The sequence below is a fragment of the Taudactylus pleione genome, unplaced genomic scaffold (genome assembly GCF_031769625.1).
Source record: "Taudactylus pleione unplaced genomic scaffold, aTauple2 ptg000086l, whole genome shotgun sequence".
Lineage (NCBI taxonomy): Eukaryota > Metazoa > Chordata > Amphibia > Anura > Myobatrachidae > Taudactylus > Taudactylus pleione.
Genome location: NW_028284488.1, coordinates 25,591,619 through 25,663,707, shown reverse-complemented (window position 1 = coordinate 25,663,707; position 72,089 = coordinate 25,591,619).

Below are 72,089 nucleotides of genomic sequence, written 5' to 3'. Positions count from 1 at the left end.
GCTAGTGTGCTGAGTTTCATGCTTTTTCCAAACCAAACATCTAATAAAGCACATACATGTAGTATGTCAATTCATGTTAAGTGATCCATAATACATACAGTATAGTGATATATATGTGGTGATGCAAGGGTTGTTTGGGTAGGCTAAATGTAAAAAATGTGGGCAGAAATGTGGTAAATTATTTTGGATTCTTTCTTTCACTAATGACAAGATGAATTTGAAATGGAAAAATAGTTAAAAAAAATGACAAGTTGGTCAATATCCAGGGATCTAACTTATTTGAAAGCAAGATGTGTTTTATGATTATTTTAAAAATATTGGCTTCAAATTTAATTTTGGAGACATGACAGAGTTTCAAATCAAGTTTTTGACTTATTAACAAATAATAAATTTAAAATTATAAAAAATTATAAATTATAAATTCATTAGAGTTTCAAATTAAATTTTTGACTAATACCCCTTTCAGACATATCAAGAATCCTGGCTTTTTGCCAGGGCTCGGCCAAACTACCCAGGACTCACTTATGTTTGAAAGGCACCAACCCGGGATCATAGTCCTGTGTCGGCGCTCCTGCTATTTACCAGGGTTTTTCACAGGTCTTTTGTCCTGGGTAGATAACCTGGGTTAAGTATGAATGGTGCGACCTGGGATTTTACTCCCTGGTCACACCTAAAAAGCCTCTGAATGGCAGTTTGTTGAAACCTGGAGGGAGCAGGGCTGTCAGGAGTGGGCAGGGCTTCCTCCTGCAATAGCAAACAAACTGACAGTGCTGGATCTGTGGAGAGAAGTCAGTGGTTTGTTAACCCTTACAACAAGGGTTGAAGCCCTTACAACAAGGGGTGAAGACCCAGTAACTGATGGATTGTCTGATCCATGCTGCCGTGTGTAGTAGCAGCCGGCGCACACTAGCTACAAAGATGCAGCCTATTGTTGTGAGGTCTGGGAGCTAGAGTAGGGTGTATGTGATTGCATGAGTGTGTATGAGTGTGACAAATGTGTGTGTGTATGACATGTGTGTGTGTATGAGAGTGACATGAGAGGAGCTGGTCAGCCCCGGCTGTTAGAATACCAGGGCACACCCAGCTTATGTCTTAAAGGTTTCAACATGGGAATTACCTGGGTCATAGGTGTGGTGTAAATGGGGGTCTCAACCAAAAACACTGGTTTTTGCTGAGGTAAAAAACTCGGGTCTGATCAGGGAATTTCCTGGGTTGTATGCCTGAAAGTACTATTACTAACAAATTATAAATTGGATATGTCTATGATTTACACTATGCACAATGACTTTACATGGTATTTATAAACATTGATTGGCTTTAAAATGCATAAGTGTCCCAAATATTTACATACAGGTTAGTTTAAAGAACAACATTTAATTTTTTTATAATAATTCATAAAATAATGAGGAAAATGTGTAGATACAAGTTTGACCATATACAATCGAACAAACTATTCCTTGATTTTCATTGCTTCAATTGCTTGTGAACCTCTTATAACCTGTAGCTCTAAATCATGTGCCCTCGCCTTCTAATGATTTTGCCCAGATAAAGTTTCCATTTAGGTTACTGAACTAGGCACAAAAGGAGAACATATGATAAAAATAAAATTCTGCCATTAATGTGAGTTTGTAGCTTAAGGTATAATGTAATGGCATTTTACGTACAGCTGCTTCTAGTTGTTCATAGATCCTGAAATCCCTTTTTGAATCTGATTCAAATTATGAAAATACTGGCATATTTCTCCTGCCTACTGTTTTGCATATGGGAAAAAAGGTTTCTCTGAATTATAATGATATATTTAAGGAACATATTGAAAACATCACAACTGGATACTCTTAATGAGGAAATGCACATGAACAATAGGCTCTTATTCAAGGAAATTCATGCCATTTGTTGAAACTTTTACTCAAATAAGCTTGATTTTACTTCAAATAGCAGATTACAGATGTGTCCTCATACACCTAGTATCTATACGCCATATGGAGGAAATTTCAGAGCATGACTGAGACTGTCCAAGAGGAGTAGCGTATCATAGTTTTCTTTAAATTTTGCATCTTATTTGCGTCACAGATAAAGCAAACCACCAATAGATGGTGTACCAGAAATGCTGGACTGCAAATTTAACCAGACAGAAAGTTTTAAACACATACAAGGTTGCAGATGAAGCAAAACAGCGCTTCGCGTGAGGACACATCTGTATTTTCTGTATTTTTGATGTAATAGACCATGTGACTAATATATTGTGGTGCTCTTTTACTGTAAAACAAAACAAAAACCGGCATCCTTCAACATATGTAGAGATGATAAAATTGCTGTAGAAATTTGAGCATATTGAATTTTATGGTGGAACAATCATGTCTTGCAGTGGAGCAACGTTCAGCGGAAACACTTTATAGTTTTGCTCCAATATCCCAACTTTATAGTCATTCCACACTGTCTTGTACAGTATCTTCAGCTAACTTTATATCCTTTGGGTAGAGCTGTGACGATGATTGTGTCAATTCATTATGCTTTGTGGCATTGTTGGAGAAGGCAAATTCCACCAGAGAAACATGCAAAATTCTATGCCCAAATATGTTATGAAGCAAATGTTGTAGTATCAGTTTTTTCTCTAATCTACTCTCTGATGTGATCTTTTGTATTGGCTTGAAGACTTTTATTTCAGTGATGTACTGCACAGTTTTGCCCGTATATATTGGGTTGATGTTACATTGATTTAAAAAAAGAAAACAACAACAATTAAAATAATGGATAGCTGTTCAAAAGTATTGAAATTAGTATTTTTTTGTTTCCTGTAGGAGTAAAAACAAAAAAAGCACAAAACAAAGAGTACAAACTTGTAATCAATGTGTCTAATGCTGGGCATCCAGTACCTGTTTACATAGAGCGATTGCACGATTACGACATTGCAATCGTGCAATTATTCCGTAATTGGGAACACATCAAGGATGTAAATGTCAGGAACGACCAGCGATGCGTGCTCCCGCTGGTCATTTCCAACATCAATCATCGCCCGAACATGCTGGACAACCTGACGATAACGACAGATTGTGCATGTTAGGGGATGATTGTTGTGTCTACACTGAACTACTGATCATTCAGTATAGACACAGCACCAGACTGCGTAACGACTGCATGATTACAATTTTATAATCGTGCAGTCGTTTCTATGTCTGCTAGTGGATGTGCCCCAGAAGGCAATTTCAAAGAAATTATTGTCCATTTACCTTTTTCAAAATTCATAGAGATAGATACACTTGTTGACAAATTGCAAAGATTGCAGCAAAAGCTTTAATGTGACAATTTGAGTAGAAATTTTAACGTTTAAAATAATCAAGTACTGCAAACCATAATATGTACTCTCACAAAAGCATTATGGTAATATCTGTACAAGAAGATTATAGATGTTATATATCTACAGCTGTTTTGTGGCTTGTATTACTTTGTCACATATTAATATACAGTATATTAAATAAAGTAGAAACTGAAATATGTAATACCAAAGACCACAAGACCAATGAAACACTAACAGTAAAATGGAGGTTTACAACAATTGAACTTTTGATAGGTGATGCCTGAATTGCTCCTTCTTCTCTCAGTTTATACAAGGAAAAGTATTGACAGAAATAAAGATTATTATTCAAACATTACATACAACATAGTTATTCGTGGCATAAACTATAGCAAAATATTTATTTTAATATTCCACCTGGTAAGGTAAGTATCCATTAATAGATGTTAATCTATACTAATATAATAAGAACGTTGTGTCTGTCTGTTCTAAGTTGGAGCAAAAACTACTGAACCGATTTTCATGGAAACTGCATTATTTTGTAGTACAAACTAACCAGAAATAACCTGCACTTTGTTTAATCTCGATCCGTTAATTTAAAGCTGAGCAATAACAAAATGTATTGACATCATTATTGCGAGAGATAGGTGAGGCACCATGCGCACAGCCTTTAATGGGGTGGGGGGTAGGTGATTTGGGCTCACGTTCACTAGAATAGGATAGGCTACATATGCAACTCAGCACAGGGCACACAGTGACATTGGTGAGAGTGGTGGATGAAGGCACTGCCGCCTCCAGTCTGTATAGCACTGCTGGTCACATGGGCCACTCTTGTGACAGGGTCTCTTTGCAAAGCAATACAACTAGAACATTTCAAATAAAATATGGTTTTATGTTAGGATTTCCTTGTAAAATAAATGTCCAAGTTTTATATAAAGACATTAGACGAAAGGTGGACCTTGGTTTTACAAGAAGTGTGATCTGCTTAGCTGTTGGAATAACGCTTTTTATAAATGACTTCAAAAACTTCAGTTTTATGTACACATTACAATCTATTGGTCTAGGGTCATTATGAATAAAAAGTGGATTAAGGATATTGGAATTGGAGCAAGTCCAGAGATTCAAGGTTAGAAGTATTAAGGGCAATGAAAATACTGATTGTAAGTCTATGAATATGTGATGTTACAAATACTCTACAATACTGTCAAGTTTAGATTTGCTTATGCTACAAATTAGAAAGTTAAGGGGAGAAAGAAACAATTTCTATAGATATAATCATTGGATAATTCAGTGAATTCAGACACTGTTTACACATAGTTCTTCATTAGAGATGAATGATGCAAACATTTTTTGAGCCAGTGTTGCATTTCAGTATCAGGAACAAAAGCAATTTTGTTGCAATATGATGCTGATCCACTGTATTTTAGCTTTGTTACAGGACATCTAGGTCACGTAACTTTTAACTATCAACTTCAGAGGTGAATCCAGTATCAGCCAATCAGAAATAGCAGATAACCAATCAGCATGTATTTGCACCAGATCTCAGGCATCTATAATTGAATTGGTATGGCTACTGTCAGGCATAAGTACATTACCATGTGGTCTGCCTCTGTTTGCATCTACGCAAACATTTCTTTACTGTGATTGGCTTATGTTAAATGGTACTTTCTCTCCCCTATTCTGCCTTTGTATGTGTAAGGAGGCACGACTGTCATAAATCCATATGAATTTAGACTTATGCCTTTAATTGTAGGTGTGAGCAGTATAAATTTGCATAAGCAAATTTTTATGTTTCTAATTTAGCTTTGGGGATGAATTTTACTGTAATTAGCATTTCTCAGGATTTATATTCTGAATAAAGATGGTCAACACATTTTGCTGTGTGGTATGGTTGTGGTAGCATTAAAGTAAATATAAAGTATTTTTGGTGAGGGGGTTGTAGTTTTTTTACTAGTATATTGATGAAAACTTTCAGTTTATTCACTGGATATATTTGCATAAATAAGGAAAATTTAGATTTTTCTTCTGAAATGTTTTTGTGGGTGCAATATTAGACTGTTTAACCACTTAACTGACAATTGTTTTTCTTTTTCCATGGGTCCCCATTGTAAAATTACTTCTCAATGACAGTGCATATACGGTAGCACTACGGTGACAAAAGATTCCCAGCAGTGTCACCCCCACTAATGGTAATGATCCCAGTGGCAGAGCTCCATCCCTACCCTCAGTGTTAATGGGCCTTTTTTTATATATATTTCCCTCTCTGGCCAAATATACTTTTTTAGGGCATAACCCACTCCCTATACCAAGTGCCAAAAGATGCCCCCGTTACTCCATTCCCCCTATGCCATAGCCCCACTCCCTCACCTTATAGCAGAACATGGGAAGGGGGAATTTAGCATCAGTTCAACTGCTGCAGCTGATCTCTGCACATGCAGAGCTCAGCAAATTTGTGCTCAGAGGGACTATTTTCCCCTCCTCACACTTTTGGTTTATGGCGAATGTGTTCCAGAGTGTCATTCACATGGCATTCTGTGGCGTGATTGCATGAGTGAAATAGGCAGTCACAGACTGCGTCATCACTCCCGGCTGGCCAGGGCAGGAAGAGGAGATCCATTCTGGACATGAGCAGAACACATTTCTTCCATAATAGACAGGGATGCAGCAGGAAGGCATGGTCACATAGGATTCAACCATGTCAATAAAAACTCAGATGGCTGCAGTCGAATCCTGTGCGACCATTCCAGGTAAGTGGTTATTGAAATGATTGATTAATTTAATCATAAATTGCCTTGTTTTTCCCTCATTTTATATTTTCACACATTTTACACTAATTTTCTGTTTCCATTGGAAAAATAAATAAAATGGGTTGTGTAAACAAAAATGTATTACAGTACATCCCCTGGTTAAATTACAAATTGATGTACATTAAAAAAGGGTTCCATTCTAAGGTTTTAAATACTGTATTCAGCTACAACAGCTATCTGCTTTTTTAATATCACTTTTTTGAACAACAATATAAAATTGCTGTATACTGTATAGCTTACATAAATAAACCAAATTATTGTGTCATCCAGTGGCGCTGGATAAAAGAATAGAATATTACAAAACAAGGAGTATAGATGTAGTACTTAATCCTTATCATAGATGGAAAATTCTGGTATTCATCGTTTTGTATATGAAGTTCTCAATATCTTCAAAGTTTGTCCATATGGTACATGTAACAAAAATAAATAATGGAAAAAACTGTCTTAATGATCTGATATGGTATTCCCAATAATGTCTATAAGCAGAATGACGTAGTTCTTGTCAAATGGTCACATGTAATCAATGCGTACCCCACTCACATTAGGAAGTGTGGTTAAATTCCCAAAACGGTTTCTTTATTCTTCCTGCCCAATTATTGTTCCAAAATAGATCCTTTATATATCATAACACATTAATAATATGAATGGTGAAGTGATGCGTACCCTACTCACATGGTATAGATACTGCGAACTGCATATAATGATTAAGCTATTATGCAAAACGCACGTCAGATGACACGCGGCAGGCGGCACATGCTGCTGCAATATACATGTTAATGTTTGTCTTTACTGTTATATGTTTGTCTGTGTATGTACATTGACCCAATCGGGGTTTGAGCGCCGGACAGAGGCATGCGGCATGCGATACGCTGCCACTATGCATAGGTCTCACTCCCTGTGAATAAGATATTAATGCTGGGCTGAGCTATATATCTTAACCTCCCATAATAAATCCTGTGACCGCCAATAACACTGAGTAGGATTACCATTACAATATGATACATAATCGCTACAATTGGTAACAGTGTATAAGGGTGATCAAGGGATTATAGAGCTGAGACACTAGATGATTTCTTTGGATACACTTGGATACTGAGTTAAACTATCCCTATTAGAAACATGTGATCTGGGATTAATTATATATGTAAGCTAAGCATTGATGCTAAAATGTATTAAGTACCAAAATCATATATGGAGTAAAATTGTTATGGCCACATAAATTTACACTTTGATCATAGAAATATAATTATAGGAATACTTATATATTAATCTTAGTGTGCCTAGAAATAGTGAATCACACTTCATGAATTTATAGTGTCGCAATTGCTATCCCTATAAATAGTGTAGGGGATTTATTTATCTATAGGGAGGAATCAGAGCCCATTTAAGATGGGATTGAAGGTTTGAGTGGAGTAGTTACCATATCCTTGATAACAATAATATAGTGTTACTAAGTATATCTACATTAGGATCAATATTATAAACCGATCTGGTGGAATAATTATAAATAATATCACCATATACTGTATCAACCCAATCCCAGGTTATTTTTATTGGGTTTAATTTACACAGTCACTTCTACCAACAGATGATATTAATATCATATGTTTACTATATTTGGTCTGAATAGAGGACCCTTTATGAGGTCAATATATGTACTAAACGTACATCATCTTTGGAATGATATAACACCATTGTGGTGAGAACAGAGACAGCATTGAAAATTGGAGATTAATAGGACATTTTATTTTATATTTTGTGTGGTCTTTGTAAAGATATTTCGCTAGCTATATTTTAAATTTTAGATTAAAGGTTATATTTTAAATTTATTATCAATTCAAATTTAGTGATATAATTTCTATCTGAATAATCATATTTAATATCCGTGAGTGCCCCGTTTAGGAATATTCTTTCTTCTTTATACTGCTTCAATCATAAATAGATGCCTGTCAGCCAAATGGCACACAAATAGTTCTATTTTGTGATCTACTGTAGCATGAGACACGCATAAATCCAAAACTAAACCTCTTGTCTTGCACAATTGCATATGTCGATAAATAATTCAATTTTACTTCATGATTACAGACACAAAGTTGCCATATGTCCTTAATTTTCAGGATCATTGCTGAAGTTTAAACTTTTATGCCTAGGAGAATTGATTACTTTTCTGTTTTCTGGGGCAGCTGCAGAGTCAGTCCTACACCAGCTTCCATAATGTAACTTATGTATAATATGCTCTGCTCATGCCCAGAAAAGCATCCATACACCTATTCAGATTTTCAGAATTCTGGCATAAGGACCATCTTGATACAGTTGAGGTGGGATGGGGTACTGTGCACATAGGCCTAGTACAGTTCAGGTATGTTCATATAATTGCAAACAGATACTGCCCAGTCCAGAGACGCATAACTGTGTGAAAGCCATATCATTTGTGGGTGCTTGAGGACAGGTACAAATAAACAATGATGAAGATGATGATGATGGTCATCAGCACTAGTGAACCACATCTAATTGGTTAATTGCAAATCCACCACTGATGCTGAAAGGTAGTTTAGTCATTGCTCATGCATATATCATGATTGTTTTTTTAAGTACATACGTTGGAGAGAGTTGTTATTGTCTTATTAGACTTGATTTTTTAAGTTTTTTTGGAACCTAAAAACAAATGTGTATTTTGCAAGTTAAAATATGGTTAAAAACATGGTTGAACACAGAATTTGTCCTCTAACCTGATCTTTTTAGGAGAGTGCATATTCACTCATTATATGTGATTATCAGCACCTTCCTACTCACCTACAGTATGGGGAAAGATAGGGAAAATAAACCTAAGATGGATTTCTGAGAATAGCAAAGACTGCTTTCTTCATTTGGATATGAGACAATTTCTAAAAATATTAAATTCCAACGGAACGGAACCGAAGCTGATCCTCTTCACTACAGTATATAAAATGTCTTGGTGGAGGGTTCAGCTACCCAGTTATCTCCTTATTTTCGACAAGAGATTATTAAGATTCTCTCCCACATTAAAATGTTTCCAACAAAACATGATTTCCAGTCTTTAGAGAGTAAAGTTCAGGCTATGATATGTCAATAAGTGAAATATAATAAAAAATAAAAATATTCAGTTCCAACGGAACGGAACCAAAGCTGATCCTCTACACTATAGTATATAGAATGTCTTGGTGGAGGGTTCAGCTTCCCAGTTATCTCCTACTTTTCGACAAGAGATTATTAAGATTCTCTATCACATTAAAATGTTTCCAACAAAACATGATTTCCAGTCTTTAGAGAGTAAAGTTCAGGCTATGATATGTCAAGAAGTGAAATATAATAAAAAATAAATTATGCAGCTCATAGAGCAAATAATCACTCTTGAAGACCATAAAGAAACCTCTGAAGACATCTTCACTCAAATTACAGATGTTGTTGCCTGACAGTCATATTGATTGGATAATTTGGACAATTGAAGGAACCAAAACAGTGGATCTGATTCAGAGTTGTATGTAAGTTTTCACAATTGAGTGATAATTGTTAATCTGCACATGCATCTGAGTCGCATGGAATATGCCTCATTGTACATTACCATAGTCACTCACAGTGACTATTCATTCGTAGTTTGATTGATAGGAGCTTTTGTGGAAGGTTACAAAGAGTAATCACAAAGAATGCAGCAGTGTCGCGACTGTTTCGGAGGCATCTCACATCATGCATCTGCGATCCCAAACTCTAGAATTATGGCTCCTACATCCGAGTTCCCGCAGCCTTTTGTGGCACCATAGGTTCATTCAGGACTGCGATAATCAAATAATCTGTGACCGAAGTTATGCTTGTGTACACATATGTTTGGATTTGCAAAGCCACCAGTGGACGGCTCAATACATCTACTGGCGTCTGAAACATTTTAATAATTTCATAGAGCTGCTGTGTACACAGAAGCAGCAGTGGCAGCATTAGCGTACAACTCTGAATCAGGCCCACTTGTTATTCAAGGCATGTCTGAAGACATTCCCCAATCCAGTTCATTGATGTCCACACAAATATTTTTGGTGAATTTATGGTCTTAGATCCTAGTTGAAAAATACCTTTTGACAGGACCCAAAGAGCACTCCAACCCAGAGGGTTACTGTCAGATAGACCTCACAAGTTCATCTTCCGCCTTCATTACTATAATCAAAAGGAGGCCATTCAGCTTAATGGCATTCATATTAACAGTGACAAAATACAAATATTTCAAGACTTGTAGTGGTACTGTACACTTTGCAACAACAGCAGGATTTAAAACCTCTCACAAATGATCCTTCTAAACATAACCTAAAATATAGTTGGGACTGCCCATAAAGCTTGCAAGTCAATCACAATGGTAAGGTTGCCGCATTGCACACATCATCTGACCTAGATACATTCTTTGCTATCTTGGGCATTCAACCTGTAGCCCTCACAGGAGGGGGAACAATGGCACAATGTACAGAAACCCAAGTAGAAATTGGAACAAATGTCTGGTTCGAGTGCAACTGATTATACCTGAACATTACTTAGTGTGACCTCCATATTATTCCAGTTACTACAATTATTTTCCTGTATTGATATTCAATATCTGCACACATCATTTTCAGTTTTACCACCTCACTATGGTCTACTGTGAGTTCTTTGCTCAATAGTTTACTTATTCTTATAATGCTTATGGGTTGTAACTGTCACTGTCCCCCAGTTATCTCCAATCTTTCATTGTTTCCTGTTGTGTTTTCCCTCCCTTGTCCCTTCTTCCCTATCTCCTTTATGTTTGCTTCTCCTTCCCTGCCAAACCCTCCCATTCACTTTGTAGCATATCCTCTTCATTTTACTATGGAATCCCTGTTATACTTCTACTTAAGTTAATGATATGGCTGCTCTGAGAGATGAGATACTTTATGTATTGTTAATATAAATGCTAAGGGGCTGAACATTCTGTGGGGAAATGTTAAGTGTGGCTATGTTATTTGCTAGGCATCTACCCATCACTTACATGTCTTCATTGATTGGGGAAAGAAAGAGGTCTTTTGGAAAGTACAAATTGTTTAATCAACGTTACACTTAATCTGTATGCCCCTAACCAGGGTCAGTCTACATTTATTTCAACTAATGCAGAAAAGACAGAACTGCTGCTGGACAGCATTGCTTTGGGGTGTGTTCATGTAGTATGGGTAGGGTCTACTAGTCCACCTGAAAAAGTCATTGACCTGTAACCACTATGTTGTATTGCTAGATTACCATTTGCAGCACTTCATGAACTTCATGTACCCCCACATCTCCTGCAACAGACTCATTCTGCCACTAGTAGAAATCATATATCATGCACAGTCTAACAATATACATATAACCAAGGGCACCAAGAGGGGGGAAGCAGGTACTATTTTCTCGAGCTTGCTGGAGGGGCCTGGTGGGGGCCTGAGTCTGGTGCCGCCCCTCTCTCTTACCTCACAGTAGCCCAGCACATGCTGCTGTGTGCTGGGCTGCAGTGGAAGACTGCTCAAGGCTGCTGAGCAGCAGCTGCAGCAGTCTCCTCTGCCTTTGTGGGAAGCAATCACACTGATCATGCCCCCCTGGCTTTGCATCGGGCTGAGGGGCTCATAGTGCCCCCCTCCCCAGGGCACAGTGCTGATATGCAAAATTGATTAATGTAAATTTTTTATCCTAGTAGTGCATGTCTACACCTCCCACAATTAGGCCATGCCCTCTTCCCCCTGGCCCTGACATGGCTCTATACGCCCCTGCATAGAACATATAATTCTCCTGGGTGCTAGTGTTTTAGCATTACCACCATTTTATTTTCACATGTACAGACAGGGGACATGAGATGGGAACCAATTTATTGACAAAATTTAAGCCATTTGATTACCCCTCTAATAATTACAGAAAAATGGCTTTCCACTGGCATTATGACTTTATTTCTGCAAGACTGCTGCTAGAGTGCCCTCAGTGAACTTGGCATTTATATAATTTATACACTTTGTTCCTTAATGTTGTATATTTGTAACTTTACAGTGTATTGAGTTTTTATAATTACATAAATTATCCTTCCTCCCAATCTTAAATCCAATCGAGTTCTGGTCAAAGAGGATTTATGCAGGATGACTGAGAAGGGGCACATAATGGAGACTTTCAAGCAGAGCCCCTTCCACTGTGGAGAAGAGAGGCAGCAACTGGAAACAACTGGTGTGTGCATCTAGGGGAGCGGAGGGGGGAGGGAGAGAGTTCTAATTGCCTAGGCCTTGTATTGTTGGAGGGGCCCAGTGGGGGTCTAGATCCACCACCCTCCCTTCTTACCTGTCAGTTGCAGCAGACTATCTACCCAGTCAAACACAAGGAGGCTGCTGTCTCTGAGCAGATGCAGTCTCCTTTGCCTGCTTCTGCCTTGCTGAGGGACACACTGGCCCTATGCTTACTGTTTTTTCATAATTTTTTGTGGGGAAGATGGCCATACCTCCACGATTATGCCATACCCCTACAGTACCTGGTCCTGGTCTTGCTTTCCATGGCCCTGCATAGTTGTCTTTCATTGTGCTCCTGGAGAAGTACAAGTTTTCAAGCTTCACACTGGAATTGAGGTTACAGTTGGAAATGTTATCAAATTGCAGAATAAAAATTAAAATGATTCCAAATTATGAATATTGTACATTACATTATACCAATATGGGAGCAGCATTCAATTAAATCAGCTTATGCTCTTTACACTATTCTTTTTCCCATCATCAATCTTATCTGTAAATCACCAAAAGATACCAGTCTATCGTATAACACCAATATTCAGAGTCAAATAAATTCCGTTATATTAAAAACATATAATCTGTCGGGAGTGGTCAAAGAAGTTAATCACGAAATCCTCTTCTATCAAAAGGGACACTTTTGCACAGATTTTATTCACCTCAGTAGTACCTCAAAGACGTAAGATAGACCACCTCTCATTGTGCAAATCAATTGGTTAAAAATTTCATACAAATGAGAATAATATATACTGCGTACCCTTAGAAAGGAATTTATTTTACTCTTAATATTGAAATAAGACATTATATCAACAAGCAAGGTTGAACACTTTTGTTATTATCCCAATAATGGGAGCGATTGTTCCATTTTTCTTTTTAATACATGTGATTTTAGTAGTTTAGTGATCACTACTGAGAATTAAGCTGCTCCCTATTTGTTTGTGCAGGGAATCATACTCTTTTTTTCTGTCAATATGATCACACCAGCCTATGCTCTCATCACATTGCATCAACCTAAGTCCAGGGTGTAATATTATACAATACCTATCTGTCTCATTTCCACTGCACCAACCTATTCTCATGCATCATCAACATGTAAATATTTGTGCACTCAATCATCTTCATGTATCAACTTCAAATAAGACAATGCCCCATCCGCAGAACATGTATGGCAGTCCATATGCCATTTTATTTCATGCATGAGACAGTGTTTTCCATTAACCAAACCTCAGTTAAGTGATGATCTTGTGGAAGACTAATGTGGCCTCGACAGTTCCAAATATTGGTGGACTCAATACCACAAAGCATAAGGGTCATATTGGCACCATGTTATCATTCCCAAGTTGTCCAGAGCGGTTTGGATTTTGTTAAAAATTGAACACACCCGAATCTAAGGATTCCAAGTACCCCCAGCCAAGTCCATGTCTCAAATCGAGGTAAAAGTTCATAATTCTGTAAATGTAAGATTGAGGATGTTTTGGATGTATATAAATTGCTCCCTGGCTATTTCCCAGTCTACTTCCCAGTTCTCCATGAAACAGCTCAATCTTTGCGGGCGGGCTGAAGACATTGCACAAGTCAGTATGATATGTGCAGGCGTATTTATGTATAAAACATTTTTTTCAATAAATAGTTAATGAAAAAAAACAATGTGTAACCCCCCCCCCTCAAATCAATAACCAGCCATGGACCTCTGAGCCTGATCTGAAATTTGCAAAGAGGGGGAAAAATGACATGAGGTTCCCCCTATCCTATTATGACCAGCACCAAGCAGAACCAGTCAGGGAGGAGGGGGGGTTTCTGCTATAGCATGGATACACACAGGGTCCTCCTGGCATACAATCAACCAGCCCAAAACAGGTCAGCCCGGGGCTGAAATTCTTTGGAAAGTGGGATCCCCAAAAATAAAATGAAGATCCCCATCCCAAAGAACTACCTGCACTAGAATGAAAATAAAGGGCTCTTCCATGCACCCCCTGGGCATGGGTATTAGTAAAATAATGGTTAATAATATTGTTCTTTACATGCGGACTGCAGATCCCAGCAGACCAGTCCCAGCAGACTAGTCCCTGCATGTTGGCACTTGTGGAACAACAAGTGCCAGTATGTCTGGACATCAAGGGCCCACTGGCACCTGTAATCTATCTGTAAAGAAAATATCAAAATAAGTACAGTATATGGACACCAAAGCTTGTAACCTTTTTTTTACAAAAAAAAACACCAATTACATACTTACCAAACCCTTGGGTGGCCTCCTCTTTGGTACGTTTGCCTCCATAGGTCTTGGTAAAATAAAACAAATGTAAACCAAATCCACACAGACACACACTGCACTCTGTACAGTGCCTAAACCCACAATGACTGGTCACGACCATTGAAATTAATGGATGAAGTGCTGATTGGCTGAGAGCATAGGAGCTCTTCCCTCAGCCATTCACTGCTTCCCTTTTACATAGCATAAAGCTAATCCCAATTAGTTGCCACACATTACATGGGGGTATCCAATTAGCCCCAATAACTCATTATGCTCCGAGAATTTTTCAACGGTGAAAACTTTTCTCCAAAAATGGTTATCGGGCTATCCTATTAGCTGCATTTTTCTGACATATGCAAAGACTGGTTTAGGAACTATCATAAATTTCTGTTCACCACCTCTGTGAGCAGGTAATAAGTTGTGCAAAACCCCTATTTTTGGCTAAAATGTCAGGACTTGGTGTAGATCCACTGGGACACCCTCATTAATAACTATTTAGGCAAAAAAAAAATTATTACCTTAATTTGGCCACTAATGACATGTCGTCATTTTTAAGGTGAAAAAGTAAAAAGTGTTGGAAAATGGGTTTAAAGTAGATGGACAGAAAGAGTATTTGGGGGTGCACTATGGATGGGACTGGTGTTTTAAACATTGCAGGTGCAAGTGACAGGTGTATTTCTTAAAAAAATGTAAATGCCCTATAATGACAGAGAAATATACTTACACCAATTTTAATGTGACCCTAATTCAACTACAGCATTTATTTTGGACAAAAAATATTGCTCTCTATAATTTTTTCACTGTTAGAGAAAAATACATATACAGTAACAGCCATTTTACACAATTTAAGAACCTCAAACCCAATACCATTACCCTACCTTAGTTTACCTTTATTTGGGGTACAGGCTTATTTCCCCTTTTTCACATGTACCTATCACTTGTCATCCATGAAAGAATTATCGTGCAAATTAGTTATCTCCAGTTTTGCAATAGGATAGCACGACAAACGGCAGTGTGCAAGCATGTGTTAAGTGGCAAATGGTCCGAAAAGTTTTCTCCGGAGAAAACGTATTGTTATTGCGGCAAATTGGTTACCCCCCTACCTGTTTCTACTACAAAGCTTTATGTTTTAAGAAAGAATTGAGCAGTGGTTTATAAATTTTAAGAAAATATCACAAGATATGCCAGAATTTGTTTTCTGAACCATGCTTTTATTAAAATTATGATATTTAGTAGGTAAAGGAGTTTTAGAAAGTATGCTGTAATTTATTCACCAAAATTACAACTTACAAATTGGCTAAATTTAATGTAGTTTGGAGTTTTACAAAAATGAAAAAAAAAAAATTCTGAAAAACAATCTGATTGAGAGCTGATGATATGTTTAAGTTAAAAAACATAACAGACCATCCTTATTTATAACATATAAAATATATTTTGAAGTTGAAATTTGATGTACAGTTAAACTGGGATTTTCTGCAAAATTACCAATTGTTGTGCTGAATGGTGATTTCATATGCATCAGTAAAGCCTACTAAACAATCCTTGAGAATGGGGCTCAGTACATAATGTACATAAATGCACCTGCACACACACAAGCTTTCATACAAATATTTGCTACAGTATCTGTTATACGAATGTCGACGTTGCCTGCATTGTTCATTTTATTGATCATCAATAATAATAAAAAAAAATTCTATGGGAACACCTGTCATATCACAATGTTGCAGCACAACTTTGAGACACATGAATGGACACATATCAAAGCTCCCCTAAAGCAGTCAAATACTTTCATTTCAATGAGCATTGTTTTACAATGCCCTTGAGTATCTAACCTCAATGTCTCATACCATTAGAGATAATGGGCTGAGAATGTACATCATTTTTAGATTTATTTCACTCAAATTAAAATTTGTAGCAGAATAGAAAGTTTTGTACAGGTGCAAAAGTTCAGGCAACACAATATTGGAGTTCTGATTTTGTGTCTCCATTCTGTGCAACATATTTCTGTAAAGTATTTTTTTAAACTCTTTGATTCTGCAACAATTACACACACTGTTAATGTATATAACAACTTTAGATGAAAATAATTATTTACAAGAGGTTATCATAAATAAAGACATATGAAAAACACACTTCCGGTGGGCATGCCAATGACATGGTCACTTTTATCAGAGGTCTTCTAAGGCTCCATATCATCAAATACCATCGAGCTGACAGCTGCAGTCGCAGAGTGGCCCCCATGACATCGGGCCACAGAAGATAATTGCAGGCAAGAGATCAACTCCTCTCCGACTCCCTGCATTGTGTACTCACATCGGAAGTCTGAATCTCAGGTCTGCACCACAAGTGAGATTCGCTGTCTTCATGCCTTCACACAGCTCCACTTCAGGGTCGGCTGCTGCGGATGCACCACTGACCAGATGTTTCCCCTGGCACCAAGCCCTCAGGTCCCAATGCTGAGTTAAGTTTCCCAGGTGCGTGGTTGATCTCTGTGGTGTGGCTCACCACCTTACCCATCAGCCCAGTGACTTCCATGCTCCTGGACCATCCATCTTATCTGGAAGTCGGCACCTTCTGCCTTCTCTGAGTGCTGGGACTCTCCTACTTGTGGGTAAAGGGATGTTTGGACAGACAACTACATCTGGCCAAATAAGCAGCTAAACAGCCTTCCGGCCATCCCCAATGCCTGCAGCTGAACAGCCTTTCTAGTGGAATCAAAACCTCTAATCTCCATTCCCAAGGGACCTTCTTTCTCTTCTGGGTGATAGTGGCATTGGTAGTGGTATCCTGTCGCCAGCCGTGCAACACAGATTCACTCTCTGCTACACTGTCCCAATATAACAGTGTGGCTGCATCCCATAACAGAGTCAGAGAAGCCTTAGAACACTTTTACTGTGTGTTACCACTCTGATTCTAATGTCCCCACACTCAAAAGCCACAGTTTTGTTTCTCTGGGCCTTTCCATGGAGTGAGCAATTCCTATATTTATTTTTCTCTCTCAGTCAAATATTGTAATAAACAATCACAGTGGGACTTCTCTTGGCTCTATTTATCACTTATCAGCTTTAACTGTCTGTATTCTATTTCTTATGTTATCACTAAGTGTATGCAGGTCTTACTCTATACTTTGTGTAAGTCATCATATGCATTCCCTTCTCATACATTATGAAGAAATTTGTTGAGATCCAATAGGGGGCCATACAGTCAAGATCAAGGAGAAAGTTCATCCTCCTGATCCACCTCACTCTCCAACCTTTCTACCCAGAGATGAGATCACAGACATGGAGAGGGATTCATCTTGCTATACTGTAGTTCACACTCTCTCCAAAAAGCTCAAGAGATATCAGATATCATCTCCCCACTTCTTGTCAAAAAATTGTCCAGACTAAAGAACTCTATACTCCACACTTGCTCAACTACTGCAACATTTTCAACAGCTTACAGAGGTGGAACAGTGGATTTCCTCCTTGAAAAATGAGCTATTGGAGACAACCAATACAGTCCACAAACACAAATCAACTATTGCTTTGTTCCAAGAGAAGAATGAAGATTTGGAAAATAGAAACAGATGCAACAAACTACATCTTATTGGACTCCCTGAGTAAGTGAAACCAAGTCACATAATGTACCTAGTCCACGTGGCTCCCTTCTGAACTAGGCATGGATGCTGATTCTCATCTTCTCCTCATTGACCAGGTTCATAGAGTGGGACCAGATAAACAAACTGATCAACTTTAGACCGAGACCAGTCATCATGCAAGTCCTCAAGTATGCTGAAAAAGTCAAACACTAGCTGCATATCGCAAAATCCCAGGACTTACCTGTTTCTGTTTATGCCCGATATTTAAAAGAACAGTGCTTTCACTAGCCATGTCTTGCTAGTAAAAGCAATGCCCTTTTAAATGTTGGGCACAAACATGAACAGAAGTGTCGGGTTTTACAAACTGACACTTCATAAATAAACCCCCAGGAGTGCTTTTATTGTTTAGTACATCTATTCACTATACAATTTTAGTTACTCTATGTGATCCCAAGGTTCGTTCAGTGGCATATCTATAATGGGTGCAAGATGTGTGTGGCACACAGGTCCATGGGTCCAAGGGGAGCCCGTACTGCACACCCTACACTCATATTATCTAATACTTACCTCTCCAAGGTCCCATGTCAGGTGTCTCAGCCATGTACAATATGCCAAAAAAATGTCCGCTGTGGCCATTTTTCCAGTGTTTTGCACATGCACAATGAGGAAATTGCTGGGAATATGGTGGCCACAGCATTTCCCTGGTGACCTGTATAGTAGACTCTGGGCACACTCTAGTGCTCAGAGCAGGGGCTGAACTATGGTAGACAATGGAGGCACCTGCTGTCGGGCTCCAGCTCTGAAGGGCCACTTCATCCTTTGTCCACAACATATTCACCACACTTAGGGCTGTTACTATGTACCCGGAGTGTACCGTCACAGCTGCCCAATACATGGCACCCCTTCCTGGCACCTGAGAAGCCACCATACACTAGTGGAGAGTTCCATGTCAGACCATCATATGCCACCTTTGTCTATCTATAGCCTGCCTGCATGCAAATTACTACATTACAGTGTCAGGGGATGTGACGGGGGAGGGGGCACCAAATTCTAACTTGCCTTCGGGCATCTGGGTTGAATTTATGCCACTGTCTCAGAGTCGACTGATACTATAGTCAGACATGTCAGTCTGCTGCTGGCCACCAGGGAGAGAGGAGGTGGATGCAGATGGGGAATGAACACGGGCCCCCTCCTATCTTAACACATCCCTGGGTTCATTCCTTGTTTTTAAAAAACTACTCATTCATGGAGAAAAATTCAGCATAGCCAATATGTATGTTCCAATGAACGCTAATGCCTCCTTTTTTTCCAATATATATGCCAAGCTCCACAGTTGGATGGATTGCAAACTCATATTGGGAGGTGACTTTAATGCCACAATCTCCCTATCACTGGACAGGTCTGAAGTTTCAGGTAGAATACGGGGCTGTGCACCATCTTCTCTTTCCTTTTTGGTAGTCATTACAGTTTTTGATTTAAATTGTACTCTCCTACGCACAGCTCCTTCATTTGGAGGTTTCCTTCTTATATTAGCTCCCTAGAGGATATTAAAATGTACTTTGTCATCTACATAATGAAAAACATAACGCTCAATGTGCAACATTCTCAGAATATTACTCTGTTTTGGGCTACCTCCAAGCCTGTCATATTATATCCTATGTGTCTCACAAATGTAAAACCCTATTGGATAGATTTCAATCTTTAAGTACTGACCGTGAAGGGGTACTGTATACTCAAATGTTTTAGCTCAACCATCCACAGAATCTAGATAGAAGTATAAGGAGACTAAGATTCTGCATGACAATTTATGCTTGGAAAAAGCTCTTATGGATTTAACTTTCCAGAAATATAAATACTTCAAATAGGGTAATAAAACTGATTGCCACTTTACTCAAATATAACCTTCCCATATTACAAATCTTCAATGTACTGCCCTTGAACTTATCTTGGTTCCAAATAAAATTACCAAACAGTTTCTTCAATATCATGAAACCTTGTATGCCGCAATGGCCCATAATCCCAATCTTGGTATAGAATTTCTCCATAAGGCTGGTCTACAAAATTTACAAAGTCTGTTCAGGCCTATCTTACTGCTCCAACAACTTAACTCCTGGCCCAGATGGCTTGGAAACAAACTATTACAAATCATTACGCCCCATATTTCCACTCATTTAACCACTCACTATAATTCTACTTTAACAGGTCATGATGCTCCTCTTGACTTCAATATGGCCTGCATAATTATTCTCCCCAAACCCAACAGGGATCCTGCCATAGTTATTACCCTATCTCTCTCTTAAACCAGGACTTAAAGGTATTTTCCAAATTAATGGCATGCTTATAAACAATCTTGCCTACATGGATTCATCCTGTCCAAATGGGGTCCATTAAAGTGCGGCTTTCCGTTAATAATATTCAAACACTCATCACAGCTATGATTTAAATGCAACAGTTTCATGAACCTCAACATATAGTGGTTAGTTGTTAGTAGTGGTGAATTGTTTGAGAGGGTGTATTGGTCCCACTTGATCCAAATTTTCTACTTTCATGGATTTGTCCCTGACTTTCTCCATGTATTTCAATCATTTTATAATTCCCCCTCAGCCTTTTTAAATATTACTTCCATAAATAATCAAAGTTTTACATTACATAAAGGCACTAGAAAAGACTTCCCTCTTTCCATGCTGTTTTTCAATTTAGTTATATACCAGTTTTGAGAAAATGTCAGGTTGGCAGGGGATTTCAGTAGCCAACCATGGACTTATGATTTCTGCTTTTGTTGACTACTTATTGGTATATATTTATAATCCTAAAATGGCCATTCCCCTATTTTTAGCCAAACTACAGAATTTAAAAAATGTAACAGGGTATCAGATTAACAACTCCAAAACAGAAGCTTTGGCTTTGTACTCTGAGGCCTGTTGCAATTGTATCAAGAACTTCCCATTTAAATAGACACCTTTTGGCTTTGAAGTATATAGGCATCATGAACCCCTCCCATCCTTCACAGTTAATTATCGCAGGTTGATTTAATAAACAATGGAAAATGTCATGTGATAAAAATGGTCAGCTTCACCCATCTTCTCTAAACTACTCAAATGCTGTCTTTACTCATCACTAAATTATAGCTAAGAAATTTGAATGGAGGTATACAGAAATTCATATAGGCTAATAAATTCCCTAGAATATTGCAAATTACAACAACCGCCTCTTTTAGCTCACAATCACTTACTTTGCATTAAAAATTATTCCCTAACCGCTAACTACAGGTTTGCCATGGACTGGATTGGAGTTGCTAATAATTATATAACTTACTATCTGGAGTACCCAGCGTTGCCCGGGATTTTAAGAATGTTTGTTTACACATTATCCTCCAACAAACCTGTCCCTAGGCAGTCCTCACGAAAAGTGTGACAAACTTCCCCATCAACAGTCCTAAGGTCTTCAATGGAAGTAGGACCTGTAACGGTGTAAAGCAAACTTAGGAGATAGAAGCATTCAAAATGTGTTGGATGTACAGTATAAACACGGCCAAGAGCTTCTGTTGCTCTGATACTAGGATGACCATCTACAGCGACTCCCTGTTTTCTAAGCATAAAATATTTTTGAGAAGCATTCCATTTGTAATATTTTGGCAGCTCACAGTACAGCAGGGACCTTGCATATTCATCATTTTGACACAATTCGAAGAAAGAAGTCAATGTTGTTGCATAATTTGGTATAGTCAGACAGCTGAGAATGCTGGGAAAGCCTGCTAAAGCTCTCTTCAATAATAAACATTAAGATCATGACAAAACATGATAACACAAAATGCTCACTCCGAGGCCTTACCCATATGCCGTGAGGATGAGAGTACAGCAAAAATTGTGGATTTTAATTAATTAAAAATTAACAGTAATTAATTTCAATTTTAATGTTTTTTCGTTGCCTCGGGCGTGTTTTAATATGCTCATATGTAAAATTTCATGATCTTGGCTTGTACACTGTGGATTTGTATAGAAAGACAGAAGGACAGAGAGTATAAATAGTATAGATAAGAAAGTTCTTAAATATCACCACTGGAGGCAGCAGACAGCAGCACTGAGTGCAAAGCCCCACAATGAGCGTCCAGCAAAAATTGTGATTTTTAATTAATTAAAAATTAACAGTAATTAATTTTGATTTCAAATTCTTTTAGTTGCCTCGGCTGTGTTTTAATACACTCGTATGTAAAATTTCACAATCTTGGCTTGTAAACTGTGGATTTGTATAGAAAGACAGAAGGACAAATTTTCGCTTTTATATAGTAGATGATAGAGAACAAGCTTTTAACCTAGGGGTGCACATGGCAGCATTGCTCCATGCTCATCCTGCCACTTTCCCCTCTGATGTCAAAGATAATGTGCTCCTGGCCACAACTTGTAAGGCATGGAGGCAGCTCATTTAAAACTTTCCGTATCTCACTCCTTGTTTCTGCTTCTAGTTGGAAACCTTTTTTTTCCTGGTGTTTGGCTTCCTACTATAGACCTCATTCAGATGTGGACATTGTCGCATGTGCCATCCAGTGCATACAGACGCCCACTGAAAGCATCTCACACCCGCTGCTCACCCACAAAATTGGAAACGCTGAATGCAGATCAGGCAGCCATCAGCCTGCAGAGTAAGTCTAAGCTGCCGCAGACACAGCACGTCTTCAGACACGCAGATGGATTTTCGCTGCAAGCAAGAACGCAGTGGGTAATTTATGCAGCTCCAGAAAACAGTGTTTAAACAGTCCTGACATGCCTGTGTTACTCTAGGCACCCCGTTATCTCCCCCAAATGCTGACTACCTGTCTACACTTTGGTTATCGCTGAAAAGATAAATTACTACTTGCTTCATTAAATTGAACTATTTTCAACTAGTATAATATTAATGCTTGTATTTTGATATTTTTAATAGTGAGATGTAGTTAGGCGTATTATGTCAAAGAATGCTTTACATAGTATTATTAAATAAACATATTAATATGTTGGTCAGTATGTTAAAGTAAAATGAAGTTGTACTTACTGTACTAGCACTAATATGTAGCTTTGGGTTGGGTTTAGCATGTTAAGCTAAAACGAAAGTGGTACTAACAGTTAGTGAAATTAGTTTTCAGTAGTGGTCAAATGCACACAAAGGAATACGTAGTTATGGGTTGTTTCTATCTAAATGAAATATATGAATACCCAGGTATAGACCTTGACTATACCAAAGTATTATAGTTTACATAGTTTTGTTTCTTTTAGTAAAAAAAAAAATGGTCAAAACCAGTGACGTGCAGTGAGATAAATGGCTGGGTAGGCACTGGCTGGTATCAGAGCCAGATTTACAGATACATATACACAGTCCAGTCACATTTTTATGACCACCTCCTACATTTGACGTTGGCATCGCATATGCCATATGCCATCAGGGTGGACTGGGCCGGGGGGCAGGGTGCCATCTGCCCCCCAGGCCGATACAATTCAGCTGTTTCGGGGTCGCCTGCAGCTGCGATCAGCATGTGTACAAGGCACAGCCGGAGGCAGAGGAATGCGTACTCCTCATCCCCGGACAGTGGTTTGTTTCCCCCTGTGCCTGCGCTGCTGAAGTAATCAGCAGGGCAGGGCATCATGAATTTGCTGGTGGGTCGTACTCGCCGGAATATGATGTCACAGCGCAATAATTATTGTTTTGTTTTTGGCTCCGCGCATGTGACATCATGACGTCCGAGCGCTGCCACAGAAGAACAGAGGAGGAGGAGCCACCGCCTGCACGACAAAGAGCTTAGCAGAGATCAGGTTAGGTGAGGTAAATGGCTGCTGGAGAGAAGGGGAAGAAGCTGAGGGAGGCCATAGAGAGGAAGGGTTAGAGAAGCTGGGGGAAGCCGAGTGAGACAAAAGATGGGAGCTGATCATGGAGACGCATAGAGGGGAAGGGGGGTAGCTGAGACCATGGAGATACACAGGGGGGTCCTGAGACCATGGAGATGCACAGTGAGTGAGGGCAGAAGTGCAGTTCCATGCCCATAAAGGCCACCAAAAGAAGAAACTTGTTCGCTCACCACAGGTTTATATTCCCCCTCTATGTCCACGTGGATGATAGGGAATGACGTTTGGCAATAACTGATGATGTCAGGGTACATTTCTGGAAAGGAATCTATCCACAACCCTGAGACCATGGAGATACACAGGGGGGGATGATAGGAGAGCACATTGTGGGATGAGGTATGAGGGAGTATTGTTTTAGATGGAGGGAGCACAGTGGGATATGGGGCCCTTATGTGTAAGTGTGTGAGTAAAAAAATATATATATATATATATATATACACACACATGTCGTATATATGTGTATATATATATATATATATATTATTCATATGCAAAGGAGCTAATTGCTGCCTCCATGCTGATTAAGCCAAGTCTGTCGAGAATCAAGTAGTCGCTGCTGAGAGGCAAGTGAGGATCCGTCACATGGTGAGCAGAGGAGTGGGAAGGGAAGACCCGGCACAGAGGATAACCATCTAAGTCTGCCAAGGTAAACAGAGCAGGTATTGTCCCAGCAACAAACACACACACATATTGGTTTTACATCACTTGCCCCCCTCCATAGACAAGCCAGGGCCACGTGCTTGCACCCAGCGTAAAAGTTGCCAGCCAGCCCCTGCATGCCGTGCACTGGCTTGGTGGGTATATAAGGTGTTCAATAGGCTGTCTGCACACATATCACTCATTGCAGTCATGGGTAAAATGGGAGATTTATAAAAACAAAATATCACCAAAATTGATCTCCAGGCACTCTATGGTAAAACTTTTTCAGAAACCAAGGGTTCTCCACATCAAAAGATCTTCCTCTTACAATGGAGTGTTTAACCCAAAAAGAGAATACGAAAGTACATAGGGTAGTAAAGTCAAAATAGTTTATCCCTTTTAATCATGTGTAATTCCAGATTCCTACCAGATTGTGGGTCTACACATTGGGTAAACATCAAATGCCTTTTTTTGATTATAATTGCTTTTCCGAATTCCCGGATATCAGGAAACAATATTTTCTATCTCCAATCCCACTTCCATGTATATAAATGGAAAAGATTTATCCAGGTTGCAAAAAGGGATGATTATTGGCTTTCGTAGAACAAACACCCTGCAACCATTGTTGTGTTCACTCTTTGGATACTCCACCACGCACCCTCCAGCAGCTGTGGGATGCACTGCAGTCAGCATGGATCCAGATACCTGTGCCCACCTATACAAGAACAAAAAAAAAAAAACTCCACACAGGATATAAAGATTATTAGATTGATCATATATTAACCAACATATGTCTTAAATAATTAGGACAAATCCTTTCTAGTTGAATGGTTGGTGCTGCTCCCCCGGAGTTAAACAGAATTCAAGAACAAAAGAAAAACCATATTCTCGTGTGCAGCAGGAAAATAAAGAAGAACTCCTTTTTGGGTGGGTCACACTTATTAAAATTATAACAGATGAAATTCTGAAATTAGTCTAATACATAACTTTTACTGAATATACACTTAAAAGATAGAGCTTCTAAACACTCAAAAACTCTCTATTCCAAAAATAAAAAATGTACTCGTTGTTCAGAGAGACATGGTAATAAAAACAAAGCAATAAACATATAAAGATCTATATTAGAATAACTAGATACATATCATTGTGTTTCACAAACCCCCTTGAGTGCTTCTTAGAGAGAGAAACGGGATAGTCAGTAGTGCACGACTGATCTCCCCACCGGCATCTGACGAAACTTCAAAAGACGTTACCCACACACACACTCTTCCAATACAGGTACCTTATCTTATCCCTGGCTCTCTCATGGCTCTGCTGTAGTGCAAAGGCTGTGCTGCAATATTTTGCACATCAGTGGGTCAGGCACAGCATGTTAGCTGCAGCAGAAGCCCCTTTTCCTTACTTATACAGTTCACACACCTCGTCAACGTGCTCTCATTTATCAATCAATGTTTTTTCATATTGTTAAACAGCAGAAGCGGCATGGGGAACGTGTGAGTGTGATTTACATTCCTTCTAGTGCACTACATCCATCTATAAAAAATAATGATGAATTCATTGGAGTTACATAAATACTAAGGTGTAATTATAAGCGATAAGAATCAAGCCTATCTAAAATTGCTGAGCAGAATTGCCCTTAATGGTGTTACAATTGATAACAAATTATTCTCTAAATTACAAAATAAGAGGAGGTGATAGGATAAGGAGATAAACCATTGATACCATTACTCAATGTAACTGACTATAAAAGAGTCCATTTTCACTGTTTACAATACCATAGGAATGTTGATGACCATACTGTACGTATGGACTATGGGAAATGTGCTGCTGTTTTAAAGATGTTTCATTGAGAGTGTGATGCAATTAAGCTCATTATCAAAGACTCATATTACCAGATGCCAGTTTATGTGTACAAGGATTTATATAGATGTATACAGATATGGATTTAGCTTGTCAGATCAGATTATGACTTCAATGATGAATATGAGATACGATTATTCTTTCTTATAACAGTAACAAGCATATCAACAAAATTCACCTGTACCCACCTACCAGCACCTTATTGAGCCACTCCCAGTCCATTAAGCTGCTGTCCGTGTTGCACACGGCAGTTACTCTGGCTATTAGCTGGTGGTCATAATAATATGACTCCACTGTGTATGAACCCGAGGGCATTATACAAAGGTGCAGCAGTATATAGTGCTGTAAATTTGGTGTGTTTTGATCAGGGATGTATGGAAAGGTAGACATGGGAAGCAGTGCCTCACCTGTAATACACTTTTTACTCCAGAGTTTTGACTATAAAAATGATTAGAATAATACAAAAAAAATATTTATAATACTTTCTTTAAGTTTTTCTTATAACTTTTATAGTCAAAACTTTGGAGTACAGGATAACCAAAATAGTCAACCTAGATTATGGAGTAACCCACTATAGCCAGAGTGTAATGATACTTGCAGCACAGTCCAGATGATGCTCACACAACGCAGAGTGGAATCCACGCAGGTGATAAGATGTGTGGCTACAACAGATGGTATGCACCGCAGGTACACTGGCAGAACTGGAGCTGGAGTAGGAAGCAGACTGTGTGCAGTGTGAGAGCTACAGCACTGATAGATGGTCACAGTGGTAGATGGAATCCAGACAACGATGATCAGTTTGTGTGCGGCGTGGAAGCTGTGGCACTGAGAGTTGAAACAGTGGTAGATGGAATGCAGACAAAAGTAAGCGGTCTGTGAGCGGCGTGGATGCTGCAGCGCTGATATGGTATACAGCGGCGATGGTAAACAGTCCCGGTGGTTATCTGTATGCAGCATAGAAGCCGCAGTGCTGAAAGGCAAACAGCGATGGTACAAGTGAGTAATGGTTGAGTTTCAGCAAGGAAAGTATCCACAGGAGAAATCTCTGGAAACACAGGAGACACTGAGCCTGGAACGATCCTCAGGAAGGAACACAGTTGTTTAGGCAATGAGTCTTTCCTAGGCCTGGAAATATATAGGTAGTAGTAACAGGTAATTGGTCAGGCTGACCAGATGACCAGCCAGTTGAGCAGTAATCACTGGGATAGTCTGTTTAAGGTTTTAGACACAGCAATGAATGATGTTTAACCCTGTATGGGCAGCTAAGACCACGATTTGTGACACAGTGGAAGTCTCAGAACACGCACCCCGGGTCAAAGTTCTGCCCAACGTACACCAAGGAGAGGTCCAACCAGGACCCTAACCCCCCTAAAATCTGGCCAGGATCCAAATGGACCACCTAGCCTTAGTTTCATCCCAATCAGTGCAGGGGTGTCTGAATGCATAACCGGACAGACAAACAGACAGACCAATGCATTTTATATATAAGATTGTGAAAACATGGTTAGTATTGCTGCCTCACAGTGCTGTGGTAGTACATGATGCAAAACATGCAACTGCTGCTAAGAGCCTACATCTGTGGAGTTTGTATGTTCTCCTTACATGGGTTTCCTCCAGGTGCTCTGGTTTCCCCCTACATTCTAAATAATATTAATAATACATTATAATAATAGTAATTATTATAGTATTAATATGTTTGATTCTTTTGGAATGTTGTTGTAGCAGTTCTCTGGGTTCACACTTGAAATGCATAATGATTTATATTAAAGATTATTTGTTTCTTACTATATGTTTATGAATAGTATACTATGTTTAGTTTTTAGTTATAAAATATAGAATACAGTGTAAAAGAAAATAACTTACTAATCGGACTTGAGCATTAAATTAAAGACTAGTAAGAGTTTAACGTTACTTTTTTCAGACTTCCTGCAAATTTCAAGGGAATACAGCTTTGTTTTATTAGGTAGTCTAGCCAGACAGCAAATTATTGGCTTTTTTAACAGACTAATTATACTCTGAATAAAAAGCTGAAGTTGCACTAAAATACATTAAGACATTATAAGTGCTTAATATAAGTAGGTAAAATTAACAGAAATAATCAATGCTTCTGTTTTCACAAAGGCTTTGGTAACAAGGGAACATTTAATTATTATTCCATAGTAATTTATTGCTATAGTTACAGCTGATTAGATAGTTGCACCTTTTTATCTTAAAGGTGATTATTTTTAATGTGTATGTGATTTCACACTGTAGCTTAGCTAGCAGACGAAATGATGTTGTAAAGTTTCAAAGAAAATACATTATAGTCCCAAAGAGGGAGGATAAAAGATTAATGAGAGCAAAAGAGCTATTTATAACAAATGAATATGAGACACATGAGACCACAATACCTAATACATCAACAGGAACCTGGTGCACTCATTATTGGGACAAATTATGGTTTAACGTGATGCCGGTGGCACACTTGTTAACATCGCTTTTTCATAGAGATATAGGTTCTATTCTGACCTGGGCACTATCTGTATTGTGTTTTTCATTTTGGGGTGCTCCAGTATCCACCCACAGTCTGAAAACACACTTTTACTATTAGCATTTGTGTAGTATAAGATTTAGACTGCAAGCTCCACTGGAGCATGAACTAATGTGAATGATTAAACACTCTGCAAAGCTCTGCATATTATATATGTGCTATATACTGTAATTAAAGTGCAACAAATAAGTAAATGCTTGAATGTTTAACTCTTTTAAGCATTTAAAAGAGTGTTAAAGGTGCTTACATCCTTTTTGGAGACAAGTGAAACATTCATAAACTGTAACAGTAAAATATATGCAAATTACATTGTGCTGAGTAGAGCTGCCATTCTGAGTACATAAAATATTTCTGTACAAATGTTTTCCATAAAGGTAAGATCAGCATATCAATTTTCCAGGTGGTGCTAGTTTTCCAAATACTAAAGTAGCTTAAATCTTTCACGAGGATTCATTAGATAGCATACTGAATGTTTCTTTCATATATTTGAGTTTAACATTGATGGTAACTTTTGATACTTGAGTGTGACAAATCTGCAAACTGATTTTTAGGGAAATAGCTGTTTTGAAATTTTTAAAAGCTGTTTCCAGTCTATCAGAGTAGTTATTGTTGAATTCCGAAACAAAGATGTCTGGACCTTTGTCTCAAACTTTGTGCAGTATCAAAAGCCAATTTGTTCTGATTTTACAACCTTCTTTCTTTAGTACTGCTATCGGGACATAATCATATTTTGCTGTTTAAACCTAAAAGAGAACTTCTAAGTCACTTTTACGGTTCATGAAACACTTTAAGCAAGCATTGTATAAACGATAAATCTCTGTAGATTTAGAATGAAATATGATGAGAACAGCATTAGAGCTAATAAATTAACTGGAAAAGAACAAAAGCAAGGTATAATAAAGTGCATAATGCCATACAGATTTAGAGGGCTTAAAAGTTGGAAATCCAGCTTTTTCAAAAAAAAGAAAACTATAAAGAAGAATATAATGAATATAAGGTAAAGCATAGATATAAGAAACACACACGCACACACTAGTTTTATTATTGTGCCTCCCATTGTATAGCGCAATGGAATATGCTGATGATATAGTACTGATGGTAATAAATAATATAAATAAAATACAGTATATACATTTATGTATACACACAGATATGTGTATTTATTTATATAATGACTTTTTAATCTGTTACTTATACTCCTATAGCAAATTAAACATTTGTTTACAAATTTAAACAATTTCATAAATATTATGGCTGTTTCCATACCAATAGCTCCAGAAACAAATATACTCTATAGCATACACAGTACAAAATGCAATTATGTCACTAACATATAGTATGACATATTAATTTGAGATGTGCACTACGTTCAACCAGCCCGGAAGCAGCAGCTTACAAAAGCCGCTGCTTCGTAAATATAGTCCATACTCTAACACTTTTGCTATTAGTATTTGTGTGGTATTAAATGTAGACGTAGATTGTAAGCTCCATTAGAGCATGGACTAATGTGAATGATTAAACACATTAAAGTGGTACAGGTGTTTACTGCTAAAAATTGGTATTATTTTGTCATTATTATTGAGGAGCAGTTTTGAATCACATACGCTGCACAAAGTAAAGGTAAGTTTGAAATACATACAGCACTGGAGGGAGCCTTATTAGACAATAAACAAAATTAAAGTAAATACATTTTTGGAATAAATTTCTCTAGTCTGGGTTTGTATTTTCTGAAATAATCTTTGAATTGACATACACCTTTGAGAATGTTAAGATAGTTCAACATTAACATTAATAGATCAATAGACAACTGAACTTATTTATGACCTTGCTATTGTTGGAAATGATATATGGGCAGGTGTTGATACTGCAGAGTTATATAGGCACACACCAGTGGATGACTCAAATTATGAACAGCTCAGTAGCTTTACCAGTGTTGTTGGTTTATTGAAAGATAACAGGTACAGCCATACTCACTGTTACATGTACACTGGTAATTCAGCAAAGCTTGTGCGTAACAGGTTCCTATATAGCTCACCAGTCGGTGAGTGTATACTGCTTCTGGGTAGTGGTGCAGGGATGCTGGAACAGCTTTATGCAGGTATACACTAAGGTCTCTCACATGGAGCTAAGCAGGACACTACTGTTTGTCACTATGTCCCTCATACATACAAAACTGAAATTAAATGTTTGTGTAACATGAAGAAGCTTTTATCAAGGGCATACATGTGCATACATGCTGGGCGCTAGGACCCAAAGTCTGCAGGGAGGGCCATTCTCTAATCTAGGGGTATATTGTATTTACTAAAGTGAGAGTTTTTAGAATTGGAGATGTTTCCCAAGCAAGAAATCAGATTCTACTTAACATTTATCTAGCAAAGCAAAACACAGCGCAATAAATCAGCACCTATCAATATGTTAAAAATAAAAAACTTTTAATTTCTCATATAAAAGGTCTGAAATAATCAATCACAGTGATAATACCAATTTTAGCAACGGTTGTATATCTGATATGATATGCACATGTATGCCCTTGCCAAAAGCTTCTTTATGTTACACAAACATTTAATTTCAGTTTTTCTGTAGTGACCTGTAAAATACAGTAAATTGGGTTAGAAACATAAAAAGGCATCAGCACATTATGTGACTTCAACTTGGCATTCTCAGAAGGCAAATTGATAGAATGGGCCTTAATAACAGTCTCTTAACTCACGAACCTGGGACTGCTGCAGCTATCATGATTATTTATACTTTTCACACTTGTGGTTTTTACATTTTTCAAGGCCTCTTTACCTACAGATGTGTCCTCTTGCATCTTTGCCAATCGTGCTGCAAATATGCGCATGCATCATGCCATGTGATTAGCTGCGGCCACGTTCACCAAGCTATGCCATGGTGCAAACGCAGCGTGTGTACCTGTTTGCGGGTGCGCGAATGATGCCATGCATGGCGTGTTTGGCCCTACAACTGGCAAAGATGCATGCGGGCATATCTGTATCTTGGATTTCACTGTCCAGACTTTGGTTTTGGCTTTTGGATATCACGATACTCACTGAAGGCAAGGTTTGCAAATTCCTCATCATATCTCCTATGTGGCTTGCCAATATTTGACCTTGCAGCAGTTCCTTTCTGAGGCTGAACTACTATGGTGATAGTCTCTGGCTCAGATATGTCTTCAGTTGCTGGCATATCCTGTGACATGTACTTGCTATTCCAATCAGCTTCCACATTTTCTTCAATTTGTGTTGTTTCTTTATCAATCTTTCTGGTATTTGGATTACACAATTTGTAACCTTTGCTTTCATGACAATAGCCAAGCATAATGCACTTTACTGACTTTGAATCCAGCTTTCATCTTTTCTCTATTTCTATATGCACATAAGCTGTACTTCTAAAGGTTCTAAAATGTCTTCCACTTGATTTTGTCTTTGACCATACTTCAGTAGGTGTTTATGTAATTTAGGCCAACTGTATGAGAATGGGTTCTAAGATAAACTGCTGTGGACATGGCTTCTGCTCAAAACTGCTTGTCTATGCCTATGTTCTATAGCATTCACCTTGTGCTCTCTACTAGTGTACTAGTTACACCATTTTGCTCAAGAGTATATGCAATGAACAATTGATGCTCTATTTCATACTTTCTTAAGAAGTGTTCCACCTCTCTGTTAAGATATTCTCCACCATCATCAGATCTCAGGGTCTTGGGTCTGTAACCTTTCTACAAGTCTCTTGTAAACTGTATACTTTTTTGCTACTTCAGATTTCTCTCTGATGAAGTACACGTGTCATCCTTGTGAAGTAATCTATAAATGTCACAAAGTATCTGTATTCTCTCACAGACTTTACGTCTATTGGACCACACACATCTAAATGTACTATTTCTCATGGTTTTGTAGCTCTGTGTGATGATTTTATAATTGACTGACGTCTTTGTTTCCCTGCAATACAGCTCTCACAAACGGGTTTCTTTGCATTAGTCACTAACATTTCTGTGAAACGCACTGTTACATGCACACTGATAATGGAGCAAAGCTTGAGTGGAACAGGGTCCTATACAGCTCACCAGCCAGTGAATGTATGCTGCTTGTCGGTAGTGTGCAGAGGTGCTGGAACAGCTTTCTGAAGGTGTAATGCCCCCTTCAGTGTGAGGTGTGGAGCAAGGTGCATTTGGAGTGATACAACTCTATATGCCTCAGGTTAGCTCTCCATGGTATGGGCAATACCTAAGAAGGGGGTCCCTGTCCATGCAGGGTTTCTAACAGTCACACATATAGATACCGTTATAGACATATGCAGCAACAGTTCTCATTGAATAATTTGGGTGCCAGACCTTCTCTTTAAAAAAATATACCACTTTATATCTCTTCTTATGCTTATGATTTAAAAGAAGATGAATATAGTCACAGCAGCTTTTTCTCTCCCTCCAGCTCAAATACTTGGCATGTCAGATGGTGTAGGACAATATTATGGGTATGGTTACATTACATCACATTCTTCTTCACCAGCACAGTCTTTAAGCACAGGTACAATAAATGCTTTGCACTTTACACATACAGGTCCACCTGATCCTACAATGGCTGGTGACTATAGTTCTCCCACCTCATACTTGCAAGTCCATCTGGCCCTTTGCTAGCTAGTGCCTGTAGGTCCACAGCTTCACACATTTCTCACATAAATTATGTTGCAATAAGCATCTCTTTGTCTCTTCTAAAACAATATAAGATGGTTGCAGTCACATGTGCAGAAGCACATCAGGTTAGAGGATGGCCCTCCCTGCAGACTCTGGGTCCTAGTGCCCACCATGTGTGCACAGTGAGTAGTCAGTGCAGGAGTGCACTGCTTTCTAACAGTTATCACGTTATCAGAAGTTAAACAACAGCTTCCCATAAAGAAATATCTGCAAAAGATATTTGAGTGTTGAAAACATTCTTAAAACTTTTTAATATTTTGCTATTTACAAGTTGCATGGTGATCTCCCTAATTGAAACTAATTCATGAGTACCTGTAAGTTCCATATAATGATTTGAAGCCAGCTCCATTTGATTAATCCATACTGTATATCCAGCATATGCAATTATATTAAAGTCAGGCAGTTTCAACCTTTTCAGATTTCACAATTATACCTCTTTTCCACCAAAAACCCAGGTCCGACCTGGGTTTTTGGACATGGTTGCAACCCTGGTCAGACCCATGTCAGACCCATTTACACTGCACCTTCAATCTGGGTTACTCCCAGGTCAGCCATGTTCACACTGAACTCAGGTCTGTCCTGCTAAACCTGTGAGGTCATAAAAAGTGGGAGGTGAATGCTCCACAACCACCAACCAGCTCATTTTAGGCATGACCCAGGTCAGATAACCCGGGTTGCACCGTTTACACTGCACCATTACCGAGGTCCATCCTGGGTCCAACCCTGGTAGCTACCTGGGTTGGATTGCAGGGTCACTTGACCTGGGTTATTTTTCAGGGAACCTTTTACACTGAGCTGTGACCTGGGTAGACCCAGCAAAAACCCAGGTTTTAGCTCTGGTGTAAAAGGGGTATAACATATCATGTAACCAGTTTGGAAAGGAGAGAAGGGCTAAGTAAATACAAAGAAGTTTTCTTTATTCAGTTTAGTGGACCTTTTGGATTAAGGGCCTAAAGTTTCCAAACTGTTCCAAAATAATTTTCATCAGTAAAGTACTCTTTAGCCAAACAATTAGTCAAATTAATGTAAAATATGTTACAGAATTCTGCACACATAATTTAGTAAAGTACTTCTGTGTTTATTAGATTTATAGGATGCACATTGACCCTCTTAGAGGACACCAGTTAATTGCTACCACTGAATTCACCAAATTCTTGTATATATTACATGTGGCAGGGTGAAATTCTGTCAAAAAGTATGAACAGAAAGGAAAAGTCTTGAAGGTGTCAGTCAGCCTTGTCCTTACAGATAACTGGGTAAGCCTATGAAAATGTATTAGGCCTTATAGCCCAGAGTGAGACATTCTGCTAGTGGTAAGAGGGACTGTGCTAAACTCTGTGAAGTAATGTAAACTACGGCTGATCATCGCGATCATTGCTTAAATTTACTGCATACTGCACTTGTTTGTAGTGCTTTCATTGTTGTGCTTTGTTCCTAACTATGTTGCACCTGTTACTGTTTGATGTTTCTACACATTTGGCAATAAATGTTGACATTGTGAAACCTTTCTGCCATCTTACTACTGACTCAACAGTACCTGCTACATGTTTGGTTTAGAACTATGAGTGAATTTAGTCCTTATGGCAAGGACACTTTTATGTAGACCATCATGAGACAGGTGAACAGCTCCAACACTCACAGGTGAAGCATATGTATTGGCAGAAACTGCACCCTTACCTGACAACTATAGTGATTTAGGCAAAACAGTCCCAATTTCAGGGCCAACCTCAAAGTGTGCCTTAGGGATGTTTGAGGCCACATATTTAGGTTATGTGACAAATAATGTTGTTGAAGAAGTTTGCGAACAAGATCTAGGTGTTGATGCCAAATGTTATATTTGTACAGTGGCTGCTGCCTTAACAGGATTATTAAAGAGTTAAGACCTGAAATGTGTCAATTATATAGGAAACATTTGAAAATAAATAAATAAATAAAAACATGCATTTTGAGGGCCCTGTGCTTTGGTCAGGTTAATTTAATCTATATGCTTGTGAAGTAGAGTGTGTGAGTCTAATTTGTAAAATGTGCCAATGAGTCTCATTGTTTTTTCTTTGGTGGTTCTTACGGAGCAGTATGTCCTAAGGTAGTTATAGTCCTTGAAGTAGGGCAATCCTGAATTGACCGGATAGTATCTGGTCTCCACCTTTCTCTTATGAGGTTTGCCATAGACTAGAGGGATAGGAATGCCCTCTCAGTTCAGCTGCTAGGCTCAGACAGTTTAACTGTCATGACTGTTGCCATCTCTATGTCTCATGTGGTAATCTCTTCATTTATGTGCCATTATAGAGGCTGCTAGACAAATGATAGCTAGAAGCTGATTAGTTTCTATAGGCTCCTATCTCTTAGGCATATCTCTGCACCATGAATAAGCACATTGAAAAATAATTCAAAAGTGGCTTCTTCTCGCTGTGCATGGTTGGTTATCCTCATTAATGAAATGCACATTTCTGGGCAACAACTAGGTGACTACCTACGAAAAAATGGAAACGATCTGTTTCATGGCAGTGTCAAGGGCATATATCAATACTTCCGTACTAGTTTGAGGCATGCATTTTGAGAAGGGATGCCTATTTCAGATAGATCTGTTTGCACCCAGCATGGGGTGGGTGTAAAGCTAGGTATACACTACAAGATTATCTGTCCAATGTAGCTGGTTGGAATGAAAATCTATATATGTATGACAGCAAGTGGCAATCGACCATTTGTTCCCAAACAACGGAAAACAGACAAAAATGGTCGTTCAGACAAATTGGTTAAATTTACAATTTTTGTCTGTTTTCCAGCATTTGATTGCAATTGGTCATTTGTGTCAATACAAGTAGTGACAACTGCAGATGGAAAACAGTTGGTGGTGCTACTGTATGCATGAAGGCCTATGGATACTCACATTTGCATAACACCGTAAATCTGGCTGCCACAGCCATCCGCACTTGTACATGCATTGTATCCAACTCAGAATCAGGTCAAATATTGTCAAGTTTCACTTTTGCTTGTCATCACACGGAATTCTATTCCATATTGTATTTGTACATCCGTATTTCACAAACTATAAAGTCTATAGATAGAGCTGGGAAACCGGTCAATTCATTAGCACAGCAAAGCAATAAGAGAAATAACTATATCAGCTGAAATTCATACAGTACAATTTAATTGATTTTTTTGGTGAGCCATACAGAATATACTGTAACTTTAACCTGTTTTTTGTTTTTCCCCACTAGGCAGTGATAAACACACTTGGGGTAAATTGACTAAAGTGAGAGCTTTCTGAAGTGGAGATGTTGCCCATAGCAACTAATCAGATTAACATTTAACTAGCACCTTCTTGAAGATAATAACTAGATTCTGATTGGCTGCTATGGGCAACATCTCCACTTCTTAAAAATCTCACTTTAGTAAATTTACCCCAAATCTGATAGATTAAAAAATCCTCTGTCTGTGGTTTGGCACTCTTGCAAATTGAGATTCATGCAATTTATTTCATCTTGACTTGGTGTACCAGTGGACTTACCATGTTGGTTATTAATTTTTGCCACTGGTTGATCACTATGAGAATTGATCTGTCCTTAAATTTTATACCTAGCAAATATCATGCCTGGTAAAAACCATGCCCAGGGAGGCAGAAAATCTCAATATAAGTATGTGCAAAATTCTAGTCATTTTTTTACACCAAAATTTATCTGCAGATGCCAGCAGTCTTCACTTCACAAAAATTCATTAGAATATTGTGTTCTGAAAAATGATATCATATTGCTGCAAAGTCAGGTATATTACAGCATCCATAAATAAATAACCAAAGGAGAACAGCCCTAGAGGGGTATCTAATAATCCCTTAGTAGTGATTGTGAAACTAGACCAGTACAAAAAACACTACAATGTAAGTGAATAAATCAATAATGATGCAAATGTGCCATTAGCAATTTATTAGACCAAACAATAAAAAATAAAAAATATTTAAGCATATTAATACATATTATAAATCCAATAAACATAGAACAGAATAAGAAAAATATTCATCGGAGACTAGGAACCCAGTGCTAAATTAATCAGGCTGTGTAGTAGTAATAAAATATCACTCAAAAGAGACAATGTATCTGGTTGCAGCCGCAATGATGTTCCAACTCGAAATTTGTATCAACATGTATCCACATTAATAAGGGATAATAAGTAAATCTTCCAGTTCTGTTAGGAGAAGAAAATAAATATATATGTGAGGTGGATATGACACTTGTTATCCACTATTCAAAATCCGGAAAATATAGCGGAGGAGAGAGTGGTTATACTGTAAAGCATAAAGTATATATCTGCAGCCGCATACGGCTTGACAGAAATTAAAGTTGATATCAATGTCTCTGCTACAATGTATTGTGTAGGAGGAGAATGTTCTTTTCTTTTTGGCAAATCAGGTGCCCTGATTAACTGGCAGCGGGTGCTTAGGATAATATTATGTGGGCACTCACCGCTGTAGATGTGGGATATAGGCAGCTCCAAAGTGCTGTGTTGCTCCCCCCTATGGATGGAGGATACTGCCTTCAGCTGAAGATGAGGCCGCTCCCGCTGTGCTTATCCCATGGTAATTGAAACACTCGCCATCGATGCCTGCAGTCTCCTGTGGGAGGCACAGTGATGACCGGGCTGGAAGAAGTGTCTGTGCTGCTGCAACTGGTCTCTAAAAGTTCAACTAATTTTGTTCTCTAACATGTTTCTTCCTTAGAAGGCTTTCATTAGAAGCTGTGTCCATACCATGGACCCGCTACTGTATCTTAATATACCTTACTTCATTAATGTTAATAGAACACCTGTAGATCATTCTTGGTAACCCAGTCATAGGTGAGTCTCGTACTGAATACTACCGAGTCTTATTCTTCCTTGTGCTTAACTTGCAGCCCTTGCAAAATATATTAAAAAGTATATCATACAATAATTGATATGTAAAGGGAAATGTATGCTATGCTAGTTGTGATATGAGAAATTCCATCAAAACATTTATGGTTGCAGAATAGTGGTTGAAAAAGACAACAAGCCAATGAAATCCTAATGGGCAGTCCACCATGCCTGCAAAGAATGATGTTGAGTTTATAAAAATTAGGGATGTGCAGGCTCGGATAGGTTCGAATTTGCACGCCAAGTTCGGATTTTTCCCTCCAAAAAACGGGACTCAGAAAGAGGCAAAAATTCATCTTGCATGGACAAACATCATCATTCCTGGCCAAAAGTCCAGGAATGATGATGTTTGTCCATGCAAGATGACGTTTTGCCTCTTTCTGAGTCCCATTTTTTGGAGGGAAAAATCCGAACTCGGCATGCAAATTGGAACCTATCCGAGCCTGCGCATCCCTAATAAAAATACGAAGAAAGAGTTGGCAATGGCAAATACATTATCCAGGGCACTCCCAAGATGGTAAAACATAAAAACACAAATACTAAGGATAATGTGCACAACAAACTGGTTACGTTCAATGAGTATGAGATGGACTGTAAAGATAAAGTGCAACCCATAATCAAGGAACCACGGAATTTGTTGTCAGAAGCAGATAGTTGGACATTGAAGCCTGCATCATCATAGCCACTTCATAATAGTGTTGACCAAGAGACATGTCAGTAATGTAATTCAGTGCTGTAGCCAGGCATACCTGAGAACATGAAGAAATTTATTGTAAATGTCCAAACACATTAAGCAAATCAATATATGGTTATTGTGTCTGTACTTTATGCTATACAGGGCCAAGGGTGCCGCCCATACCTGCTTGCATATTTCACATCTGGGGAAGGCACCAGGACAGCTGCAGCACTAGTTCTTAGATCTAGATGAGTATCGGATCACATTGCTTGAAACTATGGCATGCTATTACAGAGGGCAGTATGCCCCGCCCTGTGCTCCGCCCTGTTCTGCTCCAGCTTTATCCATCTTTGTTGCCCTCTGTATTTGCTACTGCTCTGTCCTGCTTGGCCTCCTATTTGTCCTAACACCACTCCCAAACAGTTCTTATCCTGTAACCAGCGACCCGGGTGCTCCTCCTCTCATATACAGTATATACAGAAGGAGAGATAGAAAGAGATATTACTGATTCTGATTTGTACTTTATACACTTTTTTAAAGACACTCTGATATCTACATTTTGTTTTTGATGCTAAATATTATTTTTCATGTTTTTTCTTCCAATAAGTTGTTAAATACTGTATCATAGATACATAATGGTTCATTTTAAAAAATGATGAACAACATAATCTTTATAAGAATCATTTTCTATGAATTATCAAAAATCTAAGTGTAGTAAATATTGGGCCTGATTCAGACCCACTCGCAAGCGGCTGTCCGCTTGCAAGTGGGTCGATGTTGTGCACTGCGCATGCGCACGACGGCGGGAGCTCCATCGTGCGCATGCGCCAGATGCGACGAGCGAAGGACTTTCCTTCGCTCGTTGTGTCTGATCAAAGGGGGCGTGCTGTCGATGTTGATTGACAGCACGCCCCCTTTGGTGGGCGTGCCGGGGGCGTGCCTCCCTGATGGGGGCGTTCCCAAGGGAACGCCTACCGTCAGAGGCCGGCCCACTGACATCACTAGTGATGTCAGTGGGAGTGATTTTGGCTCTGATAGAGCCAAAATCACTCCGGGCCTTGCGGTTGAAAACCTCAACCGCAGGCTCCGGCTCGCAGTGGCGATGGTCACGATGGTCAAGACCATCGCGGCCATCAAACTGCACGCTCGTATAGGCTGTGGGTAGTGACCCACAGCTATACGAGCGTCCAGGAGGACGCTCTATAATTATGGAGGGCGGCCCTCATTCAGAGCGTGCGCTCTGCTCAGAGCGTACGGCTCTGAATGAGGGCCATAGTTATATGATTAACAAAGAGAAGATAAAATAGAAAATTGAGAGATAAAACAATAAAGTAGACAGTAAGAATGAGACAAATTGCCCTTAGCAAGTAGGAGATATGGGAAACTTAATAGGCTCAAATTAACCACAAGACAAAAAGTTCATAAAGCATAATGCAGACTCAGCTATATTTAATTTCCTGGAAGTAAACAAAGCAAAGAGATTTTCAGCGATATGATGTCAGCCTTTATAGTATAATTGCACAAAAATGACTATGAAGTTGAAGCTACAATAGACATGATAAATACTCATAATGTGTTCACAAATCATCTTACTGGCTTCAGGTTCTAAACATAATTATATTGTTAAGACCTTGCTAAGGCCACCAAGAAACTTTAGTTTGCATACATTTAACTGCTGGCTCACATATGTAAGTTTTTATTGTTACACATGGTATACCACATAAAAGATCTGTACAGTAAACATAACAGAGTGTAGAGGTTGCACAGTAATACACAATATCCTACAAAGACAACAGAGGAATGTGCTGCATATGTAAACATGATGTGGTTTATTGGTTACATATTTCAAAATAAAGTTTTTTTTTCCTTTTTCATGTAAATACATATATTATAAAAGCAGAATCAATGTAACATATTAAAACGGTTACAAACATTTCATTTGGTGTCCAGTATATTTGTTTAAGGAAGAAAAAGGAAGTGTTAATAAAGTCAAGTGATAGCAGTAACATAAATGTAATGTTAATTATCGAAATCTAATTTTAGTATGTAAAAGTTATCTGCAGATAAATGATATCGTGGTAGTTAGGTTCTGCCATGACTAGTAGCCATATTACACAGTTAAAGCCCTGGAAGATTAGGTGCAGATAGTCTGTCAATGATGACAAATCCAGATTGTGTAGCATTCTGAGTCCTTTCAGGCATGGATTTGCACTCTGGTGTTTTGGTAGGGGTCAATGCATATTTTTTGAATCTCAGCTCTCCACTATGTGTGAACAATCCCTAAATCAGTGATAACATATGGTAGTATCTTTGACATAGATGGTATACTAAGAATTTGATATGTGATTGAATAGTCTAGCTAAAGATGTATACAAAGGATTTATGTAAACATGATAATACAGTCTGTATGATAAATCATAATGTAGGGTATGAAATATAAAGACATTTGTTACTTTATATGATACATGTAAAATAATTCATACTGGATAAATTAGCGGAGGGCTACTTTGGATTTTTCCTGCCTACAAGACTTAAATTAGCTACACGTTTATAAAATAGTTAGATCTTTTCTGTGCTAGGAACCAAAGTTATTTGACCCCACTGGTTAGATTATGTCTAGATCAAACAAGTACTCTGCTAGTTTTTTTCTCGTACATAGTTTTGCCATTGTTTCACTTGTTTCTTATTATAGACTTTAATGGTGGATTTGGTGATAGTGTGTCAGCGTAATCTGGTTGGCAGATGTGCACAAGTGGAGAACATCTGAAGTATGTGAGAATGTAATGAGGTATAAACCATGCAGAGAGAGGCTTAAAAAACAAATGGAGGAATTTTATGAACCTATAGCCACCCTGTAGTACATGAATAAGAGCATAGAACACACAGCCTTGATACAGACATTTAAAAAGTTGCTTTTAAAGTGTACAGTGCCTGCAGCATTTAAATTTCTCACATTAAAAATAAGGGTATGTAGCACACATAACCAATATCCTGATTCCTGTTACCAATCTCACTTTAATGGTTGGAGCTAAGGGGACTAATATGTGTCACCCGCCAACCCCTTTGCCGTATATTACATGTTTATACGTCTGGAGATGTTACCACTATTATGTTAGCCATCTCGCATCGCGGCATGGATGGCACGACTAGTGTGCCCGTGTCTATGGAATGCTCGTGCATACACATGCACCCGCCATGGACTGCAATGGGCGAACGCCAGCCGTGCTTAGTCGTGAGCACACATCATGGCAATGATGAACCCGGCTACATCTGTATGTTTTAACTGATGCATACCAAAATAACAAGTTTAGGGAAAAATACAAAAAAAGCCTACATGCAAATATGCAGTAATACATGCATATATGAAAAACAATAGCTATAAAATGTTCCCCTCTCTCCCTTATGTCATGCAGCTGTTTAATCAGATGCATTTTAGAATTTTTTTAATTTAAGTGCATGGACAACTTCCCATCCCCAGTAACCCTTCCACCCTGAACCCCCACATAAGATGTAATGGCTGCCACTGACTGCCTTTTCACTATTAACAAAATCCATCCACCTGTGTTGCTGCAATTTGGTAGGATCAGGATCAGTACTCAGTTTGCTGCACCACCAGACATGTAAATTTATAATGTTAGGTTATAGAACTAGGAGAGATCTAAATAATAGGTCTAAATAATGTACTACAGTATATGTTTGCAGGGTGAGTCCATCAAGTGATGAGGCTAGCACAGGTCCATTAGATTTAGATTTACTAAAGTTTCTAAAACAGACAATTGGTTGGTATGTGCAACATCACCAATCAGATTTGAGCTTTAATTTCTCTATTGCATTCTAGAAAATGATGCACAATAACTGATTAGTTGCTGAGGCAACATCACCACTTATCTGTTTTAGAAGCTGTAGTAAATATAGCCTTTTGTTCATTGCACTCCCTGCATTTATGTTTTATAGGCTACTTAGATTATTGTATAATTGTGTGCAGATGACAGGTCCACCTCAAATGAGAAATTACCTCTTGTGATTCAGTTCATACGATAATTTGTGAGTCTAGGAAAATAGTTTTATTTTTTTGTGAATCAATTTCCAAAATCTTTTATAACTGGTTAAAATATAAAATTATTTAAAAAGATGTTTAAGGTAATAAAACTGTTGAAATGAATATGTAAATGTATTCTATGTTGATTTCTTTGATTTTTCATAGAAGATTTTCTATTATACAGAACAACATTTTAAAAGATACTTTTTTGCACTAAATTTTAAACCTTTTTAGGTCAACTTTAAAAAATTAATTTGAAACAATGAAATTTGTGCAAACTTCAACTATGTTGTTTCATTTTACAAAATTAAATGACTATAATATATTTGAGTGTAGTTAAAATGTAATCTATTGTATGCACTAATCAGTTTCTGCAGTGTGTACACTCACTTGGAATTTGTTTGCCAGTAGTTGCCGTATTATAGATGTCTGAAAAGAAAGCACTGATGTAGTGCAAATAGAATTAAGGTTCTTCAGTGCAAAGAGATAAGCTACAGTCTGAGTGTTCAGAAGAAAATTCAAAAGTGGGTTTGTCCACACAATATCACAGGAAAGCATGGAAGCAAATGGTAAACATATTGCTCTACAAAATCTAGACACAGGAAACATTTGAGACAACTGAGCAAGATGGATAGAACTGCAGATGGTATATTCAGGACTTCAAGCAGACAAATAGACTGGACCCTATATGCATAGGGTAAATAGGGCATGTTATATACAGGTCATGGTGAGTTAGTGTAGAGCTGTCGGCAACAAACAAAGAGAAACCAGTATTATTCATAGACATATTTGAAACACATTGCAAACATTTCTTATATAGCACACATTTTTTTACAAATGACTCCAAAAGTCAGATCAGTCAGTAACTTGAGAAACATAATGCACAGTAATGCATTAGACACATACAATATGATTAGCTATTACATATTAATGAGGACTAAACAGAAGCAATTTCAGTTTTCTACTGCTAGAAAATGCTATGTATATATGTAAAGAGAAATGTATGTTATGCTAGTTGGATATGAGAAATTCCATCAAAACATTTATGGTTGCAGAATAGTGGTTAAAAAAGACAACAAGCCAAGGAAATCCTAATGGGCAGTCCACCATGCCTGCAAAGAATGATGTTGAATTTATAAAAATATAAAGAAAGATTTGGCAATGGCAAACACATTATCCAGGGCACTTCCAAGATGGTAAAACATAAAAACACAAATACTAAGGATAATGTGCACAACAAACTGGTACGGTCAATGAGTTTGGGATGGACTGTAAAGGTAAAGTGCAAACCATAATCAAGGAGCCACAGAACTTGTTGTCTGAAGCAGATAGTTGGACATTGAAGCCTGCATCATGGCCACTTCATAATAGTGTTGACCAAGAGACATGTCAGTAATGCAATTCAATGCTCTAGCCACACACACCTGAGAACATGAAGAGATTTATTGTAAATGTAAAAAACACATTAAGCAAATCAAGGGAGAAACACCAAAGAATGACACTTCAAGTACAGGTATGATCATAGAACTTGTTCTTCCTGGGTTTTCTTATGAAGGATATGGCAAGTTCTAGAATAAGTCTTGTTCCTACAGAATGAATAGACTTTCCAAATTGTAGTGGATAGTACAGCAATAATTTGAAATTGCCAAGCTACAAAAACATACAGCAGGTACAGTTATATCACATCTCAAAGCATTACTGACAATCTATGGTATATACACTGAATTGTTTATAGACAATGACCCTGATTCAAAGTTAAATGCAGTAGCACAGCCCCCCCAACCTTTATATGCAGGTGCTGCTATGCTATAATATGTAAAAGCCAAGAGGTGCATTATGTAAATAGATGACTCTTGTCAGCTTCTGTGATTCTCTGCTGAGTCTAAAGACACAGCATAGGATCACTTGCGTTGGTCCCCGACATGCCTTAAAAATCGGGCAAACACTCCCACGTTTTCAAGAACACAGCCTGTCTCTGACCCCTCCCTGCCCCCAAACAGCTGTATGATTAGGGGGCACTGCGTCATCATCACAGACACAGGTCTGCACATGCACAGTACAGATCCTCCAATTAGACAAACTTCTAGTCTAATCAGAAAATGTAAACATTGTAAATAAATGTAACCATTGTTAAGAACAGTGACGCAAGGAGCAAAGAAATGTACAAGATCCGGAGTTAAGATTTATGACTTACATAAACACACTAGTTGAATGGGGTTTGTCACATGACAATATATAAATTGGCTGGTTATAATCTTTCTTCCCAATGATACAAGAGAAATTACTGCCATACATCTTGTATTTTCTATAAGTGTTGTATCTGTATGACGGGTATCTGACAAACAAGAACTCATGTCATGAAGATAGAATAAAAGTTATGTAGTGTAGGGAGACAAAACAATGCAATATCTGCCTTGAGCCTATTAAGAGAGAAATATAATTCTTAAACACAAAAAGCGTACTTTTTTTTAAACGATTTTGCTAATGCATGAAAATTAAAGTTGTCATGGGCAGGATGTTATTACAGTTCAATTAATTTGCATATGTATGTTCAGAGAATAATTGTTACATTGCAGTGGTGCAGCAATAATATTAAGCCTCATAATCAGTTTGTTGTTTTAAGTTGCTAAACTAAGAAAAGGTTCAAGTTGTCTCCATTTTTCTGTTTAGAACAATGGGACAGCAACTGACAGAAGGTTACAAGATAATGGCATTGAAATTTGTCTCCTTCAAGTTTTACTGTCATTGCTTTATAGTTAATGTTTAAGTAGAGATGTGCGGGTTCAGCTTTACTCTGTTCTTTTCACCACATCAGTGCAAGTTTGGAATATTTCTGATTTATCTTATTGGCTATCTGGCTCTCACATGTTTTGGATAGCCAATACGATAAATCCAAACTAATCCGAACTTGCGCTAATGTGGCGAAAAGTACTAAGTAAAACCAAACCCGCACATCTCTAGGTTTAAGTAGAAGCATTTCAAGACAAAAAAGACTTTGCTTGAGATATATATATATAGATATAGATATAGATAATATATATATCATCAGCATCAGAGGGCCAGCCCAGCTTGCAAATACTCGCTGTTTCAAGGTGAGTCTAAAATAAAACAAAGAACAAAAAGTCCCCTCCTAGTGCATTAACTGAATAGAAAAATCACCAATGTGACATCGAAAGATATATGTAAATCTGTTCAGTGTACCAAAAATCAATATAATAAATGCTTATCTGAGCCAATCTTGGCAGAGTTCTCTCCTTATTTCTTTCATCTCCAAAATGTAGAAATATGTGTCAATTTACCATATAAAAAGGAATCATAAAGAGGATAATAGCATACTATAAAATACAAAATGATTTATTGAGCGTAATAACAAATGCGTGTACAATATAAAACATAAAAGAAGGTTATCTGATATTATAGATGCAAATCAACTCACACAGCTATACCCATATATATGTAATGTATAAATAGAAAGAGAGAGAGTGAGGCTAGATACAATTAGAAAAATGTTAATTATTATAGACAAAATCCAAGTTTTAGGTTAAATTATTTTCTCAGATGGTCTCAACATGGATTTCAGCAAAATGTATGCAAAAAGAAGTGCAGTGATTTATTGGCTTTGCAAAACATTGAAAATTTATTTGAAACTTTTCTGGAATAATTGCTCTTATTACACAACTCACCAACAAGGGAGTTCTTTACAAATGGTGGCCTAATGTGCTAGAAGCTTTAATTAGACTTAAAACTCTTTTTTTATCAGAATTGATATTGGTACATCCATGGTACAAGCCTCTGACTCTCTGTGGAAGCAGTTTTGTTTCAACTTACAGTATGAATGAGAAGACGATGCTGTATCCCTGTGTCTATTTGTCTTACCAAATGGCTTTGACTGAGAAGAATTACAATATTGATAGACCATAAGGTATTAGTGTCCATCAAAAGTGGTTATTAGAATGGAGACACTATCTTGAGGGTTATTTCCATCCAATTACAGTTTTTCCCATATCAGAAATATTTAATTGAGTTGTGCTGCTCAACAATTGTCCCCTTCCCAGGTCAGATGGACTTTCTTCTTCTTTCATTATAACTTCATATTTCATACTGAACTGAATCCAGAAATGGCAAAGCTGATGTCTTCTTTAGAATGTTTTCGGAACCTTATCTGGAATGAAACTCTAGAAATATGATTCTTCCACTATATAGCATTTTAGAGGCTACTATGGATTTGGTCACTCAACTGAAAGATGGATTTTAGAGTGATCATTTTCTCTAACATCCTTCTCTGGATGTCAATTTAATGTTTCCCAATGGTTGTGCCCATCTGTGCACTTGATTTGTTACTAGTTATCATCATTAATGTGCACTTGCACCTGCTCTATTCTAGGTGTAAAAAATACAACTGGGAACAGGCATATTCACTCTTACAGTATGTCTGATTTTGTATAGCCTACGGTTCCATTGACATGTCTTCAATGAACTATGTATACATGAGAATGCAATGATATAGCCCAACTACTCCTCTTCAGTTGTACTTTTAACTCTGCATCAACACCAAAGTCTTTCTGCACCAGACAACTCACTATTAAAAGGGAAGAATAATTTATTATTGAATAAACCTGGATCTAGATTCCACATAAATAGACTACAATATCTGTGGAAATTGCAGTGACATGGTCCAGCAGAAAGTTCATGGGAGTTGGCAAAAACATTCATGCTCCCAGATTGTTTTCCCTTAGTAGGGAAGTACTGTCAAGATGTGAACTCAGGACTCCTGCCAACAGAGACTGCTGCTCTACTGGCTGACTCATTCTGTTGGACAGCTCTGTGCCTATGCTCTGTGCCTAACCTCAGACTCACTGTTTCCCTGATATTCAAGATTATTCTATTGTAACTCCACATTCTGACTTCCTTTGTTGTCAGATTATCGTACTCTAGTGGCTTACATTTGCTGCTGCTGCTTTCTACATTCTGTGATCCTCAATTTATGTACAGGCACAAGTTTGTCCTTTGTGTTCTACTCTGCATTTACCCATGAAAGCATTTATGTGCTCAACTGTGTATCGAGCCAGGATATCTTCAAAATTTTAAACTCTAGCAAGCCTATATTGGTCCACCATTCCAGCTGGACTCCAGAAGAGTTAGAATGTTTGCTTTTGCTATGTACATGTTAGCTACAAAAACTCATGCTTGTTTGGCAGATTAGCTTTCGGGAGATGTATTATAGTGACATGCATCATGCCACTATAACTCTACCAGGCAAGCAGGAAGCAGTACTGACAAGATGTAAGAACATCTAGTCTGCCAGAATGGGGGAGTGAAAATTCCCTCCTCGGGCGATCCCTGCAAGAGCCCACAGCACATCAGCCTATTGTTGTATTGCTGTGTCTCACCTCCTGGCCTGCTCCACTGGGCATGCACGAGATCTCACAAGTGTCGCAAGATCTCTTGTGCACACCAGAGCCTGGCAGCCACTGCAGCCAGGGACAGTGCTGTCCCTGCTGTGGTGTTAGGACAATGACAACTGCAGCTGTCACAATTAATAGCTGCAATTGTTGGAACGGTCAGTGCCAATGACCGTTCATACTAGAGATATGTGGGTCCGGTTCCCAGAGAACCGACAATGACTGAATTTAGGAGTTCCAAGTCGAACCGAGTTTGGAATCACTTTGGGCGTTTTGAGTCAAACCGAGTACCGATTTGGTTCTGCAGTCAGTTTGGAACTCAGATTTAAAACCAAACTTGGGTTTTGGAATGCAGTAAAATGTTTTTTAGATTTTTTTTATTATTTTTAAAACCAAATATGTGAGGGTGGTTTTGCAAAAGTCCACCAGAGTCCACCAGACTAAATTTGTGATGAAGCCATTGGATTTCTATACCTTATATAACATAGATAATATTGGTCTGCTCAATTATTTGAAGATATCAAAATGTATTGATGAAATATATAAGGTTGTACATTTTGGTGTTTTCAGAAAGTAAAACAAATGTAAAATGTTTCATCTGTAAGAAGTTACATTGCTCCAGAAATTATTTAGGACATGGGGGAGAAAACATCTAATACAAAGGAAAATACTTTAAAATGAATATTCCTAGTAACAGCTGTTATTTAAATCTGTAACATCTACACACAATACAACAACTATGTAAAGGTTTCAAGCAATAAATGTATAAAAGCTTCAATGCTCAAATATTTTACTGCTATACAGCTGTATTTCTTCATATACAGACTTATGCAAGCTGTTTACAATTTTTCCAAACAAAATTTACAAGATAAAATAGCAGTACATCATTGTGATAAAAGCAAAATCATTGAAATGACTCACCAAATGTTGTAATTTCTCAACTTCTAGCTACTTTTTTAAGTCAATCATATTTGACAAATAGTTCTTGAAATGAACAAAATACAAAAGAATAAGATCATGCAGTAGAAAGCTTAAAAAAAAACATACAGTAAAGATGAAAACACAGCCAATATCTATAAATTTTTTCCAGGTGGCAAATATCCAATTCCCCCTGGTGATCTCTTGCACTAATCTAACTTAGTAAATCATGTTTATGAGATTCCCCCACTTGTCTAGCACCAATCGCACAGCCTTTTAAAGCTCCTCTTCAGCTCTAGTCAGATTGACAGTTATCAAACCGATGTATCCAACCCCCTTCCTAGAATCTGACACTTTAATCTTGCCCTAGAGAAAAGTGATCAGAATTGGTTTTATTATCAATCATGATTACAGCCACACAAATTAGTGTACTGGTGATGGTTGACAGTGGGGGTTCCAAAAACAGAGGGGGCAGATTTTGCACCAACTGAGAGAAAGGCTGTTCCCAAAAAATGATTGCAATGAAAATTAATGAATGAGAGGTGCACTAATCACTTCTTTGTTCCTGTGATGTAAGAATGGAATCGCACACCAAAGTCAAATCAATAATTTTGCTAAACATAAAAGACAATTAATAAAAATAAAGGAACAGTGAAGTTTCATGTTAAAATAGCTGAATCCTAGGGTCTAAAAATATATATAGCACAAATGCTCTGCTGTAAATAGATCAATGACTGTGATGAAAGTTTAGAAACTGATCCTCTGTCATTATACTTAATCTCAAGGCATGTATATGTATTCCATGTATTCATGTGTATAAGTATTCCAATTGTTAATGTTCATTATAGTACATACCCCCAAACTGTCACAATATCTGCGGGATAGTCCCTAATTGAAGGTTCTGTCCCGCTGTCATGATTGGGACTGATTTGTCCTAATCCATTTACTGTTGCTCTGCATAGCAGTGCAGGGTTCAAAGGGTCGCTGGTGCATACTGCAATATAAGGGTGTTAGGAAGGTCAAAGATAGGCATAATAAGGTTCAATCTAGTGATTTTCAGCCCTATGCATGCAACCCAGGGTGTGGACAAGCCCCCTCTTTTACTTGGCCATGCCCCCCAATATATAGGCATACCCCTTGTTCTGAAGAGTGTGGTATAATAGATCGACAATGTAAAGGTCAACAGTCAATGGATCAACATCAAATGGTCGATATGCAATATGTTGACAGAGACAAAAGGTTGACAAGTACAGAAGGTTGACAGAGTTAAAATGGCGACAAATTCAAATGGTAAACACAAAAATGGTCTACACATATTTTTATTTGTAATATAACCCTTACTCTCCCCCTTGTGCCTATCCCTAATCCTCCCTCTAGCACTTAAACCAAAGGTATGCAGTCGGGAAGCCGGCGGACCTAATCCCGACAGCCGGCTTCCCGACTGCTTTATCCTGGCAAGGGTTAAATGACAGGTGTCTAAATCTAGACGCCTGTCATTTTACCAATGCTGGGAGACCGGTGCCTGGCATCCCAATCGAAGGGATGCCGGGCGCTGACAGCCGCGGGGGGGAGGATTAGGTTTAGGGCACCCGGGGGGACTTAGCATTAGGCATCCCCCCGGGAGGTTAGGGTTAGGGTTAGGCATCCCAGGGGGGACTTAGTGTTAGGCACCCCCCCGGAGGACAGGTTTAGGCTGCGGGGAAGGGGGGGTTAGGTTTAGGCACTTAGAGGGGTAATTAGGGTTAGGCACTTGGGGGGAGGTTAGGGTTAGGCACCCCAAAGGTAGGGTTAGGGGTTTAGAAATAGGTTAGTGAATACTTACCTTCAACGATCGAGATTTCCTCCTCTGCCAGGATGCCACTGTCGGGATTCCAACCTCCGGGCAGGGGTCCGGTGGTAAATCATACCGATTCCAAACCAAACTCTAGCCTAGCCCTCCCCCAAGTGACTAACCCTAACTGTCCCATCCAGAAGCCTAACCTAACCCTCCCCCAAGTGACTAACCCTAACCCTAAAAATGTTGAAAACCCACAAAAAACATGTTGACCATATTTGTCTACCATTTGTGCATCAAACAATTGAATCTGTTGACCTTTTAACCCTGTCAACCTTCTGCACTGTCAACCTTTGGTCTGTCAACTTTTTGTACCTGGACACAGTTTTAAGAAAAAAAACATAAAGTTGTCCATGAGAAAAACATTCTCCACTCAGGTCAAATCCAGCCACATTAAGTGCCTGTCCCTGTGCTCTATTTATTGTCATACCAAAGCAGACTCTTACTGGGAATTGGAATGGTAAAAAAGGGAGAAACTGAAAATTTGTGTCAGTAAACAGGGCTTACATAACATTTTCTGGAGAATCCGAATAATATGTATCAATCTCTACATTATACAAAATAAAGTCTATTGTTGTGATATATCTTTAATGGTTTAGGCCGCAGAAGCCAAGTACGTGCTTGGACATCCATTTTCCCATTGACTTGCTTCACTAAAATTGTCACTGCTTGGCTCCCTTTTGTTGAAACATTAACATTAACATAAACATTAATGTTTCATACACCTAAACCTTCCTCAACAAATGCTCTATAGAATAGTGAAAAATGCATCAAAATCCATCCAGTGTATAGATTATGATAACATATTTATATTTATATATTTATTTTTTATCAGACAATACACACATCTTCTCTCAAGTCCCCTGTAATTAATTCATTTAAAACATAACTTTTTTTTTTAATTTTATTTTTTTCAATAAGAGGATATAATATCCACATTGTAGGTGAAATTAATAAAATCAATAATAGTGAAAAAGATAGAAATAAGGTTATTAACAAGAAAATGTGTTCACTACACTTTAGTTGTAATTGATTCTTCGTGTTATTAGATATCCTTTGTGACGAGTTTTAAATCAGTAAATTAATAAAGCTGGAGAAAATGGGAGGGGGGATGTAGAGATATTGGTTTTGGCTTAGTACAGTTTCAAAATATATTCTATGTCACACTGTACTTTATGGTTGTACTGACTTACTACTGTTTATTGATGCTCTTTTTATCCCCTGTGGGGGTGTGCTCTTATTATCCCTGTGGATATGTACAGCTAATTTCATTCTCAAAAAATGATTGACTCATTTCTATTGCTGGGTATCACCTTCTTTAAAGAGGATATACAGTTAATACGGAGAATACACAAGCAGTAATAATTATACAGTCCCTTTTTCTCCTCATGTATCCTCTAAATATTTTTGTAGAGGTTTTTTTTTTATTTTCAATATTACTTTTTGTACATGTCGATCATTTTGTGTCGACACATTGACTGTCGACCTTTACACTTTTGATATTCTATCCACATACTATTCCGAACCACACATCTGCAATATTGAGAGGTGTGGAAGTATACAAAATCCTTAGAGCCAGAAATACTGTAATTGCGAGACCTTATCTAATGTTACATGGTGACAGGTAAGATTACTCTGTCTTAATATCTACTGGAAGAATCCACATAGAAATATAACAATAGAAAAAACCAATTAGTGTATTTCTATCGCCAAAGGAAACTGGCAATTCTTGGTAAGTACAGATTTCAAACTTGTCAAATTTGCTAAATCATAGCCGTGGAGGTCTGAAGAGAGTAGGAGACAGGTGGGCAGGATGGGGGTGGAGTGATACAAATCAATATAACTTGGTAACACTACTGGAGACATTGTGCAGGCATTCCTGGCATTGTGTGGGCAGGACAGAAGAGAGAGATGCAAATTGATTCATCATGGGACCACCCCCTTCAACATTTTACTGGAAATTCTGGGGGTAGGGTCATGATGACGCATTTCATATTGAATTGCATCATCAAGACCCACATCATATATATATATATATACTGTATATATATATATATATATATATATATATATATATATATAATCTCCATAGGCGGCACTCCGCACAAATATAAAACAATACACAGGATTGTGATGAACTCACACACCGATGTTTCAGGGTCCTTTATTGCCCCGTTTTCAAGGTAACCCACACATATAAACTAACGACAAATTTATACTCACATAACCCCTCGTGTAGTTTCGCGCCCTCAGGGGCTCCAGGTCCGGGTCGCCATATGATGACGTCACACTGCCCGACCAACACATGAGCATCTACACCAGACGCATCAGTGCCGGAAGGATGGGAGACGCCCATATCCAGCATCCCCGTAACCATGGACACCCGTGAAGTAACGAGACTAAAAATACAAATAAAAAAACAAATACAAAAATGGCATCAAACATATGTCATATAAATATATTTATATTATTTAAATAAATATATCAAAGCACCCATAAATCTACCAGTACTATAAATCAAGAGCATATTAATACAATCAACCGGATGGGGGTAAAATATCGGCTCTTCAGACATCTTATAATGGGTGAATAAAACATTGTAAAAAATATCAACAAGCACCATATTACACTGATTGATACAGCCTACTATCCACTACATCTCCTGAAGTCAGAAAAGCATTATTTTAATTTTAATTCTATTAAATCATTTATGATATACAAAAATTGTAATGATAAGAATCATAACACGAATCACCCAGAAAAAGGACAATATAGCAGAAAAAAGAATATTAGACTAGTTTAAAGAAAACAATGAAGCCCAAGATGCTCATTTAGGCCCCTCAGTGCTAAAGCATCTAATCTGAAAATCCAGCGTGATTCGCACTGGAGCAGCATCCGAGACCTATCCCCACCACATAACGGTTTAGGTACGTGGTCAATAATCATATAGCGCAGCATCATGAGATTGTGTCCATGTCTCACAAAATGACGCGCCACCGGTTGGTCACTGTCACCCGCAATAAGTGCAGCACGAATGGCCGATCGGTGTAATGCCATCCTTTCACAAAGAGTTCTCTCCATTTTTCCCACATATATTAATGCACAAGGGCACGTAATCATGTATACGATAAAGTTGGTAGTGCATGTAACACGGTGGCAAATACAAAACTTGCGACCACTATATGGATGACTAAAGGAATTGCCCACTGTTAAAGATCGACATGTGAGACAATTCAAACATCTATAGCATCCTAATTTTGGACGTACAAAACTTTGGGATAAAGATTTCTCAATACCATTCATGTCCGTCTTCACTAGCCAATCACGGAGATTACGTCCGCGAGTGTAGCAAGGCATGATATGAGTGGACCCGTAAGGGAACGCAGAAAGGTGGGCAGACCGCCACTCCATCGGAGACGATAGTTATTAACATTTCTACATGTACTCTTACGCCTCTTGAAGAGAGGGTGCTTAATCGTGGATTATCCTATGTTCCAACTACTAAATTCGACCCCATGCAATGGGATATTGAGAATTAGCATCTCAACAGACAGCTGAAACTCCATGAAATGTTTAATGGACCTAAGGCATCACCATGTTTACCGTCTACTATTGACAACGACATTCCTGAATCATTGAGAAAAATTTTTCCCAAATCACAATATGATCCCATTTCCAACAACGCGGCGATCAAAACCTTTACTCGGATGTTGGATCATGAGGTTAAAGAGAGCTCTGGTGACATAGTTAAAAACAGAAAATATGACAGCTTATCTGTGGGTGAATGGAGGGCTCTCCGGAATCTTTCAGAATATAACGATGTCATAATTCGCCCCGCTGACAAAGGCGGGGCTATTGTTATACAGGATACCTCTGAGTATTTATTGGAAATTGATCGACAGCTAGCAGATGTGTCGGTTTATAAGTCATTACATAATGATCCTACTGAGGTATTTTCTAAAGCTTTACAGGATAGATTGCATCTTGTGGTTTTGGAAGGGGTTATCTCCAGTAAATTGAGTGAGGCACTTATCCCTAAACATCCGATCAAGGCATTGATCTACACCCTACCTAAAATACACAAGCGCCTGGATAACCCCCCTGGACGACCTATTATATCTGCCAGGGGGTCATTATTCCAGGTGCTTTCGGTGTATTTGGATAGTGCTATACAACCTTGTGTCAAGGAACATCCGAGGTTTTTATTAGACACTGCTATGTTCTTGAATCAAATATTGAGTCTACCTCCTATTCCCTCTGGTTGCTATTTCTGTAGTATAGACATTAGCAGCCTTTATACGGTTATTCCAAATAATGAGGGATTGTTAGCTGTTAGAAAATTGATTTTGGAGAGTAATGTATATACAAGTCCTGATGTGGATTTAGTGGTTGATCTATTGGAAATGATATTGACGAAAAATTTCTTTATGCATAGGGATAAATTGTTCCTACAATTAAGTGGCGTAGCGATGGGGTCGAATGTGGCCCCATCCTACGCCAATGCTTATATGTTTCAAGCTGAACAGGAAATTTTTTTTCAAGACATCTATATATCTGGCAAGATTTTTTTCTATGCCAGATATATAGATGAAATTTTTTTATTTTGGGTTGGTTCTAACAGGGATTTTGTTGATTTCATTGAATTGCATAATTCATCTTCTAACCCGATTAAGTTTACATACAACATCGATGATTTTTCTATTGATTATTTAGATGTCCATCTTAGGTTGGAGGGTGACAAGCTAGTTACGGAATTGTTCCACAAACCTACTGATAGGAACACACTTTTACACTATGGGAGCTGTCATCCTAGGCCTTTGAAATATGGTCTACCTTTCTCGCAGTTTATTAGTGTGCGTCGCATTTGTAGTAATGAAGATACTGCGTTGAAACAAATTGATAGTATGTATACTAAATTTTGAGAGAGAGGATATGCGGAAGAGATTTTATCTCAGGCCAAAAATAAAGCTTTGGCCATTCCTAGAACACGACTTTTGGATTCCAGTAAGCCCAAAGAAAATAAGGGTCATAGGCTACCATGGATCAATCATTTTCATCCCAACAGTAATCATATTAGAAATTCTGTCCGATCTCTCTGGCCAATTGTAGGCACAGATCCGGATTTAAATCTTCGTGATACTCGTATCATGCCTTGCTACACTCGCGGACGTAATCTCCGTGATTGGCTAGTGAAGACGGACATGAATGGTATTGAGAAATCTTTATCCCAAAGTTTTGTACGTCCAAAATTAGGATGCTATAGATGTTTGAATTGTCTCACATGTCGATCTTTAACAGTGGGCAATTCCTTTAGTCATCCATATAGTGGTCGCAAGTTTGGTATTCGCCACCGTGTTACATGCACTACCAACTTTATCGTATACATGATTACGTGCCCTTGTGCATTAATATATATGGGAAAAATGGAGAGAACTCTTCGTGAAAGGATGGCGTTACACCGATCGGCCATTCGTGCTGCTCTTATTGCGGGTGACAGTGACCAACCGGTGGCGCGTCATTTTGTGAGACATGGACACAATCTCATGATGCTGCGCTATATGATTATTGACCACGTACCTAAACCGTTATGTGGTGGGGATAGGTCTCGGGTGCTGCTCCAGTGCGAATCACGCTGGATTTTCAGATTAGATGCTTTAGCACCGAGGGGCCTGAATGAGCATCTTGGGGTTCATTGTTTTCTTTAAACTAGTCTAATATTCTTTTTTCTGCTATATTGTCCTTTTTCTGGATGATTCGTGTTATGATTCTTATCATTACAATTTTTGTATATCATAAATGATTTAATAGAATTAAAATTAAAATAATGTTTTTCTGACTTCAGGAGATGTAGTGGGTAGGAGGCTGTATCAATCAGTGTAATATGGTGTTTATTGATATTTTTTACGTTTTATTCACCCATTATAAGATGTCTGAAGTGCCGATATTTTACCCCCATCCGGTTGATTGTATTAATATGCTCTTGTTTTATAGTACTGGAAGATTTACGGGTGCTTTGATATATTTATTTAATTGATATATATATATTTATATGACATATGTTTGATGCCATTTTTGTATTTGTATTTTTTAATTGTATATTTAGTCTCGCTACTTCACGGGTGTCCATGGTTACGGGGACGCCGGATATGGGCATCTCCCATCCTTCCGGCACTGATGCATCTGGTGTAGATGCTCATGTGTTGGTCGGGCGGTGTGACGTCATCATATGGCGACCCGAACCTGGAGCCCCTGAGGGCGCGAAACTACACGAGGGGTTATGTGAGTATAAATTTGACATTTGTTTATATGTGTGGGTTACCTTGAAAACGGGGCAATAAAGGACCCCGAAACGTTGATGTGTGAGTTCATCACAATCCTGTGTATTGTCTTATATTTGCGCGGAGTGCCGCCTATGGAGATTCTATATAGTGAGACAACTTGGTTGTCTTTCTGAAAGGAGGGCGCCTGCTACACTGTTTACTTTATTGGGAGTGCCACCTGCGGACTTTCTATATATATATATATATATATATATATATATATATACAGTCAGGTGTATAATTATTGGGACATTGACAGAATTTTCATATTTTGGCCTCTATTCACCACCATAATGGCTTTGAAATGAAACAAACAAGACTTTCAGATTTAATTTGAGGGTAATTACATCCAAATCAGGTGAATGGTGTAGGAAGTACAACGGTTTCTATATGTGCCTCCCACTCTTTATGGGGCCAAAAGTAATGGGACTCAACTCAAAGCTATTTCATGGACAGGTGTGGGCTATTCCCTCGTTATTTCATTATCAATTAAGCAGGTAAAAGGTCTGGAGTTGATTCTAGGTGTGACATTTGCATTTGGAATCAGTTGCTGTCGACTCTCAATATGAGATCCAAAGAGCTGTCACTATCAGTGAAGCAAGCCATCATTAGGCTGACAAAATTAAAACAAACCCATCAGAGAGATAGCAAAAACATTAGGTGTGGCCAAATCAACTGTTTGGAACATTCTTAAAAAGAAAGAACGCACTGGAGAGCTCAGCAACACCAAAAGACTCGGAAGACCATGGAAAACAACTGTGGTGGATGACAGAAGAATTATTTCCCTGGTGAAGAAAAACTCCTTCACAACAGTTGGCCAAATCAAGAACACTCTCCAGGAGGTAGGTGTATATGTGTCAAAGTCAACAATCAAGAGAAAACTTCACAAGAGTGAATATAGGGGGTTCACCACAAGATGTAAACCATTGGTGAGCCACAAAAACAGGAAGACCAGATTAGAGTTTGCCAAACAACATCTAAAAAAGCCATTAGAGTTCTGGAACAACATCCTATGGACAGATGAGACAAAGATCAACGTGTATCAGAGTGATGGGAAGAGAAGAGTATGGAGAAGGAAAGGAACTGCTCATGATCCAAAACATACCACCTCATCAGTGAAGCATGGTGGTGGTAGTGTCATGGCATGGGCATGTATGGCTGCCAATGTGGGAGGCACATATAGAAACCGTTGTAATTCCTACACTGTTCACCTGATTTGGATGTAATTACCCTCAAATTAAATCTGAAAGTCTGCAGTTAAAGCACATCTTGTTTGTTTCATTTCAAAGCCATTGTGGTGGTGAATAGAGGCCAAAATATGAAAATTCTGCCAATGTGCCAATATTTATGCACCTGACTGAGTATATGTATATATATATATATATATATATATATATATATATATATATACTGTATATATATATAGCCAAGAAGAAAAATGTGGCACTCAGTGTACTGAGCAACATAAGTGGTCTCTCTTTAGTTTCAGATAGATAGATAGATAGACAGACAGACAGACAGATTGATTTTGTATTATTATAACGTGGAGCAATATAAAAGTGAAGACAGACAGTGATAAAAGCCAAACACTACCATACTGTGGATGTTTAGTTTTATGTGGTTTATGAAAAGGCTCAGTTTTCTTTTAAAGTGGGTCTGTCCTTGAGGTGTCATATTAGCACTTCACTCAGGAGACACATTTTATAAGGATTGCTGAACCTGTGAGAGCTATCAAACTCTATATTTAGAATGTTTTTTAAAAAAGTAGTTTTTTAAACATTAACTTTTAATAAAGGACAAATGTTTATTGGCACAGGTACAGAAATAAATATTTTGGAACGCTGTCAATGTTCCATACAACTATGTACTTGAGAAGGACTCCTTCATACAGTGTAAAGTAAGTGAATATATTCTTGCATTTTTCTGTCTATCTATCTATCTATCTATCTATCTATCTATCTATCTAACTATCTATCTGTCTGTCTGTCTATCATGTGTACACAGTATATGTTTGCACTCAGGGCTTGATGCAGAGATGGACACAGTGTCAATATATGCACAGCATGCAGGAAAAGTCAGAGATACCCTGATGGTACATGTGTAGCACTGAGTTTACACAAAGACCACTGTTGCGGACATTGGGCTTGATTCAGAGATGTATGCTAATGCAATCACAGCTATTATCCCACACGGATCTGCTGTGCGAAAATATATTAATGCTGTAGCCGGCTGGAAATATATTGAGACGCCGACTGGGGCCATTGGAAATTCAAGCAACTGCTTACACATATGAAACCACCATTGCAGATCATTTGGGCAGCACAGACGGTGTAATGGTTAGCATTACTGCCTCACAGCACTGAGGTCATGGGTTCAATTCCCACCATGGCCCTAACTGTGCAGAGTGTGGGTTTCCTCTTGGTACTCTGGTTTCCTCCCACACTCCAAAAATATACTGGTAAGTTAATTGGCTCCCAACACAAATTAACCCTAGTGTGTATGTGTGTGCGCATGTGATAGGGAATATAGAGTGTAAGCTCCACTGGGGCAAGGACTGATGTGAATGGCCAAATATGCTCTGTAAAGCGCTGAGGAAAATATGTGTGCTATATCAATAACTGATAATAATAATTTGAAAATTGGCCAGCTGATTAGCACTATAGTCGTGCAGAATGGCTGCCTGAACTGACACGTCAGAATCACTTTATTTGCATAAGAGATCGTAGTTGTAGGCCTGAAAACTCATGAGAGGTGTAGGATATGACATGATAGGTGTCTGGCCCCCTACCACGACCAGATGAGTGCCCCGTGACTGCGCAGTACGGGACACCCCAAAATCAAGTTTGTATTCTATATTTGGTTTTTGATTTACCTTAATACTTAAACTATTCATTAGATCATATGATATCGTATGCTCGTCGCAAGAACGATAATAAATAGGTGTTTTAAAGCACTGTATTATTGACACATTGCTATATATGTTATTTTTTTCATTATTTTCATTTTTATTTTTTGCATTTGCACTTTAAGATTAGCACAAATTTGCAGGAGTTGCACAGCACTTAATCACTTTGCTAGCATTTGCACCTTATATTTGAGAATATGATGTATAAACTGGGATACAGTCAGGAAGCCAATGGTCAAAATGCCCACCACCGGCTTCCCGACTGTGTAATCCCTACAGGGGACTAATGATAGGCATCAGAATCCTGAAGCCTATCATTATCCTTACGCTGGGAGCCTGTCGCCCGGCATACAGAAGGAAGGTAACCCGGGCGGGCGGGCGGCCGGCGCAGATAGCCTCATTAGGTTTCAGGGCTCCTGGGGGGACTTAGGGTTATGCTCCCCCCCAGTAGGGTTATGGGTAGGCTTGGGGAAGGTGGGGTTAGGGATAGTCACCCCTGTGGGGAGGTTAGGGTTAGGCACCCCCCGAGTAGGGTTAGGTTTAGGCTGTGGGGACAGGGGGGTTAGGTTTAGGCACTTACAGGGGGTTAAGGTTATACACTAGGGGGAGGTTAGAGTTTGGCACCCCTAAGGGAGGGTTAGGGTTAGCAATAGTCATCTGCTTACTGATCGGGATTGTCACTGCTGCCGGGGTTCCAGTGTCGGGATTTGAACCGTCAGGCATAGGTCTGGTGGTCATTCATACTGATCCCGTATAAAGTACATAGCTACCAAAACAGGTTTATTGATATAATCTTGTTATAATGTGCTTGCAAACCTTCTGAACAGAATACTGTGTGGGCTATAAACACGTTTGTTTTATGAGCAGTACCACTGTATTTGGATCGCAATAATTCATTGGTATATGAGTGTGATTTGAGACGGATTTGACAAATTAGGCCTGTAATACTCACAGATGTCTACAAATAGACATGTTATTTTGGGAACAATCAGGCTGCTGTTTAACTCACCTTGATACATCTACTAACTTTACCTCTATTAATTGGTATAAATCTCAATGGAATAGCTCTCTCATTGTGTGTCCGATGCTTTAAGTAAGGCATTCAAAAGCAGAAGTGAAAAACTGAGCAACGTGCCAACTATACTGTTGTTGCCATGGGTAAATTGCTCTCTATGAATCTCTCTCACTCCTCATTTAATGCCTTTTGGTACCCTGACTATTTCTATGCAATTGATAAGAAATACGTATCAAATCAGCACTATGCCTAAATGTGTAGACTTGGTGTACTTTGAATAATGCTGCATATGCAATGCATACTGAATTTATTTGCCATTCTATAGGATATTTTGCCATTCTATAGGAGTTAAGGAGGTTTAATCACCTCATATCCTTGCTATTTATTTTATTACATGCACTTCTTTTTTTATGTTTTTTGATTATGTTGTCATGTTTGTGGTGTCATAAGTATGCCTACTTTTCTATTTATATAGTTGTAAAAAATTAAAGTTACGTTTTAATATATTTTTTTCTAACTTAAGAGTGCTCACAAAACAGAGTTCTTTTTTCTTCTTTTTTGTTTCTGAACTGATATTTAACTCTAGTGAGCACCACCACTACTGTACAGATATGTATCTAGTAATAGATTGGCATTATGGGAATAGTGGTATTGATTTTCAATTAAAATTGTTTACCTTTGCCTGTGCGACATCTTTTCCCCCCTTTCATTGTTATACTACTCATATGGAAGGAGTATCTGTGTATTTTGACATATGGAAGATGTGTTTGTATACTATGACATAGCAAAGGTATGTCTGTGTATCATATGACATATGTCAGAAGTGTGTGTATATTAGGACATATGGAATGAATATTGGTATTTTGGGGGAAGGAATAGTATGTCATAGAGGCGGCATGCACATACCTGCCACAGCTAACATGCTCCCACCATCTCAAAGAAGATGCTCACTATAGCACATCTGACTTCTCCACCCCAACCCCATCATGGATCCATTTGCAGTACCACAATTTTCTCCCCACTGCTACTGCCAGAATAAAGGGAGAGAAAGCCAGGGGGGGTGAGGACAAAGAGAAGGAACCAGTGGATGGGGGACAGAATGACAGAGAGACAGTGGGTTGGGGAGAAGAGACTCAAAAATTGGAGAGTGAGAAAGACAAGAGTGGAAAAAAAACAAGCAGCACCGGGGACAACAGCTAGAATATACAAAACGATACTGTTCAAATTGCATAATTATGTATCAAACACAGAAGGGATAGATGACTTCAGTTTATCTTCATCTTACTTGTATTTGTTTCTATTGCCCCCATGTTATCCTGCTGTACCCTGCTGTACTCTGCTCTACACCACTCAATTGTGTGTATCTCATTACTGCCTTTATGTTAACATATTATCTCTGTGTTCTACACCTCCATGTTTGCCTCTCTTATTGCCTGAACTGGCATTGGTTTCTTTCCATGTCTTCTTGCCTGATCTGCCATTTGTTTATGTCATTTAACTAGCACTGTGCTATTAACTATCACAATCATTTTTTTTATTTCTTCTTTCTGTTGCCACTTCTTCTCTGCATTTATTATTCTTTTTTTACTTTTCCTCACCTCATCTCTCTACATCTGTGTGTTTTTTTCCATTGTCCAATGTATCCGTGCTGTTCCCTTTTCTTAGCCTCAACTCATACTAACATATCTCATAACTTATACAAACATGTCTCTCACCAATCCTCATCTCAATCCACTTTAATCCTACCACACTCCTGTACAGTACATGCCATCTAACCTCCAGTACATCTAGGCCAGCTGTTCTGATACCCACTTCCTCCTCCACTACCTCACCATACTACCATCCATTATAATTATTTTCTGTTTTTTTTATTTGCAATTATTTAGGAAAAATTATTTAGGAAAAACATTTAGAGTTTTTATTTATAATTTTACATTGCAACCTCTAGGTGGTACAAATTAATAAATAAATCAATTTTTATTCCCTGATATAGTAAAATGTGAAAATGTCAAAGGAGGTGAATATTTAACCATTGTATGTTTCTGTTACATGGTACATTGTAATGTCACAAATGCTAATGTTGATTATGAGAAGATTAAGAGAAAATTAGGGCAGGTTGCTAAATGATTAGTGCACTGCAGCTTTTGTTTGATGGCCTAAGTAAAAGTACAGTATGGAATGTTTTCTTCCCAGCTCTTTCCCATGTACTTTCTTCCATTCCCCTCTGTTTTTAAAATATAAACAATTTCCATTACAGTTGTCTTGGAAAACATTCAGGAAATTATACAACTAATGCCACTGTCTAGTAAAATCAAAATAAAATTTTTAATGCAAAAGTCTATTGCAACGCTTTTTATTTCAGTGTGATTTTCCATATGACTCAATCAATAATTTATATGCTAACAGATTTATTTGTGTTTGTAGTACTAACTGAACTAATTGTCAAACTACACACAACTAATTAAAACTTGGGAGGTCCAAAGACTTTAAAATGAACTGAAAAAAAATGTACAAGTCAATGTTGTGCTTGTAAACCTACATTCACAATGTGTGCTATAACACCTCATCAGCTCCTGGGCTGACCCATGTATTACTAGGTTTCCTCCAGGCTTATAGCTGAAATACCTAATGATCCGATCTTTCCTGTTACATCATTAATTGGCTGATTGCATTCTTGCTTTTAAAGTATTTGTTTATCTTAATTTTAAACTTTTTAAAAATATCATTAAGAATTTTAGAGATATTTTATCTGTAAAAATAATAATACATTGTACTAAACTTTAATTGTAGTTGGGGAATTATTATTTGCCATTAGTGATGATTATTATTTTGAGTAAACTGAATTGCTGATCATTATATTCTGCAATCACTTTATTAAAAACATTCTATAGAAATGTGAACAAAGCATGATTGAATAATCTTTGGAGAAAATATCTGTTAGAAGACAAATATGATTATATTATCACTTGAATGAATCATTGTATAAATTATATTGAGGAAAAGTATTGATGGGGAATAGGACTAGAAATAAAGATACAATAGGGTGCACAGATCTTTACTTATGTAACTGAATTTCATTTAAATGGTTTTCAGACCATTGATCATTTATCATGTTGAGTGTAATAAATATAAGATTTGTTTCTATTTAAAAAAGTAGATTACATTTAAGTAATCAACATGTAGGCTTGCTACATACTGTAGAAACAATTTCCAATCAATTTATAGCATGAAATGCTATATTACAATACCAGTTTATTAAAGTACATTGATACATTATAATATTAGTTTATTTGAGCACATTATTACATCACAATAGCACTGTGGTACATACATATGCGTAGCTATATCACAGTAATATGATGCATGATTTTAGCAGTTTTTAAAATGTTTTATCAATAAAAAAAATAAAAATTCTTAACCAAAACCAAATCCAAAACACTTGAGGATGGTTTTGCAAAACCGAAATAAATACAAGAAGATGTATCTGAATCCAAAACCAAAGCACAGGGGTCAGCGCACATCTCTACTAGTTATGGCATTTTGCTATATCATGGTGAAAGTGCACAGTCCTAAACCCAGCAGTGGAGGGGGCGTGGGTAGCGCAGGGATAGAGACTGAAGAAAGTCAGGAGAAAGGGGCAGTCCTCTCATGAAAGTTAGTAGCTGAAAAGACTCCCTGCTCCTTTGGGTCCTCCCTGTGTACTGTGATGTCACGTACCTTCCCACCACTGCATGGAGTGCGCTGCCCTAGTAGAAGTACTGTAATAGGTTGTGGAAAGAGAAGTGTGTTTGTGTTCTGGGGAGTGCAGAAAGAATAACTATGATGGAGATGAATTACACTATGAAATAGGAAGGGTAAGGCTTATCAGTGTGAGTTTTCATTCTCCCTTAGAGACAACATAGAAGAACAAAGGAGATCCTGGTTGGCAACTTTAAATGATGGGATAATGTGCAGGGAATGTGACAATTCAACAGCATATAGCCCTTTCCTTTATAGAAATATCAAGCATTATTAGGAAATGGTTCATAGACACATTTGATTTCATATCTACAAAATTTTTAACATTTTCTAGTGAAACTGATATCGCTGGCCTAACGGAACAGTGAGGTCACCTCGAAATTGTATAGTGGTAATTGAATGATAAGATGCTTTTTGTAATTTATGATGGTCATTAAGGTAATCTCTGTATTGTATATTGGATTCTTGTATGCTCTCTGCATTGTGTGTTGGTTAAAAGGTTGGTCTCTGTATTGTACAGCAGTCACTGAGATGCTTTCTGAATTATATGGCAGTCACTCAATATATAAACTTAATTTGTGGGGGAGGGGTGCCAGAGCATATGATTACTCTGGGAGCCATGACTCTATGCTCTACCTCTGTTCATTATTTCACATTGTTATACCACAACAGTTATGGCAATTTGATACATCCCAATACAGTGTGCATGTGAAATAAGGAATATGGAAGTACTATCCAGAGTTTTCACCATTTTAAATCTATTTATAAGAAATGTTTTCTGAATTGAAATTGAATTGAAAAGTGATTTACATAATAATTAATACATTTTTCACTAATTTAGATCTTTATTTAAGATGATTTTTATATTAACCCCTCTCATGACTGGGGTATAACTTGTCTATATGTACAAGCCCCATTTCACAGTTTTTACATATTTTATCATAGTTGGTTACCCACTGGTTTATGTTTTAACATTGGAAAGGCTACGCTTTTGTAACCTTTTAACACTACTCTTGCTTATCTTTGGATACAGTATATTCTGTAATAATAATAATAATAATAATAATAATAATAATAATAATATCCATTATATGTCACCCTCTGTGGAATGCTGCTATAATTTAACCCCAGTGTGGGTCTGATTTTAAGGTATCAGCAGTGCTAGTTTTCTAAACTAGGTTCAGGAATGCCCTAGGGATCATAGCCGTTGTCAGGATTTAATATTTTAAATTATTAGAGGGTGTTATTTCTCTTCAAAAGTAGTCTAATAAAAATAATATTTTGCTTTTCCCTGTACAGATATGTCCTCATATACTATTGCTGCAGTCACACCAAACAGTACTTCTCGGCGTGCAAGGTCCCATGCAAGTTAGCTTGCGCCAAGCATCTTTTTTGTGCAAATGTGCTTCTTAGTCGCACAAATTAAACAATCGGATGCAACAAAACCGCTTTGAGACTGCACTGATTAATTTCATGTGCAACACTTGTACATCCAGAGGAGTAGCCTGTAGCCAGGGTGCCCGGAGCATGTGCATGCTATGGCACCCCCCCTTAAGTGTTCCAGGGAGGAAGATATGGGGCCCTGTAGTGTTGCCCATATGCCGTGGCCCCTGTGTCCCAGGAGAGGACCCCCTTATGCAGGCCTCCAGTAGTGCTCCCAGTAGTGATCCCACCTATGCAGTGCCCCTTATACAGTGCCCCCAGTAGTGGTTTCCATTGTGCAGTGCCCCTTGTGCCTCCAGTAGTAAGTCCCTTATATCGTGTCCCCAATAGTGATACCCCCTATGTAGTGCCCCCAGTAGTGGTACCCCCTATGCAGTGCCCCATATAGTGCCCCCTGTAGCAGTCCCCCCATGCAGTGCCCCCAATAGTGGTAACCCTTATACAGTGACCATTAAATAGTGGCCCCAGTTGTAGTCTCCCCCATATGAAGTACCCCCAGTATTGCCCTTTATATAGAGCCCCCAGTAGTGGTCCCCTGATGCAGTGCCCCAAGTGGTAGTCCCCTCCCCCCTATGCAGTGCCCCTAGAATTAGTCTCCCCTTGTAGTGCCCCTAGTAGTAGTCCCCTCCCCTTGTAGTGCCCCAAGTAGTAGTGCCCCCTTGTAGTGTGCCTAGTAGTAGTCCCCCCAGTTGTAGTCCCATCCTTGAAGTTCCCCCAGTAGTGGTACCCCCCTTGTAGTGCATGCAGTAGTGGTCTCCCCCCTTGTAAGGCCCCCAGTAGTAGTCCCCCCCTTGTAGTGCCCCCAGTACCAGTCCTCCCCTTGTAGTGCCCCCAGTAGCAGTCCCCCCCTTGTAGTCCCCATAGTAGTAGTCCCCCACCTTGTAGGGCTCCCAGTAGTGGTCTCCCCCCATTTAGGGCCACCAGTAGTGGTCTCCCCCCTTGTAGGACTGCCAGTAGTAGTCTCCCCTTGTAGTGCCACCAGTAGTGCCCGCCCCCCCAGTAGACACACATAATAAAAAAACAAAACACTTACCTGAATCCCCACTCCCGCCATCCGCTCCTCCGTCTGTCTTCTCGGGCCGGCCCACTCTGCATTATGGGAGAGACGTCATGACGTCTCTCCCATTATCCACTGCAGGAGCGGTGGTGTTTCGCTGCATCTGTAGTGACATTAACGCACAAAGTTAAATAAAAAGTATCTATGCTATACTGTTCTGCTTTGCCTTTCCAGGAACCCTGCCAGCCAGATGCAGAGGCTGTGGAGCAGTGATGGTGCCAACTCCAGGGTCCTACACCCAGGGGGATGGCACCACCGCACACCCTTCCCTATGGCCCTGACTCAACTCAAAATGTGCTGATACTGTATGATAGATTTGAAAACAGCTGTTCAAGTGGAAGAAGGGGTGCTGGCGAACCACAGTGACATCCATCTATTTAAGTACCAAGAGAAAAATGTAAATATTATTAATTTAAGTTTAATTTCAATTGATAAAAATTGCATATGTATCATTAAAGCTGAAGGCTGTTATTGTAAAAGTAAACAATAAATATATTATATACTGTATCTGTATAAATATTTGGGGAATGCCATCTCGCTGCTGCTCTGCTGCATGTTCTTCTTCTAATTGGAAGAGGAGAATGTGTCTATTGCACTAGGAATTTTGTTGGATATTATTCTTTTCAAGTTAACCCCAATGTATTGTATCAGACCGTCTTAACAAAAGAATGTCTGTAATTGGTGCACTAATTATTAAAATATAGTAACGGGTGTATGAATAGAAAATAGTGACAATAAAATATTTCCCACGAGACCCTTCCTTCTAGATAGTCTCTGGTTTCTCTTGCTGATGGCAGCCCAGCCATTGTCCATGTCTGAGCATCATGCATAGACCTCAATCCTTCCAGTGCTGCCGCTATCCATCTGTCAGCTTCTGGCAACTCCTCCCAGGACATGGGTTCATGCATCTCAACTGTATTAGCTTTATGTGAGAGGAGCACAGGTGTTGTGCACTCCTGTGTACTGTATCTTCAGTATCTGCTTTGAAGCAGATTTCAATTGGTGGTGTCTTTGGAGTTAATGTTCCCTTCTTTATACATATCTGCTGGGATCAACACTTCATTTCTTAGATCCCCTACAAATGTTGCACTATTGTTTATAGTAACTTTTCTGTTTTTGGATTTATGATTCTGTATCTTTTGGAACATTTGCTGTACCCAACAAGAATCCCTTCCACTGCCTGGTACTGCAGTTTACTGCGACTTTCTGCAGGATTGTAGCCAAATGCTTTACATCTGAAAACTTTAATATGTTTTAGATTGGGGTTTGTTGCCATGCCATAATTCATACAGAGTTTTCTACACTGTTCTGGAGAATAGTCAGTTTTGCAAATAAGTGGCTGCCATTGTGGCCTTACCCCTATATATTTTAGATAGTCTTGAATCTGTCAACATGATTCTGATAATTTCAGTCAAAATTTTGTTCTTTCTTTTGGCTACCCCATTCTGTTCTGGGTTGTAGGGTATTGTTTTGTGGTGCTCTATGCAGTGTTATCTTAGGAAGTGCTCTAATTTGTGCCCTGTGAATTCACCTCCATTATCACTACATAATGCAAGTGGATTTCTTTGAATTTGATTGTCCAGTACGTCATCTTTATTTTAAATTAGGTAAGTGACTGTGTATCTGGAGTAGTCATCAGTGAAAGTCACTATATATCTGTTATCTCCTGGTGTGCACACTTTCATTAGGCAACATACATCGCTGTGTATGAGATCAAGTGGTCTCAATGTTCTGCTCTCACTTTTTGTTTTGGGATTGAAATCCTTGTGGCTTTTGCTTCTATGCAGCGTTGTTGAACAGTCTGATACTATGAGATCCTTTGTTAAGTTTTTCTTTTGTAGTTCTTTAATGCTGTCTGGATGTCTGTGTCCTAGTCATAGGTACCACACATGAATACAATCAGTGGTATGTTTGTGCCTAATAACACCTGTTGTGTTGTAGCGTTAAGACGATACAAGTGTTCTTCTGCTGTGGCTGGGGCTAATAATTTTTTTCCATTCTGGATAATGCTCATATTATCTTGGTATTTTCCAGAAAGTCCTTTAGCCACCAAACATCCTATAAATAGTCCGCCTTCCAATCTAGGAACATATAATACATATTTAACAGATGTGTTCTTGCTCGTCTAGTGTCCATATCACATGAAGTGTGACTAGCTAGTTGCGTCTCATGTGCACGCATAAAAAATGCATTGCAACATATTCAGTCGCAGCATAATGTATTCAGTCACAGCACAGTGCACTGAGATGCTGAAGAGTGTAATACTGGTTTCCATCCACCAGATGTCACCTTTGCTAATAATCATTGCGCATGCATGAAATTACTGCAGTATAAAGCACTGACAGTCAGGCCAATCACCTACTGAACTGTACAGTGTCAACTGATACACTGCTAGTGGAAGAGAGAATAATCAAGACTGTCAGAGAGGTAAATGTGCAACAACTGAATAATTGGTTTCTGTGGCTAAGTTGTATGCTGAATGCTTAGCATAGTCTTATCCTGGGGTATGATTCCTGTTGAGGACAGGGGTTTTGTTATCAATATTATATTACTGTATATACAGTATACAGTATTTTTAAAATGTTAATTTTAGGTTGCTCTGCAAGTGAACTATTGACATTCCATAAATAATTAAAGTATAATCTATGCACTCTGACACACATCACTGCAAAATAGAAATAATGGTAAGTACAGTAAATGAGTATATTACACAGCAGCAGTTATAAAAAAAATACAGTATGCAAATGTTGCAGCCGCATACAAGTGCCTGCTACTGCGACAGTTGCATACTGTATTAAATATTTACTGGGTTTTTGTGTAAAAGTCACAAAACTTGACAGCTACAGTAATTTATCTGAAATACAGCAGATTTATTTAAAGTGTGAGCTTCTAACACGGCACAGGCCCCTATGCACTAACAGTAAGAATAAACAGGGCCAACAGAAAGGGAGGTGTGAAAGCGCAAAAGTGTTAAAAATGTAAAAAAAAACTGTTGTGGAGTCCCCGCCCCAAAATAAAAAAAACATAAGCAGCCCTGGAAGTCTGAGCCAGGTCTGGTAGTGAAAACTTTTGGGAAAAAACAATGTGGGGTTCCCCCTATTTTCCTTTAACCAGCACCAGGCTGAACCAGCTAGGGGGCTTGCACTACAGTTGGGAGACACACAGCATGGGGTCCCCCTGCCTTAATGTTAAAAAAAGCTAAACTTTTCAGCCCAGAGGTGGTAATCCCAGGAAAGTGCGGACCCTCCAATAAATGGGGTCCTGCTCCCAAACTCTTCCCTGCATCCCTGGAGGTGGTGGATGCAGTGTAAAATGGTTTAAATAAATGGTTAATATTGTTTTTCACAGTGAGACTACAGGTACGAGCGTGCCTACCCTGCAGAACCTTATAGAACTATTAGTGCCAGCAGGCTGCTTGAATTGGTACCCCCACTGTGGAAAAAATATAAAAAAAATGACAAGAGACATACAACAAATGTTTTATTACACATGTACTCACTCAACCGCACTCACACTCACCCCCACTCACACTACATACTTACCTACTCCTTGGTGCAGGTCAGTCCTCTTGTCCAGGAGGTATCTTTACCCAGACCAGAAACAAACAGTGATATACTCTAGCTACAGTATAGCACTAGCTGAATGACCCACAATATTTCCTGTACTTTAGCTGATCTTAGCCAATCAGCAGCTGGTTACTATGACAATAGCTGCTGATTGGCTAAGAGAAGCTGGACCTTAGCCTATCATGGCTAAGGTGAAGGAAACTGCGTGAAAATTGTCATTCGGTAAGCGCTGTACTGTAGATACAGCATAGATGTCCATGGGCTCCGGGTCACTTGAATTTTTTTTTTCTGAAGAATGGATACCTACTGGGGATTATGGACTGTAGATAGACAAAAAAAATCATGTGTCAACCATTTTTGTGTCGACCAGTTTCATGTCAGCCTTTTGACCCTGTCGACCATTTGTACTTGTCGACCTTCTTACATGTCGATCTTCAGTGTGTCGACATTTTGATCCTGTCGATCTATTTTCTGTTTAACATCTGGTGTCTACCTAGACATTGTCTATCTCTTATACCACACCCGCCTACTGGA